At 39.8% G+C, this 72,078-nt stretch overlaps 2 non-coding genes across 2 annotated transcripts; both read right to left on the bottom strand.

Moving 5' to 3' along the window:
- Nucleotides 1-7,859: 7,859 nt before the first annotated feature.
- LOC116089538 lies at nt 7,860-7,968 on the bottom strand. The gene has a single exon (XR_004118342.1). It is a non-coding gene; the product is annotated as a U6 spliceosomal RNA (small nuclear RNA).
- Nucleotides 7,969-36,109: 28,141 nt separating this feature from the next.
- On the bottom strand, nt 36,110-36,228 carry LOC116089700. The gene has a single exon (XR_004118447.1). It is a non-coding gene; the product is annotated as a 5S ribosomal RNA (ribosomal RNA).
- Between the last annotated feature and the right edge of the window lie 35,850 nt (nt 36,229-72,078).

The raw sequence follows: 72,078 nt of genomic DNA, 5'->3' as shown, positions 1-72,078 counted from the left end.
GTACAAAAGGGAAACAAGAATGTGATTTAATTCTATTTACTTAAAATATGTTTTTAAATGTTAAAAAAGATAGAATTTAACACTTCCAATAAAAATAAAATTTTAATTAAAATATTAACTTATTTATTGAAGACAGTTAATATGTATTTCACCTTAGTATATTTAAATCATGGCTTAGGGTATGTTCAGTGGCAGACTACTAGCATGACATGCCTTGTGCAAGGGCCTTGAAACACCCATACACATCCAAATACATGCCTACACATGCATACACTACATGTTGCATACACATGCACACCCAGAGGCACCCCATACATACTTTAAATGCCTGAGGCTAGGGACAGAGCTAAGTTGGTGAAGTGCTTGCCACGTAAGCATTGACACTTGACTCTGAGTCTGACCACCAACATAGCAAGAGTATCATAAGGCATGTGCCTGTGACCCCAGTCCTAAGGAGCTAGAGACAGGCAGATTGCTGGTCCTCACCTTTAGTCAACCTATCCTAATCTGAGAGTGAGTCATATATTCAATTACAGATCTATCCTGAAAACAAAACAATAAGAAAGACCAAGGCAGACAGCTCCTGAGGTATAACTCCTGAGAGTGAACTCTGGCCTGCAAAACATGCATATGCACACACACACACACACACACACACACACACACACACATGCACAAACAGAACACAGACACAGACACACATGGACACAGACACACACAGAAACAGACACACACACACACACTCATAAACACACACCCATGCACATATATAAATCATATTCAGCTTTCTCTATATAGTGTCTTCTATCTTTCTCCCTTTGTGACTTTTGTTTATTCTTTCTCTTTTTTAAAGTGAGGAAATTTTTGTGTTTTTACTTAGAGAGAGAGAGAGAGAGAGAGAGAGAGAGAGAGAGAGAGAGAGAGAGAGAGCGAGAGAGAGAGAGCTTGATTTTGCAATCTTCCTGCTTTAGACTCTCCAGTGCTTGCACTTTAAGTGTGGGCCACCATGTCTCATTTCTAATATAGTTTAAACAAGAATGGTTTTTGCACTGGGCAACATCTGGGAATGATTTAATTGCTATTGGTAGAAAGTGGTACAGATATCTAGTAGGCAGAGGATAGACAGGACACCAAGCATTTTACTGGCCAAAGAATGGTCTTGTAACAACCAATCAATTCAAAATGTCAGTGAGGTCAAGGGTAGAACATTGTTCTACAATGCTATCTTAATGGGTGTTAATTAATTGGTCCATTGTCCTCTAATCACCACAATCCTTAGTAGTCAGAATCTTTAGTAATCTTAAAGTTTGAGTTTACATTACTTCTTAAGCAAGGATACGTGCAGCCTTTAATCTACTTTATCTACTCTCTAAAGATTGACTTCTCTGTTTTGTTGGCAAATTTAGGGTCTTGATTCTGAGCAGTGGTATTGAATAATGAGAATAATGAACACTCCTCTTGTGGAGATGCATTGTAGTTTGTTGGATAATCTTGAGTTTATGATTGAATCCAAGCATTGCTCCTTAGGGATTTTGAGATCTGGATTTATACTTTTCTAACCATAATTTAGTGAATGTAATATGGACACAACCATATTTTATTATTAGAGGTTTTGGTGGCATTTGAGAGCATATGGGGAAAATGGCAAGTACTATCTTGTAATTTGCAATTTTTAAAGCATTGGCATATGTGTCTTGTTGGACAACAATATGTAGAATATTCTGACTAATATTGGATCTTGATGAGCCAGGAAAAGTCAGGTACTACTGAGAGTCTACCAGGGTTAAATTAATTCCTTCAGATTGAGTTATAGTCCTTAGAGAATTGCCATTATTTTTTAGACAAATATGACACTGTTGAATGTACTAAGACAATAATGACTAGTAGCCTAAGTATCCTACTAAATGAATATGTACTGAACTTTGAAAGGGTCCCAAACCCAGAAAGATAAAAATCACGTTTTCTCTGATCTGTATATATTAGACTTGAATCTTCAGATATGTATATTTATTTTGAAATAAACATAGAGGTAAGGAAATTAATAAGAGGCTATGGAGAGAGGCTTTCAAGAAAGGGGAGACTTAGCCAGGTGGTGGTGACGCACGCCTTTAATCCCAGCACTTGGGAGGCAAAGACAGGTGAATTTCTAAGTTTGAGGCCAGCTGGTCTACAGAGTGAGTTCCAGGACATCCAGGGCTACAGAGAAACTCTGTCTTGAAAACCAAAAAACAAAGAAGAAGAAGAAGAAGAAGAAGAAGAAGAAGAAGAAGAAGAAGAAGAAGAAGAAGAAGAAGAAGAAGGAGACTTAATGACTGGTATACAAAGTCAAAGGGAATAATGGGATGGAAAGAGTTAAGAAGTTTGGGTTTGAAGAATAGAGAAAGATAGAAGAGGGGATTTGGCAAGAGATAAATATCACAAAATACCTTTTGAAAAAGACACATAGATATTTACTATGGCAGAAGATTCCATATATATATATACATATATATATATATGGGATATATATAGTATATATGTATATATGTATATATGTATATATATAGTAGGGGTAATCATGCCCCTACTACATATCAGAAACTAACAAATAAGAAGCCCACTTCCTGAGATGGGTTCCTTCTTTTAGAATTGTTGGCCAGTGAATTCCCATAATCCTTCCAATCACTGTAAATTATTGCCATTGCTCTTGATCACCATCCAGAACTTGAATATAAAACCCTATTGCCAAAGATAGCATATACTTTAGTCATAGTACATGATAACACCAAGATGGTATTCACATAGATGCTTCATAACTGCTGCCTAGATTTCATAGTACTGGATGGTACTACACAAGCTACTAGAGAAGAAAAATAAGCATCAGTAATACCCAGTTGTGAACCATGAGTTACAATAATGACTGGTCTGACAAGACATGCTGACTAGGTGTTATTATAATGGCATGAATATCATAGGAACAACCAACAACTTCCTGATTGGATTTAAGTCCTGCTCTACAAGATAAAATCCATACACAGAACCATTATTGATTGGGCCAAGAAAGTATGGCTAGACAGGGTATAGGACCTCAGGGAGAAGATATCACTACTTTGATAAATGTAGTTTAAACTGACATCTAATGACCTTTTATACTGCTCATAGATCATTGTGTCCTTCAGTCCTCAACTGAAAAGGTTCTATTTTCAGTATTAGTGACTAAACAGTGACCCTCAATTGTCCAAGGTACAGAGAAGAGACTGTAGAATGCTTGACCCTAAATGGAGAACATATATACTGCATGTACTCGTCCTAAGGTTCAGGAATTGTAAAAGAGGAATAGGAAAGAGTGTAAGAGCCAGACAGAATGCTGGATGACTACATAGAAACATTATTGTCTGGACGCAGCAAGGAAGGTTCACATGTTAACTCACAGCAGATGTGACAGCATGTATAAAACTTGTGCAAATGTAAGATGGGCCAATACTGAGCATGGCGATAAGAGTTAGACACAATTCTCCTCTTGAGCTTCAGTGATTTATTAATTATTAACTACTGGGGGAGGGGCATAGATTTTTAAAAGACTTTAGGCCCTGCTAAATTGACCATTCTCTAGTGGAAGACCACACATCTAAGAATATTTGAGCAGCACAAAGTTGTCTTTAATGATTTTTTTTTTAAATGAACATAATTAGGTGGGTAGGAAAAAGGGAGGGAATCTAAGAAGAACTCATGGAGGCAATGCGAATATGATCAAATGTTTCTTAAAACTCCTCAGAGAAACTTTTAAAAAGAAAAGTAATGCGAAATCTTTTATTCTTCTTTTAGGTATTTTGTTTTGAGTCTATAATGATTTTGGTAGAATGGTTATGTGCACAGTATTAATTCTGCCATCCATTAGTATAGGAGATCTTCCCATTTTCTAGTATGTTAATCAATCTCTTTCTTCAGAGATTTAAATTTTTCATATTAGAGGTCTTTCATCTCTCTGGTTAATTTTATTCCTAGATACTTCAATTTCTTGGGGCTGCTGTGAATAGGGGTGTGGCGGTGTTTTCTTTTTCAGCCTATTTGTCGTTGGTTTGTAGAAAGCTACTGAATTTTGTAAGTAGATTTTGTACCCTGACATTTTGTTGAAATTGCAGATGATTTCTACAAGTTTTCTGGTAGAATTTCTGGATTTCTAATATATATTTTTTCTTTTTCTATTTGTTTCCCTTTAAACTTTTTATTTTATTTTTTTTTAGCCTTATTGATCCACTTGTACTTTGAACACTGTACTGGAAAGAAGGTGGCAGGCAGGGCAGGGGAGAGGAAAGCCCTGTTTTATTCCTCGTTCTAACCAGCTTGTTTCCAGTTCTCCATTTAGGATGATGATAGCTGTAGCTTTGTCATATATAGCCTTCATTATGCTGAGGTATGTTCCTTCTAGTTCTACTCTCTCAAGAACTTTTTAATCATGAAGCTATGTTGGATTTTGTCAAAGACTTTTCCTTCACCTATTGACATAATCTTTTGATTTTTGTCTTTAATCTTATTTATGTGGTTAGTTACATTTACTGACTTACACATGTTGAACCATCCCTATCTCTCTGGGATAAGGCCAACTTGATCATCCTGGATGATCTTTTTGATATATGCTTCTATTTGATTTTCAAGTATTTTATTAAAGATTATGCAATCCATGCATATGAACACGTGCATGAAAGCATGCAGGCATATTTACTAACATATGTGAATATGTCTATTAACATTTTAATTAAATTTCATTTTGGAGAGGTCTTGCCACCAAACACAGTATCTCTTACCCTGCTTCAAGTATCTTGTGATATGGTTAGACCGTTTAAGGGCATACTGCAATTGGCCTACCTTGTTTAACTTCTGTTAGCACCAGGGTTGGTAATGTCCACTGCTCAGCTTCTATTCAGTGATGTCCACTGGGGTTTGTAGAGCTTTAATGACATTAGAAAAAGCTTGTACGCTGTTATGCTATGACCCATTTGCTGCTGGCCATATGTGACCTCATGCTGCCATGTTCAAAGAGAGGATGCATTTTGTAGCTGTAGGATAGAGTTCCACTCTTGCAACACACCAGCAATGTGACCCTCCAGAGCCTCCTCTGTGAACAGAGGCCTAGGATGCCTCCAGCTCTGTAGTACTGGGAAGTGGAGAATGCATGTAAAAAGCACTTAAAACCGTTTCTGTTTGATACTAAGGCTTTAAAAAGAAAAACCATAGACTATTTATACTTTCATCTCATAATGAGATGTTATCTACAGGCACTGGGCTGTGTCCTTGTTGCATTACTGCTCCACAGAAGTAAAAAATTACTTTTGTGGTTAGATACAAAATTATTTGTCATCTTTCCTTTTTGCTATATCTATCCACTGATCTCATCCAATAGACAGGTGTGTGTGCTGGATTTTAAGTACAAGAAAGTCGTAACACTCTAATAAATAAGAGCACAGCTGCTGGAGCTTGTTGATAGCTCATTGCCATAAAAGTTTCTCCCTGAAAAAATATAAAAGTGTGTATGTGTGTGTGTGTGTGAGTGTGAGTGTGTGTGAGTGTGTGTATGAGTATGCATGTGTGTGAGTGTGAATGAGTGTGTGAGTGTATGTGTGAGTGTGTGTGAGTGTGTGTGAGTGTGAGTGTGTGAGTGTGTGTGAGTGTGAGTGAGTGTGTGTGTGTGTGTGTGTGAGTGTGTGTGAGTGTGTGTATGAGTATGCGTAAGTGTATGTGAGTGTGAGTGTGTGAGTGTATGTGTGAGTGTGTGAGTAAGTGTGTGTGAGTGTGAGTGAGTGTGTGTGTGTGTGTGTGTGTGAGTGTGTGTGATTAATGTAGGAGAAGGCTGCTTTAGGGATTCCCAAAGTCCCCAGTCCTTCAGGAGGAACAGAATTCTGAGTGCAGATCATAACTGTATGTGAATAGGATGACTTGCATTCTGATTTACACAAGGTCACTTTTCTAGCTCAGGGCCTATGAGACTGAATACAAAATATGACCAGAATACCCTAGAACTGCTATCCTTAAAATATAATCTATGAGCTGGATCAAAACCACTGGCTTCTCTTCTAGAGGCTTCAGGTTAATTCCTGACACATGCATGTTAGCTCACACCCATTTGTAACTCCAGTTTTGGTGGCTCTAATGCCCTCTTCTGGATTTGTGGGCACCAGGCATGCACGTAGTTCACATACATACAATGCAAGCAAACACTCAACCACATAAAATTCCAAACTTAATACGTATTTATAATTACTATCAGGAAAATTCTTTAGGATGGAAATAAAGATTAGTAATGGTTAAAAATAATGGGACTCAAATAAAAGTAATAATACTCAAATAGTACCAATTGAGGCTGTTTTCCCTATGGTTTATGGAGAGCAGTGAGGCCCAAATGAAGTAGTACTAGGTCACCAAGAACTCAGAAAACACGTTACGGAGTCCTTTAGGGCAGGGACATGCATATCTTTGACCTTTGCAATTTCTGTAGCAATCTCGAGCTGTTCTTTGTGCATTTAACAATGACAAACTGCTGCCGGAGAGGACAAATGTGGCACTGTTGGCCACATTGACAAAGGGCAGACTCAGGCCACATTAATTAGGGCTGTGCCATATGTCACTGGGAGTTCAGGACAGATCACAACTTGCTCAGCCTTTTACTCCCTGAGAGGGCAGAGCTAATTGTGGCGAAGAAGTATATCACTCTAACTGAATTCAGTTCCTGAAAGGATGGTGCTGACATGTTTTTAATTCAGAAACTGAGTGTGCTCTGCGACTTAGTTAGGCTTCCTATTGCCGTGAAGGTACCACAACTACAGGAACTCTTCTAAAGGAAAATATTTTGTTGGGACTTGCTTACAGGTTCAGAGGTTTAGGTCATTATTGTCATAGTGTGGAGTATGGAGACATACAGGTAGGCATGGTACCATGGTTATATGGAAAGATGGCTTCACTGTGATATTTTTATATACATATGTCTTACTTTATCCTTATTTACTCTCCTATGCACTCTACCTCCATAGTCCCCTCTTGTCTGTCTTTCGGTCTGTCTGTCTGTCTGCCTATGTATGTATGTATGTATGTATGTATGTATGTATGTATGTTCCTCACATATATTATATGTATGTGTCTTTTAAATTTTCTTTGTTCACCTCTCTTCAGTTTCATGTTCTTTCCCAGCCCTGAAACATACACACACACACACACACACACACACACACACACACACACACACACAGAGAGAGAGAGAGAGAGAGAGAGAGAGAGAGAGAAAGAGAGAGAGAGAGAGGGAAAGAGAGGCTTTGTCTTTTTGAGTCTGCCTTATTCTACTTAACACAACAATTTCTAACTCCTCCATTATCCTGAAACTGTCAATATCATTTTATTTATGGCTAAATAAAGTCTATTGTGTATATGTGTCATCCTTTATTGAACCATTCATTTCTTGATGGACACTTAAGCTTGTTCCTAAACATTTCAAAGGAGAAGATGATGGCTAACAATGAATACCTTTTCACATATTTTTGACCATTTGTATTTCTTTCTTGAGAAGGAAGAAATTCTTCAGTTCATTGGCCCTTATATTGCTTGGATATTTTGATATTTTGATTTGGAGTTTTCTGCAGGCTCTGGACATTAATCTCCTGTCAGATATATAGTTGGCAAAGATGATCTACTATTCTTTAAGCTTTCTCTCAACTCTAGTGATTATTTCCTTATTTTGGTGAAAATCCCTTTTATTTTCATGCAATATCATTTGCCATTTTTGTGGGTGACTCCGCACGTTAATGGACTCCCATTGAGAAAGTCTTTGCCTATGGTTGTGTTTTGAATTACCTATACTTTCCTTGAGCATTTTCAGAATGTCAGTTACCTTAAGGTGTTTGATCCATTTTGAATTGGTCTTTTTGTCATCCTTGTGTAGGGGCCATGCTAATCTTCTCTGTATCATTCCAATTTTAGTATATGTGCTGCCAAAGCGAGCAAGAATTGGTCTTTCTGTTGAATGAGAGATGGAGATCTTCTACATGAGGATGGTCCATGTTCACCAGCACCATCTGTTGAAAAGGCTTTCTTTTCTTTTCTTTTTATTTTTTTTAATTTTATTTTAGATATTTTCTTTATTTACATGCGAATTTCTCCATTCCCAGATTCCCCTCCAAAAAACAAAGAAACAAACAAAAACAATAAAACCAAACCCCTGTTGCCTCCCCCTTCCCCATGCCTGCCACCCCGCCCTCTCTCACTTTCTGGCCCTGGCATTCCCCTACACTGGGGCTCAGAACCTTAAAAGGGCTGAGGTCCTCTCCTCCTATTGATGATCGACTTTGCAATCCTCTACCATACACATGCTGCCTGAACAATCAGACCCCTCCATGTGCAGTCCTTGGTTGGTGGTTGAGACCCTGGGAGCTCCTAGGGTACTAGTTAGTTCATATTGTTGTTCCTCCTAAGGGGCTGCAAACCCCTCAGCTCCATTGGTCCTTTTTCTAATGTATTTTTCAACATGTTTGTCCAAGACTAAGTGATAGTAGATGTGTGAAGTTATTGTTGGGTCCTTAATCTTGCTCTACTGATATTTTCCCCAAGGCTATTTCACAGAACAAATTCTAAGATTTTACAGTGAGACTCAGTAAACTTTTTAAAACCAGCCTCAAAGAGTTTTCTAAATAATGGTATATATCAAAATCTAGTGTTAGTAACAGTAAGTTAGTCAACACTTTTCATTTCACCTTTATTTTTAAACTGATCTTTAATTTTTTCTGGTACCATTTAAAGATCAATTTTATTAATCCTGGCATTCTACCATATGCTCTTTCCAACACGTCTTTGATGTTGATGTGGCTGACATTATCTTTTTATCACACATGACAAAATGTGATATTTAGGATAGGTAAGTGCCTCGCCTAAGACTCACACTTTGAGTGGAGCTAATACCAGCTTGGTATTAGTTGAGGTTTTTTAACCTTGTATTCTTTCCGTTGTACCATTGATGTCTTCAAAAGAGCCTCTAGCATGAAAAGTATTTTAAAATCTTTTAAAAGAATCTTAAGAATATTTCTCCCATGGTTTTTAGTCTTTTAAAATATTTTAATGACATCCCAATTGCTGGAGTTAAAGCCATTTACCACTATGCACATTGCATGTGATACTGGGGAGTCATACTGAAGGGCTCAGGCAGGCTAGGCAAGTACTTACTGAGACTCAATGGTATGCTTGGTTTCATATTTGAACTTAACAATTGTAATATGAAGACAGACAAGTCTAATGGAATTTTAGGGAAAAAACACATCTTGAGGTTCAGGCTATGTATTGTTATGTGAAGGAAATAGAATATCCTCTAGCTTTGTGCAGACAAACGATTAGAAGAGGATGATAAAACGAAGCAAAACAGGAAAATAATTATCCTAGATGTTCCCTGGGGATCCCCCACTGTGTAGTGACTTATATGTGAATTTCTCTACTTAACATCTTTCTGAAGACCAAAGGAGAATTAAAATAGCACCTGAATTTGTTGCTGAGAAGGGCTCTATAGACATCTAATAGGTATTATAAAGGTTTCTTAAATAAAGAAGCTTCTATGCCAATTGAACATGTCCTCTCCGGATCACCGTACCACAATAACCCACAGCAAATGTGTTTCTAAGATGCATGAAGCACATTATTCACACACACACAAAACAGAGACATTGCATCCATAGATGGTATAGTTTTCATTACAGTCCATAAAGACATATATAAAATCCCACTACTACTTTATCTTCATTTTATTATTGTGCTTATTGTAACTACCCACTGACCCATCCATCCTATTTATTTTGAATAACTTGTGTACAAAGGTCAGTAAGTATTTGAGAATGTCAGCCTATAACCTAAGTGACTGTCATACTGTGTTTTGCCTCTTTGCTGGGGGTGGCAGGGGGCCTCTGGCATGCTGCTGGGTAGAGACATGGCAAAGTCCAAAATGGGAAATCCACAGTGGATCCCGGTGGCCTCTCTGGGTATCCAGGCACCACTGGCATACTGCTAGGAAGGGAAGTCAGAAACAGGGTTCCATGGTCTACATTTCCTCTCAGGGCATCTACACACCAGGCCAGGAAGGGGAAGGAGAAGAGGAAGGGGAAATGTAAGGTAGATCCTGGGATGAACAGGATCCTGCCAGTTTAGGACTGAGGGCAGAGTACCAGAGGGGCTGGAGGACAGAAAGCCTTCCTCAGGAGTTTTAAACTCTGCTCTTTAAGGCAACATCCTTTCATGTGGCAGTTATTAATAAAACAGTCCCCTGAGATGATTCTTGCTTGTTCATTTTGCTTTAAATATTTTTTGGAGATGGGCTACCCAGGAAGGGAAAGTCATTGGTTGAAGGTTAAGGCTACCTCATTAGCATGGTGAAGAACTCCAGGTGTTACACTATGTGACTGAGTGCCTGTGGTCCTCTCAGTGGGGCATTGTGGTTGCAAGTTTCAGAGTAGGAGCAGAGAAAGGTAGGGAAAGGCTTCACTCCTGCCATTCTCAAATTTCTGAGATTCCCATGGTTTGAGTTCATTCAGGCTTACCAGTTCTTATGCCTGTGTGGTAGCAGGGTCCTTCATGCCCTAACAAGCAACCTGTACCAGTTGCAATGGAAAACCCAAAGTTTCATAAAATGGCTGAGATAAATATGCTATTGGGAGGAAGAGTTCTATAGATTGTTACCCTAAAATAGTGACTTCATCAGCTTTGCAACATTCAAAACACCCCACACATCGGTAGCTCATAATGACATTTGATTGAGTGAATGTAGTAAGGTATGGGAGGGGTGGTTGATCTATCTATCTATCTATCTATCTATCTATCTATCTATCTATCTATCTATCTATCTATCTATCTATCTATCTATCTTTCTTCCAGCTTTGGATAGTCATGGTGGAGGCCAATAAGACCAATCTAATCTGAGAATACACTCCAAGTATCTAAGTATGTCAAATCTGCAATGAGAATTTACTTATTGACTAAAGCAAGTCAGATGACCAAGCCCAATATTAATGACATAAAGCTGAACAGAACTATGGAAACGATGGGGAGAAAACTATTTATGAAATATAACCCAAATTATGGAACAGCACAAGAGGCTTCTAGATGGAGCCAAGGATGAAGTAGAGCTGTCACATCCCAGAATTCTTTGCACCCTCGAAGTCCCTGAGGAAGAACACTGTCTGTATAAGGTATTGCAACTTGTGAGTGTGAACAGCAAGCAAGCTTCCCGGGGTCTACATGCTTCAGAAGTAGAACAAACACCACGAAGCACCTCAGATGGTACCTAGTCTAGACATTATGGTCAATGTGCCTCTGTCTCTACAATTTCATGGAGAAGTTTTGAAGAGAAGGTCCTATATGCCTGAATCTTACTTGGCGTCAGGCAGTCTTGGTCTACTGAGGCAATGGCACAAATAGGAATGTCACTCAGACAAAATGGCAGTAAGGCATTTGCGTCTGAAATGAAGAGGTCTTTGTTCTCTGTGCTAGCCTTGAACCTGCTGCTGTAAGCCAGAAATTTCTCCTCTGGGTCTTTTTTTTTCCATCCCCTGGAAATGTACATGACATTACAATAAATTCTTAATGAAAATGTTTTGGGCAAATGAATAATCCATATTTAAAATTTCATGTTTCTAAAAGTCCTATAAAAAGCTGACTCGAGGAAGGGAACTAAGCAAGTAACATTTTTAAAGTAAAATGAATTAAACATTAATTCTAATGGTGCATTATCCGATTTCATATTCCTCCTTCCACGAAAAATATGAATTTGAAATAAATGAAATCCCAGGGAAAACATTTGCCGAGCAAAAAGGTCGATGCTCGCGTGTCACTCCGTGTGCAACCTGTAATTCCTATTAGAGAATGGAAAGACTATTCAGACAGCCATCACGTCACTCCTTCACACAGGCAAACCCCCACGTATCTCAGACCTTGCAGGTTTTAGACTCTCCTCGTGAGTCACCGCTTCACATGACTTCTCAGTGGATCTGTTGGATGTCTTATCACTTTGACGGGCCCCTTACTTATACTCATTTTTGGTTGTGAACATAGCTTTTAATGGCTGAACCATCTCTCCATCCCAGGTAATTTACTCTGGATGAAGAAAAAAAAATTCCCTATATCAAAAAAATATAATTATTGCCAGAACCTAGATATTTTCCTTTTTTTTTTTTTTTTTTTTTTTTTTTTAACGACAGATGAATGGTCTGAAAGTATAGTTTTGCTTAACTTGAAATGCAAAAACCCATCTTGGTCTCTTAGTTTAAATGACAGGAGCCGTACAAACATGGCACTTTCTTTAGGAATCCCTACTAGATAAACAAGGAATGTCTAGTGCTACTGTCTCTATTGTTCCTTAGGTATCAACTTACTACAGCTTTCCAACATGCTTAAGAAACTGTGCTCTTGAACAGGTAAGGAAGGATGGAATCTCTCTCTCTCTCTCTCTCTCTCTCTCTGTCCCCCAACCCATTTTGAAGAACATGAAAAAATAATTCAGCGATTTTCTCTCACCCATTTAAGTTATTATAAGTCATATTGTGACAGTTGTATGGTGGTTGGTCCCTAGAGTTTGGAGCAAGAGATGCTTTTGTCTAAATCACAACACCATCTTTGGCCCATTTGCTTAAGCTTTACCTTGCCCAGTTTAGTATTAAAATGTTTTGAAGATTGGGTTATATCAGAACTTTACAGTGATACCTGGCCTATAGTATCATTGTCCATGGCAAAAATGTAGGAGTATGGAGAAAGAGAGGCATCAAGATTAACATATGCAAGAAGCCAGTTGGCAGAGAGACTGGAAACACTTCCCTACCTAGTCTACAGTTACAGAGCATTCATGAAAAGGCCTGTCTTAGGCAAATCAGGGAGAAGGCTGGTACTATGTAAATTACATATAAAGGATCCATGGCACCTTGGTTTTTGAGCATCTCTCTTCCCATATCACTAGCCCATTTCCATCCTGTATTTCCATCACTATTTTCTTAGTTAATTGTCTCTATTTTGATTGCTATCCATATGCTCTTGGTTCAATTTATTGCCCTGGGACACAGGAAATCTCACTGGTTGCACCCTTGGACTCCATTCTGCAACTGTAATAATCATGCCAATAACATTTCTCTTGACTTGGTTTTCTATGTCTGTTGTTTGAATACAGACACCCTCGAGGTTACAAGCTCATCAACTTCTTTCCTTTTGCTTTTGCATCGGACTTGTTCCATTTTTAGAAACCTCCATTTGGATTTGGGGACAAACAGTAAACTCTTTAATAAAAGCTGTTCATCAGGCGGGGGGAAGTTTCTAAGCTATTTAAAGATGTTCCTGTCTTCCCCTAGCTTTGGTGTGTTTTATGTTTTCCTCTGGGCAGCAAACTCAGCTTGAAACTGTAAAAAGACCCAGGAAACTCTGATCTTGCATTAGGGTGATTTTGGATGCATCTAATTTGCATGTTAAGAGTCGTCTTTTCAGAAACACAAGGCCATCAGCTGGAAAAGTAACCATTTCTACAATTCAGTGTCAATAAAGAATGTCCTGCAGCAGGAGTGAAAGGCATACTTACAGCCTGAATCCAGTAAGAAACTAAACATGATCAGATTTTGCTTAGCATGGAACTCACTGTGGCATATGATGCTCCTTTGGGCAATCGTGTGCTCATTAGATTCTTGTGGGTTTGGCCATCCTTCATTAAGATAGCTCATCTCTCTTAGTAGACCCACAGCAGAAATGTAAACTTTTGGGGTATCCACAATCTACTTACTGTAGAATGTCCTCATTTGCTACAGAGTGACTTTAGGCAGGGCAGGGCCATGAGAGTGGAGAGAATTTGAGGGGATGGAATAACAGTTAAGATTTTGAGGTGCTTCAAGTCAGGTTGGGTATTTATACTTAAAATCTCACAAATGACTTGTTTGAAAAGCATCCTCCACGGTTTAGATGATTGATTAGCATAGTCAATGGGACAGAGACTCATCGCCTAGATGCTTTGTTGAAGGGACACACCTTGCTTCTGGTATCAGAAATGTTAGGGGATCCTGGCAGAGTAACAGAGAAATGCAGGTATTTCCTCTCAAGACTTTTTGGTCTCATTAATAAAAGAATTCAAGAATGAACTTAAAGGGAATCGTGAGGACAATTTTAATAGAGCTTAAAAGGAAAACACCTAAGGTAGGCAAGCTGTCAATCTCAGCAGCGGCCAGAGAGGGATGGTGGAAAAGATCCTTCTGATCCCAGCCAGAACTGAAGTCAGCCAAGCGATGGGGAGGTTTGCTTCAGAGAAAGAGTAAGGGGGCCCCATGTACCAACCAAAGAATATTTAGGCACAGGACAGCATCAGAAAAAAAAAAGGTACAGAAAAGAAGAAAAAGTTTTCCAACAGAATCTCATGGAAACTTGTAGAGATTGTGTTACATAAGAAGTGTTTTATCTCATTACAGGGATAATTATTCATTTTCCCTCTTTAGCATTACAGGGATTATTTTCTTTTTAGCTCTTTAGCATTGCTTAATGTACATCTGCCTTCCTGAGGGGCAGTCTTGCCTTCCTGAAGGGTGGTCCTGCCTTTCTGAGAGGTGGTCGCTCAAGCATGCCATTGGGCTTTCTGACACCTTGGAAATGATCCTCTATGTTGGGCCACTTGGTCCCAGCTGGTGGTGCAGTTGAGGGAGAACATAGATGTTTTAGGATGTGAAGCCTTGCCTGAGGAAGTGGGTTCCTGCATGTGGGGTGGTGGTAGAGGGGGGTTGAGAATTTATAGCCTCATTTTGCTTCCAATGTGCTCTCTTTGCTTCCTGTGTATGAATGGAGATGCTCACTCTCAGCTTCCTGCTCTCGCCCTCTGATTTCATGTTTATCTCTCCCACCGTTATGAACTCCTCCTTTGGAACTCTAAGCTAATTTAAATGCTTTCACTTATAAGTTGCTTTTGGTCATGATACCCCAGCAACAACATTAACTAATACAACAAAACAACAAATAATATTCCTAGGAGGAGGAGGCAGGAGTCTGATAGAACACAAAACTGTTAGTGTTCCTATACCATTACATATTAGGTTATTCTGTTAATTCGAAATAGAACGACAGATGGAGATGCTGTGCGACTGTGTTGCTGTGGGATGTTGCTCTTGTGATATTTTCACGCCTGTGAATGAAATACAGAAGATGGAATGAGCTTGTTCCATTCAGTCTTGGTAACACCTAGGAAAAGAAATCTGTCTTCCCAGGACAGCCAGGGCTATATAGTGAGCCTCTGTCTCAAAAAGCAAATAAAACAGAAACAACACAAAAAATTAAGTGAAAATAGAGGTAATCATCCTATTCTCTCCCTATTTTCACAGTCAGAGGCCCAGCAGTTCTCCACTGGGCTGGGGAAAGCTCTCACTTGAACTCCTTGTTTGCCTCTTATAAGACCAAGAGCAATTTCAGTTTATTTTGTTTGTTTTTTGTTTTTGTTTTGTTTTGTTTTTTGATACAGGGTTCTCTGTGTGTGCCTGGCTGTCCTGGAACTCACTCTGCAGACCAGGCTGGCTTTGAACTCAGAAATCTGCCTGCCTCTGCCTCCCAGGTGCTGGGATTAAAGGCGTGTGCCATCGCTGCCCGGCATAACTTCTGGTTTTAAGACTGTCTTGAGAACACCATTTCTTTTAGTTTCAACATGAAGTTGCCTTTCCGCTACTTCTTTTTCCAATTAGGATAAAAACCTCCATCTTCTATTTTTTTTAAAATAAATCTAAGTTCATTCACATAAAAATTCATTTATTTTTAAAAGCTTGTGAAATGCAAACAATTATGAAAAGCAAATTAAACCATCTACAACCTCTAAAGTCTTCCTAGCATTTGTGTGTGAGTGTGTTTGTGAATGTGTGTGTTAGTGTGTGTGAGTGTGTGTTATGTATTAGTATGTATGTGTTTGTTAATGTGCATGAATGTGATTGTTAGTGAGTGTGTGTTGTGTGAGTGTATATGTGTTTGTGTGAATGTGTATATGATTGTATCTGTATGTGTGAATGTGTATATTGTGGGAGTGTGTGTGTGTGTGTGTGTGTGTGGCCAAATACTTATACTGAAATCCTTCCAAACGTAATGGCTTTAAGTGAATAACTACTTTTTACAATGGCATGACTTTCTGGGCTAATAATTCAGGTTGACTGTGATTAGAAGATTCCTTTGCTGCATGTGGTATCCACTGGGGTTACGTGATCGTCCCTAGCAAATGACCAGCCTTGTCCAGGCAGTTTCAAGACTGGCTCTTTTGTTTTTTCTCTTTGTGCCTGCAGTGTGGCTGTACTGCTTCTGTTGTCTCTTTCCTTCACCAGGTAGTATAAGGCTCTCTGCATCTAGTCTCTCCCTCAGGCAGCCAGCAGGCATCTAGCACTCAGGTACTCCAAACATTTTGCTAGTCCCTTCACTGGCCAGTTTCTGCTCCTTGGAGACGAGGTCCTATGGCTCTTGCCCTTGATTGCCAGGTGTCTTCCAGTGCAGCCTGTTCGACGTTGAGCACTCACTCTTCTCAGCCTTCTGACCATGAAGGATTGAAGTGTAATGGTGGCTTTACCTCCAGAATAGTTCCATCAATCTAAGCTAATAAAATTCCTTTATAAGCTGTTTTTGGGTGAGGGTAGTGTGTGTGTGTGTGTGTGGTGTGTAGGAAATCCTTAGGGATCAATTTATAATAGTCTCCTCCCACAGAAGCCACCACAATATTTCTTTCTTAGCCTTTCTGGCTTTGATGAACATGAAGGTGCTATGGGCCGATGCCTGTCAGATTTTGAAAACCTCTGTTGCCTAGTGAGAACACCTGAGAGGGGATGCTTCCTCTTAGCAGTCCTCCAGCATACTTTGATGTGCTCCTGAATGGCCTTGCAGTGACTATGTCTTCAGATCATGCCCTTTAATTTGTACTTATATTATTCTGAATTTGTGTGTGTGTGTGTGTGTGTATGTATATATGTCTGTCTGTTTGTATGTATGTATGTATGTATGTATGTATGTATGTATGTATGTATGTATTTTGCCTCCAAGCCATTTCCTTGAGTCTACCATGCTGGACAGAGTGGAGACAGAGAAACACCTTGCTGTGATCTGAATAGGAAATGCCCCTCAAAGGCTGGTCCCGGGTTGGTGGTGCTGTTTGGGGGTGGATTGTGGAAACTTGTGGAGGTGCAGCCTTGCTGGAGGAAGTGCATCTCTTGGGGTGGGTTTGAGGTGTGCTCTCTCTCCACCTCCTTTGTGCAATGGACTGGACTGGAAGGTCTTTGCTTGGGCTGTGCCAAGTCTCCCCACTGTGCTGGACTCTTCCTGTCTGCAACCATCGTCAAAACAAAGCTTCTCTTCTTCTTCAGGTTGCTTTTGATTGTGATACTATCACAGCAATGGAAAAATAACTGATATCCGGCTTTGGTTTTCAAACCAAGTGAGGCCTGACTGCAGAGTTTCTTTAAATTCTACTGGAAAACTGAGCAATTTTTTTAGGTTGATCAATTCTTGTTTTTAAATAGTATGCTGCCACAGGCTTTTAGAAGCAACCTGGCATGGTGTACATTCTAGCTGGTAAATTTCACAGCTGGATCTAGGAGTTCATTAGTTGTCCTTTCTACATGGCAGCCTGTCAGTGTAGCCAACCTCTCTACCACGCAGACTAATAATTCTCTTCCTCTCTCAGACCCTTTCCAACACTCTCCATAGGCCACTGAACTACTATTTGTTGTCAAGGCCTGGAGCCAATGGCTCCCGGTTTTGATTTGTTTTCCCTGGGACAGAATCCCATATCTGGAGGCTGACTTCTTGTATATGTCACATATTTAATGCATAATTACCACCATCCCTCCTGTCTTCTCCCACTGCTTGGCACATTCTCGTAATGTATACCTAAGAGCTTCAGTCGCCTTTTCTTACTCTTGCTTCTGAGCCTTCTGCCGGTGGCACAAGTCCTAAATATGCTGAGAGAGGTAGACTTTGCATGCTAAAGAATCCCTAAGTCAAATAAACTCATTTAGAGCTAAGCTAATCCCCGAGATTCTTCTCTCTTCAATCACCTTTAATGCTGCAACATGACATGAAAATAATTGAAAGTAAAACAAAAGGAAATTTAAGGAAAAGGTCAGAGACAAATATTATTTTACTTCTTGGTCTAGTTTAGATAGAACTTGCTCATTTGCTAAATGAATGTATCACGATGCATATTCTTGTTATGGATTATGGGCTTTTGGAAGGGATAGGAAGGTTCCCCTCTACCGTGTGATACCTAATAGATGGGGTGGGGGATAGGGAGTGAGAGATTATTAGAGATTAGGGAGTGAATTCCAGCTATGTTCCAAATAACATTAGGGTCGCAGATACTGTTTTATTTTAGTAAATTTCAGTTAGCTTTCTGAAGCCATTACAATTAAAGCAGTGATTCTTAAGGGGGTGGTAATGTGGGGATTAGAGAGAAACAGGAAGGGGAGGAAAAGAAGGGAGACATATATTAAAGGGGGAGCCAGAAAGAGAGTTTTGTGGTTAAGGGCATCAGCTACTTTTCTGGAGGACCTGGGTTCAATTTCCAGCACCCACATATTGGGTCACAACTATCTATAAGTACACTTCCAGGAGATCCGACACCCTTTTTTGAATTTCAGGGCACTACATGCACTTGTTCACAGACGCATATGCAGGCAAAATACCCATACATAGATAAAGAAACAAACCTTTAAAAATCATCAGGAAAATGTTTTGACTTTTTACAGCATTAGAGATCTATCCCAGGGATTTGATTGTAATAGGCAACCAGTTTACCTTTGAGTTACATCCCTAGCCGCCGGCTGTTTGAGACAAGGCCTTGTTATGTAGCCTGGGCTAACTTCATCATAATCACCATGTAGCTCAGGCTAACTTTTGATTGACAATTTTTGCCTCTGCCTCTCAAGTGCTTTTATTACTGCTTTTTTCTTTCAGAATACCTGTTCTTAAACTTCCCAGGGAAGCCATGGTTTTTGGTGTAGTCCTTCATGGCTTAGAAGTAATTTGTCTTTTGGTACCTCTTTTTGTTTGTTTGTTTTTTTGAGACAGAGTTTTTCTGTATAGGCATGGATGTCCTGGAACTCACTCTGTAGACCAGGCTGGTCTTGATCTCAGAAATCTGCCTGCCTCTGCCTCGCAAGTGCTGGGATTAAAGGAGTGCACCACCATTATCTGGCTGTCTTTTTGTCTTTTTGACCAAATAATTCCAGTTGCTTTAAATTCTCTGTGGTTTATGGCTGCTTAGTGGATTTGTAATCACAAGAACTTTCTATCACAGAGCTTTGAGCAAGGTGCTTCTACCTCCTTGGTACCATTCTTAAAGAATCTCTACAGAGCCTTGAGAGTAATTTCTGAGCCCTTAAAAGGCTTTCCTATGGAAGAAACATCATAAACTATCTGTGTGCTTGAATGCAGCACAATTTGAAATAAAACTATTCATTTTACTATAAGCTACACTCCAAGTGTGCACGGTCAGCTAGCTACTTTGCGTTTAATGAGACCTTACCCCAGTGTGAAAGACAGCTAGGGAGGTAATCAATTCAGCTAGAAATTGTTATCTCCTTCTAATCAAAGATAGGGAAGAATTGAACTTCGGCTTTGAGGGTCACTGTTTGCAAAGATCCTGTGAGCTTTCTGAGTCTCCCTATCTTGTGAAGCAAGAGTAATGAGGTTGATTCTCTTTCTGTTTCTGTCCGTCTCCGTCTCCATCTCCCGTCTCCGTCTCCCTCTCCGTCTCCGTCTCCCGTCTCCGTCTCCCTCTCCGTCTCCCTCTCCCTCCCCTTCCTCTTCCTCTTCCTCTTCCTCTTCCTCCTCCTCCTCCTCCTCTTCCTCCTCCTCCTCCTTTTTTTGGTTAGGGAAATGACATCCATGGGGAGCTACGCTTCTTTTATAGCCTTTGTGTTCCTTACCCCTCAAAATACATAGCTGAAGACAGTGGCCATCTGGCTGTGACCGCTGAGAGAACAGCAGAAACTGCTCTGATTTGATGCCATTTGATGAGATATTTCAACGTGTGTATCCAGTTCCCCAGCTAATCATGTATGAGCACTTCCTTTGGGCTGGTGGCAGTCATGTATCAGGTCACCCAAGACTCACAGGAAGTTAGTCTTATATCCAGCTTAAGAGTGGCACAAGGGAAGGAGATGGGCTATCACAGGAACTGTTCATTATAAATTCAAAGATGGGATTTTTATTAAAGAGCTTTCAAGAGCCTACAAGTGTATTAAGAAAGAGAAGCCCAGCTTTGACTATGAGGCACATCCAGGCAGCACAAAAGGTATATAAGCAGGGAAGTACTCACAGAACACAGTGCTTTTTCTCATCCTTGCCTTCTCCATCATCAGGAAGTGGTGGAGGGAACCTAGAGAGTGGCCAGGTGGTGAGAGAGTGTGACCATTTATCCAGTTCCCTGTAGCTTCCACTCAAAGCAGAAAAAATAAGTGTGTGGAGAAGTGTGCAGAGGAGAAAAATTTCAATTTTAAATTACATGTATGCTATGTTTACATGCCTCTGTGTGCTTGCGTGTGCGAGTATGTGTGTGTCTTTGTGTGTGTGCATATGTGTGCATGAGCATGCATTCAGCTACTGCCTTCAGAGACCAGAAGGGGCATCAGATTCCCTGAATTTGGAGGAACAGGCAGTTGTGAGCTGCCCAACGCGGGTGCTGAAAACCAAACTCAGGTCCTTTGCAAGAGCAGGGCATGCTCTTAATCATAGAGCTATTCTCCAGGCCCTAATATTTAAAAATTTTAATGAGGTTGTGAACATTTTTTTATTGTAACTTGGGAAAATTTATATATGCTTATGAAAATAAAGAGAGAGGTCAACACTTCCCAAGGTGTTCTAGGAGAAATAACCCATTAGAACAGTAGTGAAAAAATTGCAACCAAGGCATTTTTCTTGTTCAATGCAATAATTGTAGATTTGGAACCTAAGGGTACATTTTGCAGGGCTTATTATAAAGGAAATATTCATAACCCCAACTAAAAATGTTTTTGGAGTAGAAGGTCACTCCTTGACTTAATTATGAAAGCAGGCATAGCCGTAAAGTTGATGCTAAACAAATGGGCTGTTATTCTTTCTCTTTTTCCATCTTATTTTACAGTTTTATTTTGCAAGATATTTTGAGGTGTGACCAATGTGTTTTTTTTCTGGTTCTACCTTCAGATATAACATGTCAGTTTAGTTACTACAGTGTTCCATTGTTTTTAAAAATGTCACTTCAGAGAGTGGCGGGTAGAGGAAGATCTGCAGATAAGAAGGGTAGAATATTTCTTCTGTGGACCTCACATTAACTTCTAGAGGCTGTGTCTGATTAAATTTCAACTAAAGTGTGGGAAGAGTGGCTGTGAGGATGGCTCAAAGGTTAAGAGCACTTGTTGCTCTTCAGAGGCTCTGATTTCAGTTCCCAGCACCCCTATCAGGTAGCTAATAGCCACCTGTAACTCCAGCTCCAGGAGATGTGACATCCTCTACTGATCTCTGTGTGCACCCGGTCTCTCCCTGCCTTTCCTCACCCCTAAATTACGGGAATGGGAGTGGTGACAAACTTCTCATGCCCCAGCTACCCAGAGTCCATGTCAGGGAAGCAGCGATACATATACAGTGGAAGCTGACAGCAGGTGCATTCTGAAGTCATTCAGAGACTTTGAAGTCTTGCTCTGTGTGTGGTGGTTTGAATATGCTTGAATCATAGGGAGTAGTACTGTTAGGAGATGTGGTCTTTGTTGGAAGAAGTGTGTCACTGTGGGCATGGGCTTTGAAGTTCTGCTCAGTGCTGAAGAAGAGTCACTCTGTTCCTGGCTTCCTTTGGATGAGGATGTAGACCTCTCATCTCCTCCTACACCATGCCCGCCTGGGTGTTGCCATGCTGCTGCCTTGATGATAATGGACTGAACCTTTGAACCTGTAAGCTGGCCCCAGTTCATTGCTGTCCTTATAAGAGTTGCCTTGGTCATGGTGTCTCTTCACAACAGTAAAAACCTAACTAAGATACTATGAAAAGCTCTTCTTCACAGATTTTCCATTCACTGACTATTGCAGAAGAATTTTCTGGCTGAACTCGGTTAATTACTTACACAAAAAAGCCAGGAAGTAGGAAAAGAGGCATAGAGTTATTTTTATTCTTTTAAACAATGTTCTGAACTTGCTGGGATGGTCTTGGGGCTTTTTATTTAATTACATACAGCTTTCCTCAAATGAAGGAGAAGTTGTGTAGATGTAAAATAAATCAATATGCACACACACTTTGCTTTGTTGCTTTTTAGCCCCTGGTGTTGCAGCTTATAATGCCTCTTTTTAGGAGAAACTGTAAGAATATTATTATTGCTCCATAGTTTTGATATAGACAAGTCTTATTGATTTTATTTGAAAATATGAATGTAAGTTTGGCCCGTTCTCTAACTTCATAGTCATATAACACAAATTCTACTCTAACAGATACAGTTTTGTTTTTTAGGGCCTGTCTCACCACCTTCCTCCTCTGAGCAATGTGTCATCACAGCCTGTATCTGTGGTCATAATGTTTGAATACTACAGTCTAGTCCTTTGACCATGACATTTGGACATACCTTCCTCTGTGGCCATAGCAGGCAAGAGTAGGGACAAACTTTGAACTGAATTCAGTCAATCTAGTCTTTTTATTGGCAGATTGGAGTCAGGATTCAGAAATACAAGCTGTTCTTGTTGGCTTAAGCGAGGTAACACAAGTTCTGCAACAGAGGTGGTTGCAGTGGGCTGATCATTTAAAGCGACAGTTTTTAGAGGAAGAGAATAAAACAATTATTTTGAGAGGTCAAAAACTAAGACTGTGTAGGTACACAGAGAGTAAGGAAGTGTGGTAGAAGCCGGCAGAGACTTGTCTTGGTAACTGGTAGACTGGTTTCCTCCAGAGGTCCTGGTTTTCAGGTATATCAATGACAGCAATGGCATGTCTCATGTCTCACAATGTAATCCACATGGTCCTAATATTTTGTTTGCTTATTAAGTGTTCTCTTTGACTAAAGAGCTTCTGTTATCTGCAGGCCAAAACAAAATTTGCTGAGCTATTTATCCAGTTGCAAAACAGATGTTTGACAGCTCAGCAAATTCTTTGGCTTGCATGGCTAGCAGCTGATTCTCTCAAAAGTGCACTACTGACACTCCGCTCAGTAACCTTGAAGAATGTTGTGATCACAGACTCAGACTTCCCATTGCTGTTTATATTACTGACTTGATTCTTTTTTAAAGGACACTAACCTAATGTATATGATTACAAGAGAAAAGTTTCTAAAGAATCTATTTTTTAGTTATATTAATATTCAGGCACTGGAACCCAAGCTCTCTTAGTCTGTGTCTCCTTTTGTTGTCATCTAAAAAAGTGTTATAGCACTCAGCACTTCAAAAGTCTCAATCCCTGTGTAAATCATATGCAGTTTCTTTTTGACCATTTATTTTATTTTTTGTATATGCTTGTTTTGTCTGGTATTTGTCTACACACCAAGTGTGTGCTTGGTAATTACAGAGATCAGAAGAGGGAGTTGGATCCTGAGCCATATCTCTAGCCCCTGTAAAGTATATGAGAATGAGAGATTAATAATAAAGTCTAGATAAATCAAACTTGGTAGGAAAATTTCTAGTCATAGTATAGATAGCTCTGGATTACTTAGCTACCTGTACTTCCACTTCTTTTAAAATACAAGCTCTGTTTCATGAGTTGGTCAATGGTGAACTAGCTGGTAGCCACACTTCCCAATGTCTTTTCTAATAACACTGCTCTTACACAGTCTCTACTATGAACTAGATATAGTTTTGAGAAGCTTATATCTACAATCTCTATACTCAAAGTCAATACAAGGTTAATTCTTCACAAGAATTTGTGATATATGAGCCATACTTGTCTTCATTAACATACTGAATGTTTTCCTTCTAATTATTGATTATATTAATATAATCAATGGAATACACATCACCAATGATGGTAAGAGCTCTGAAAGAAATTAAAAACTTATGAAGGGTAAGAGGAAACTGTTGCTAACGTGGTCATGGAAGGCTCCTCAGCAGGTGATTCTTCAGCCATTTCTAGAAGGCTGAGAAAGGAGATGAGACACAAGGGGTCACTTTGGCAAGGAAGTATGAGTGTCAGGATTTGAGTTAATAATGCAGGGAGCTGATGTTCCCTGTATGGGAATCCAGAGTTGAGAAAGGTCTTAGTATACTGAACACCTCAATGAGGCTAATGTGGATCTCTTTTACAACAAATTATCTTCACAGATCCCTTTAGCTATCCTGAAGTGAAATTCTCATGCAATTTTATGTATGTCATTTGCACTGGTAAGATTTTCACTCTATCAAACCTTTGGGCATTCTTATGAGTTATTTCCTTGATGGATGACTGATGTAGGAGGATCCAGGGCGCTATGAGCAGTGCCACTCATGGATAGGTGGTCATGGGTAGTATAAAAAAGCAAGTAGAGAAAGTCCTGAAGAACAAGCAAGCAAGGAAGGAAGAAAAGAAGGGAGGAAGGAAGGAAGGAAGGAAAAAGCAAGCAAGCATCCCTCTATAGTCTTGGCTTCAAATCTTTTTTTTTTTTTTCTGGGACTTAGCTTTTTTCTCTTTTCCACTTTTTTTTGTAAAGATTTATTTATTTATTATATGTAAGTTCACTGTAGCTGTCTTCAGACACACCAGAAGAGGGCATCAGATCCCATTACAGATGGTTGTGAGCCACCATGTGGTTGTTGGGATTTGAGCTCAGGTCCTCTGGAAGAGCAGTCAGTGCTCTTAACCACTAAGCAATCTCTCCAGTGGCTTCAAATTTTAATTCCAGGTTTCAGCCTTGATAACTGATTTAGTTTCTATTAATGATGGACTGTAACCTGTACCCAGATAAACCTTCTTTCCCCCAAATTGCTTTTGGCAAAAGTATTTTATGAAAGCAACAGAGAATCAAACTAATACATCATTTAAAAACCAGTGTGATGTATCTTCTAGCTAGAATACAAAGGGGAAGCAGGAGGAGAGAAATATATTGGCAATTAATAAGAATTTAAATATGTAAACTATTAGTCAAATGTGTTCTGGAAGATATAATGAAAATTTCAGATACTTATATATCAGTGATTCACAACCTGTGTGTCATGACCCTTTGGGGGGTCAAATAATCCTTTCACAGGGGTCTCCTAAGACTATAGGAAAATGTAGATTTTACATTATGATCATGACAGTAGCAAAATTATAGTTATGAAGTAACAATGAAAATAATTTTATAGTTGGGGGTCACCAGGAATGAGGAGCTATATTAAAGAGCCATAACATTGGGAAGGCTGAGAATCACAATTATAGATGAACATCAGACAGCAATGAACAATACAGATAGATTCAACTGTGTTGGTTGGTGACTCATGATTCATTCCTGAACTTCTATTGATATACTGTGTTCACATGGTGAATGACTTGTATAAACTCCTGAACAAATTGAAATACCACTTTCTAGATTGACCCAGAAGCTGTATACACTGTATATGGTGGCACACACCTGTAATCCTAGAAATCTAGAAAGCAGAGGCAGAAGAATCATGAGTAGAGTTCAACCTGGGCTACTGTAGCAAAACTCTCAAAAACAAAACAAAGCAAAATAAACCCCCCCAAAAAACCCAAGTACCAAATGGCAAAAAGTGTACAAATTAATTTGGTTTTGTATATAGAATAGAATTACTCCAAGTACTAATAAACCTCAAAAATCGTCTGGTGAGATATCCTAAAATCAGATAGTAGAAGGCTTGTTTATTGCATTGGCTCCACACTAAATGTCAACAGTGGCCTTTAACCATTATGATGAACAATTTATTTCCCAGGGAATGTGCTGCATCCCTGAGAACAGCTGGAATTGAGCACTGTTGCAAACTGGAAGAGGTGCTGAAGAAACGAATTGAGGGATGAACAAGACTGAGCCATCAGAGATGTTAGTAGCCAGGGATACTCAAAGATCCATAGGTTCTTTTTCCAAGATCTCTTTAATATTTATAACTTCTTGGCTTTGTTTTTATAGCTAGTGGAAATGGACTTACATTTCTAAATGGTCTCTAGGACCATACTAAGAAACATTATCTCGAAATTGCAAAATATGATTGATTTATTTGCCTGCTTCAGTTTAGGGAATTGAGAATGTGAAGGTTATTAAAACTGAGTAAGAGCTTTAGGACCTTATAGAAAGATGAAGAGAAGATTAATCATTAAAAAATGCCAAATAAAGGGAGTTTTAGCTGTATTAAACTAGTCTGCACAAATTCCTTGGGAAAGGCACAGCTTGATGGCATTCAGAAAGTTGAATGGATAATTTCTGAATAACTGAATAGAGATGATACAAACCTTAGGTTAGAAGTAATTTTCTCTATTTATTATTGTTATATAGCTTTCAACACAAGGGAATTATTGGTTTCTAGTTCTTGGGTTTGCCTATCTGGCACTCAACATTATTGCTTGATTTAAGTTCAATGTATACATGAAAAATCATGGTTTTGGTACTAAAAGTGGTTCTAAAGGAACAGAATCATAAACATGAGTTTTCTAAATTGATTCTGTGGGTTTTTTAGAACTGATTCTATGATCTCATTATGTTTAACAGTGCTAATGGTTAGTAATTTTCAATATCAAAGAAAGTTTTAATAGCTTAATAGGTGTGACTTAGAAGTAGAAATATACAATATATCACCACTTGTGTATTCCCATAAGAAGCTAAACATATTTAACACTTTAACATTTATTTCTTTGTCATTATATATAAAAGAATATGCTGGTGTGATGGTTAATAGTGTCAGTTTGACAAACTCTAGAATCAAGTGGAAGACGGGCTTCTGAATATAAGTCTGGAGGCTTATATTTTTCCAAACCCACTTTAATAAGAGTTCTTAAATGCTTCCACCTTCCTATAGCCCTCCAACCCTTAGCAAGACACCAGACATGAATAGCAGCAGTAGCTAGATCCAGAAGAAACGGTGAGGCTCTGCTGATCTCACAAGTCCACTGAAGTGGGAGTCAGCAGCTTGGAACAGCACCAGAAATTCTTTGGCACACTGCTCTCTTCAAAATCATGACACGTGAAGATCAGCAAAGAAAGCACGTCAAACCAAAGCAATACCACTGTTCACAAAGACCAGTGCTGGCGAAACGCGACATAGACCAGCAGTGAGAGCCAAGGCTAGAGTGTTGTCAGCTGTCTGTTGAGTTATATTTACATTCTTTCCAAACATCACATGTCCGTTCATCAGGCAGCCTTTAGAAAAATACCACCTGTCTGTTCTCAGCAAAGCATCCTCTTTTAAGACAGTTTTCAGAAAAAAATCACATGACACAACTGGGTCTCCAAGGAAACCAGAAATTTCCACTTGATATGCCTGTGGGAATTATCTTGATTATATTAAATTATATGAAAAGACCCATCTTAATTGTGGGTGGGACCATTCCCTGGGCAGGGGATTTTGGACTATATGAAAGAGAAAGTGAGCCAGCACTCCTTGGTTTCCAGATTGCTGGTGTCACGTAACTGATTGCCTCAGGCACTCAGGGCTCCCAATGGCTTTAACTTTCCCATTACCATGGAATCTGCCTAGGACTGTGGGCTTAAACCAACACTTTCCTTCTTGGGTTGCTTCTGTCAGAGTATTTCATTGCAGCAACAGGAAAAAAAACTAAGGCAGGCTTTGCTTCTGTAGTCCCTGGGGAAAGCGGGAAACAGGAAGGATGAGTCTAGGAATACAAATTCAACATACATTAGGGTTGCAGAGGTGGAAGAGTGGATTATCACAATCCCATAGCCTACAACCCCAGGGTAACTTGTATCAGATGTGGACAGAGCAGTGGAGAATTTGAGGGATTGCTCCAAATGGTGGGAAAAATAAAGGCATAGAACCGTATTGGAAAGTTCAGGGGCAGGAGCAATCTTTGTTCTCCTTTGAAAAGTCTCACAACGTCTTCTTGGCTTACCACATGTTATATTGGTATATGCTTAAGAAAGGTTGGTCAAATTGGGCCACATTCTTGATGACAGAGCAGTTTGCTCTTTCCCTGCTAAAGTTTTAACACCAGTAGAACTGTCTAGTAGCTGATGAAGGAGAGCTATGGTGCAGTATACTGGTGAACTAATAAGGTAAGTTTATTTATATCAATTTGCTTACCCCAGAATAAATGAACAAACACTTCTTAGGTGGAAGTTCCTCTTCTTCTTCTTTTAAATAGCTGACTTAACTACTGCTAAGAAACTGATGACATAGATATTCTACATTGCTGTTAGCTTTTGGGATCTATACAGCCTCGTTTCTGATTTTTCTCCCCCTCCAGTTAAGTGAGATAATATTAACCCCAAATCATCTGGCTATTATGAAAAATGTTTTAATAAAAAATATTCCCACCCCAAAGCACCCTTCTGGTGATGAGTGGATGTTGGGATAATGAGGAGGTAATCTCCAGCTCAGTAGGAGGGAAAGAACTGAGAACAGCATCAGGAATGGGAAGAGACCTGCAACCTCCCTGGGAATAATTACGCTAGTAACCACAGTAGCAAGAATAAGAGCAAAGCTCCAACAGCACTTTTCCATCATGCCATGGCTGTGGTAGAACTTCTACCGCAAACTGGAAGGCTCAAAAGCTTGTGTTGAGGTTGTGAGGAATGAGGGTCTACCTCCAGCTGAGAAGATGGTAAGATAGCAGTGTGGGGGCAGAGAAGTGAGCAGACATGAGGGCGATGGCAAGAATCCCAGTGTCAAGCTGTTTCTCTGCCTTTCAAGCTACTTCTTGAGGGTGATGCACATGGCTTTGTGTTTGAGCATGTCATTCCTGTGTAGTGTCTGTTGAAGGAACACTTTGTCCTTAAACTTCTGCTTTACGGAGTTCTCTTACTAGATGAAATTATGGAAAAAGGAGGTATCCGTGGAAGACTGCCATGGAAGTTAAGAATAAGGGTCTCAGCCGGGCGGTAGTGGCACACACCTTTAATCCCAGCACTTGGGAGGCAGAGGCAGGCAGATTTCTGAGTTCAAGGCCAGCTTGGTCTACAGAGTGAGTTCCAGGACAGCCAGGGCTACACAGAGAAACCCTGTCTCGAAAAACCAAAAAAAAAAAAAAAAAAAAAAAAAAAAAAAAGAGGAATAAGGGTCTCAATCTATTTGATGTCGTCTGAATCACAGTAACAAAGGGGAAGGATGCTCCTAGCTATGTAAAAGCTCCCAATTTGATTATATGTTTGAAATCAGGACTGAGGGCAACAGTCATGATCAGGATAATGTATTCTCATTGTCCCAACCGTTATATCAAGCTTCTCAGTGTTGGAGAACCTCCTAAATGTTTTGGAATAAGGCTAAAGTTACATTCCTGAAAATGAGATGGTGTCAGTTAAGTAACATGTAAGAAAGGATTCAGGGTAGCTTTCGTGATTCTAATCTACTATGCACAAAAGGAAAGAAACACTTCTAACTCAATTCACATGCTGGTCCCTTTTATCAAGTTACTGCAGAAAATCTCATAATTGGTGATTAGAAGTGAATTAAGAATTCAAATTTCTTCCTTCAGCAATACCAGTAAGATCTTTGGACAGGAATTCAGCTACACCTTACTGCACATGCTCCAAGTGGCAGAATCCACCCTGAGAGGCCAAATTGAACTTTACATACTAAGCAGCATTTTTGTGTTTTTGATTCTTGAGCTTTGCCTAGGGCATCTTCTATAATTAATCATCCCACAGGTTTTGAAGACTTCTGTTTAATCCTCTTGGATTTGTTAAAGAAAAGAAAGTTTTCATATGAAAACATCCTTATCTGGTGTCACGTCATATAGGTTTCACTCTTTAAGTCCACTTTCTTTTAAAATTTACTGACTGTTCCAAACCAGAAAGATGAAAAGCCTACATGTATCTGCCGTCCATCAACAATGGCAGGTGGAGACCACAATACAGTAAAGGAAAGGGATAGCTATTTAATATGCTTTCATTCTCCATTCTGATCACACACATGCCTGCTGAACGAGGCCACACAGCATGGAGTCTGACATCATGGCAGGGTTTTCAGGAAGCAACCATTGAATATTCCTCATTAAAAAGATCTATAAAAGAATCACAGTGAAGTCAGTACAAACAGTAAACCTTGCAAAAACTGCTTTCAGATCTAAGGGAGTGGAGAAGATTCGCTTCAGTAACGGTCTTCCTGCTCATAGGATGATTTTGAAAGTCTTGTGGTCTGAATTTATCTAAGGCAGCTGTTCTCCTGTAGGTGGAGACTCCTTTGGGGACATGTCGATTGACCCTCTTACAGAGGTTGCCTAAGACTATCAGAAAAAAACAGATATTTACATTATAATCCATAACAGAAACAAAATTACACTTACAAAGTAGCAACCAACATAATGTTATGGTTAGGGGTCACCACAACACGAGGAACTGTGTTAAAGGGTTGCAGCACTGGGAAGGGTGGGAGCCACTTTCCACTGAGTTCAGAAGGACCAGGAACCATTTTAAATGCATCCAATGTCACTCAGTCATCTCTGATTCTGAGAGACTACCCAATAGGCAAGCTAATTATCTTGATGACTTAATTAATAGGCCGTTCTTACAAAGAGGCTAAACACCTGAACCCACTGAGTCTCCTCTTCTCGGGCAGATCCAGCCCAGTCTATACACTAGTTTCACTAAACGAGAATTTGGTCAAACTGTATGGTGCTATAAATAATACTAAATGTATATAAGTCAAAAGCAGTAATGAGAAAGCACCTCTTGTTTTGTTTTTATTCACAGAGGCAGTTTTAGAAGGCTCTCAGGTTCAAGGGCAAGGACTCTGGTCATCCGTGCAGATGTCCTGGCTCAGCCCCTTGCCTTCCTCTCTCTGCAGCTGCTCTGCCACTTTCTTCTGGCCTTTCCTGACAAAGTCTCCTTTTTGCTCTTAACCACAGAATGAACTTTTGTCTGTTTTTCCCATTCTGTGTTTCTTCCTCATTCAAATATTCAGACCTATTGGTGTGTGGGCACTTAGGTGAACAGACCCATTAGTTAGCTTAGGTGTCGAAGACTCTGGTTTAGTAGTTTCTCAATTTTTCTCCATCTGAAAAAATGCAAGGAGTCCTGTTTTAGCTAAGTGCATTTATGTAATTTTCTTATACTCTTGGGTAAGGTGGTGAATGTTATGTCTATGTGATAGTAATTTAATAAAGAATCTGAATTTCTATAACATTTCTTCCAGGGGAGTTGTGTGTGTGTATGTGTGTGTGTGTGTGCATGCATGTGTAAGCATGCATGTGCATTCTTCGAGTCACCACTGACTAAATTAGTAGTGCTCAGACTTTACTTAAAAACAAAACAAAACGTTATAGTTTTCCCAGGGTCTGCGGGACCTATCTTCGTTTTATGGACTGGATATGAAGTTCTTGGTTCCGAGTTCTCAGGCAGTACAGTAGCTACTGCTTCAAGGGACCTGCTGCTCTAGAGATAAGACAGGAGAGGGGTTAATGCTTTGGTTTGAGAGTCAATAATAACTTATTATTATTCTTATTTTATTATTACTATTAAATTTTTATTATTTAAAACAAACTCTAACTTTATTTTTTAAATTTTTATTGGTTATTTTATTTATTTACATTTCAAATGTTATCCCCCTTCCTGGTTTCCCCTCCACAAAAACCCTTTTCCCGCCTCCCCCTGCTTCTATGAGGGTGCTCTCTCTCCTCCCCCATTCCCTCCTCATTGTCCTAACATTCCCCTATGCTGAGGCTAACTTTATTCTTTTGATCATAGTTTCCCCTCCCCCAAGTTCTTCCAGATCTTTCCCCATGCCCTACCCACCTAACTTTAAGTTCTTTCTCAAAAAAAAAAAAAAAAAAAAAAAACCCAAAATCCCAGTCCAACTACAAAACCCTCAAACCAAGGGAAAAAACAAGCAAACAAAAACAACCAAAAACTACAGCTGAAAAAGAACAAAACAAAATTGAACACAAAACTGTGAGCAAATAGAAGTACACACACACAAAACTGTGGAATCCATTATACATTGGTCAACTTCTCGTGAACGTGAAGCCTGCCCTGGAGTGGCTGATCAATCTAGTGTCACTTTATTAGAGAAAACGGATGGCCTATTGAGTTGGTTATAAGCCTTGTCAGCTAACGCTCTCTCAACTTTAGATTCTACACTGTCACAGCAGTTTAACAAGCATCCCTCACAACTCCTTAAGAGGAAGAACAGAAAAGAGATGGATTTAAGGATCTGAAAGGATCTGGATTGTGCTAGACAGTTTTCTTCTTACTATTCTTATTTCTTCTCTATAACTCAATTTTTAGAGCTTTTAATTGAATCATAAAGGGTCTAAAAGACGTGTATAACAGAAACCAAAAAAATTTTGAAAGCAAGTTCCTTTTTTGAAAGATTACAATATTTTACATAAGTTTACTCTCAACATATGAAAATAGAAGGTTTCGATAATCAAAACAACATGCTACTGGCTTAGAAAAAAGCAAATGGGTTAAAGGAATAGATTGAAAAATTCTGTCAGACGTAGGCAAATATATATGAATTTGTCCACTTGAAGAGAAATACATATAAATGGATACACAGAGAATTTCAAGTTTGTGAAAAATATAGACAATTTAACTGTATTGGAAACATCAGTTACTGATTCAAAATAAGTATTACAAGAAAGTAATTTCTAGGTGAGTTTTAAAAAAATCTAAAATATAGAAGAAATAGAAAATAGAATATAAAAAGAAAATAGGAAAAAAGCCTGCTATATTTCTGTGATCTTAGAAAATAAAAAGTGAAAGTGCTGGATGGAAATATCAGAAATTTACATCAATAACTTTCATATGAAAAATCTACTCATTTTAAATACATGTAAAAGTCAAAATAGTTTGGTTAAAACTATTTTAAAAGCCAAAGTAAAAAATATTTAAATCCAATTACAAGGAAAGGATTAGATAATAAAATAGCTTGTCAAAGCACTAAGAGAACAAAACACACAGTACAATTTTAAAAAATTTAGGTAAACCCGAATAGTAGCCAGTGGAGAAGAAGACGAGCTAGAAACAATGAAGGTGGATAGGACATGATATCACTGAAGGGCCCAGCTTAATTATTACAAACTCCATTTTGTTTCCATACTCCATTTTATTATTAACTTGCCCTCTTAATGAACTCAGCTCCTGGAAAACTCCCAAGTTGTTCCAGGAGTCATGTCACCCTGGTAACAATCACAATTTCCTCTGAGCAAAAAGCCACTCTACCCCTAGTAACAATCAATAAGTTCATTATTCCTTAAGAAATAAAAATTTACTGGTGGAAAACAAAAAGTGCACTCTTTAAAATGAAAGTATCTAAAGTTTAAAGTGGATTGATTAAGCTAGCAACCATTGTTCACACCAAGCTAAAGTCATTCCTAGCCAATAAAAGTGCACCGAGCAAAGGTCAACCAATTGTGTAACTGCCAAGCTGGAAAGTCCCTTACCCTGATCCAGCAACCATGATAAATAGGCAAGGCTTGTACTAACACAGGATCTTCTACACCATCTATTGTGCTGGAGAGGTTGGAGGGTTTGAGCTTGAGCTTGAATAAAGACTGTTTGCTTTGGCATATGAGTTGGACTCCTGATGGTCTGTGGTGGTCTGTGGAGACCTTGAGATTTTGGGCATAACAATCACAAGGCTTTGAAAGCCGTGTCAAAGTTAGAAATAAAAATTTACTGGTAGAAAGCAAAAAGTGCACATTCTTTAAAATGAAAAGCTACTTTTAGCAATTTCTGCATTAGAAATATTTTCATGTAGGAACAGTAATATAAGGATGTTTATTGAAGCATTAAAATATTTTGACTTTTTAAAAACAATATTTCATCTAATACATTTTGATAATGTTTTTCTTCTGTCCTAATTCCTCCCAGATACTTTCCAAACTTTCCTACCCACCCAATTTTGTGTTCTTTTGTCTTTCTTTTTGAATAAACAAAAGCAAAGGGAAACAAACAATAATCTTTACACACAAAAATATCCCACAAAACACAAAAGTGGAAATTGAAATGTACAAAAAAAAATGCCTAACCCCGAGAAAATGAGACAAAAAATATACAAAGGTAACACTGAATTTGTTTTGTATTGGCCAACTATTCCTGGGTATGGTGCCTGCCATGAAGTGTGCTTAATACAACCAGTAAGGCACCACTGGTAAAATGTATTTTTCTTTGCCAGTGGGTATTAATTGCAGATAGCTTCTTGGATAATGGTGGAAACCCATGTCCAGTTTCTTCTATTGGTACTGAGACCCCCATCTGGCTTGAACCTGTGTAGGTCTGATGCATGCTGTCTTTGTGAGTTCCTATGTGCATCAATCCTGCTCTGTTTGAGAGATCCTATTTCCTCAGTGTCATTCATTACCTCTGGATTTTACAGTCTTTCTTACTTCTTTTCTGCTTAGATCTCTGAGCCGTGAGGGGAAGACTTAGATGGAAAAAAAATTCCCATTTAGAGTTGAGTGTTCCAAAGTCTCTCATTCTCTGCACATTGTCCAGTTGTGGGTTTCTGTTAATTACCCAAGTTACTGCAAGAGGAAGCTTCTCTAATGAGGGCTGGATGATGTGCTGGTGTATGGGTATAGTAATCCATCCTTGGGGGTTATTTTATTGCTATGTTCCTTTAGTAAAGGGGTTTTCAATATTTTTAATGTTGTGACCCTTTAATACACTTCCTCATGTTGGGGTGACCCCCAACAATAAAACTATTTTTGTTGCTACATCGTAACTGTAGTTTTGCTACTGCTATGAAATGTAATGTAAATACGAGATATGCAGGAAATTTAACATGCAACCCATGTGAAAGGGTCTTTGAACCTCCAAAGGGGCCATGATTCATAGGTTGATTTAAGAGAATAATAACATTAAAATTTCCCCTAGAATTCATTTATCTCTCATCTAGTGTCAGGTTCGTGGCAATTTAGTAGTGTCAGGCCTGAGTTCTATCTCATGGAGTGTGAATTTGAAATCTAATTAGAAAGTGGTTGGTTACTTTTAGAACATTCGTGCCACGGTTGCATCTGTATACCTTTCAGGCAGGTCACTGCTATAGATTGTAGCAATGGTAGTCAGGAGATATTGATGATTGCCTTTCTTTTTTTTTTCTTTTCTTTTCTTTCTTTTTTTTTCTGTTTTTTTTTTTTTTTTTTTTTTTTTTTTCTTTTTCAAGACAGAGTTTCTCTGTGTAGCTCTGGCTGTCCTAGAAATCATTCTGTAGACCAGGCTGGCCTCGAACTCAGAAATCTGTCTGCCTCTGCCTCCCAAGTGCTGGGATTATTCTTTTCTACTAGTGTGCAGAGTACCTTCAAGTATTATAAATGTTAATAAATAGTGATGAAGTTTCTAGTTAGGCACCAGCTCATCTTCTCTTTGTTGATGCCATATGTAAGTGCTGTCTTCAGTAGTAGAGTTTGTCTCTGATATTTTGGGTTTCCATGAGGCCCCTTTGACCAAATACTTAAGGAAGATATAACCAATTCCTTGTACTATAGGCTTTACTTGGTTGAGATTAAACAGTTGGGGCATTGTCTTTCTATTACTTGGTGACTCCATTTAGATTGCTTTCATCTATTTATCTATTTTAGGAAGTGTATACACTGGTAGGTCTCTCTATATTTTTTAAAATGACCTTTACTGTTGGTTGCCCTCCTTTAGTCTTCTCTTCTATCCCCATTCCTATTTAATCTTCCTATTCTGATTTACCCATTGTCTTTCTATAAACATTTTTTGCCCCATCCTTGGGAGATCCTCTCCTCCCCTTAGTTTCTTACTAGGTACATAACATCAGTGGTTATTCAAATTGTTAGAGGCTAACACCAACATAAGGGAAAATATAAAATATTTGTCTTTTTGTGTCTGGTTTACCATGACGTTTTAATTATATAGCTCTTTAGAACAACTTGAAATTGGAGATGAAGATACCTCTAGTAGTTTGATTTTTATTCAGGTTTCTTTTTTTAAGTATCTTGAATTTTTGTGTGTGTGTGTGTTACCATATACAGTTGAAAATTAATTTCAATTTTGAGGAAGACGTGTTGGGGATTTGATGGGGATTGTATTGAACCTGTAGATTGTTTTCAGTAGGATAATCATTTTCACATTTTTTTTTTTAAACCCTACAGCACCCGGTATTCCCAGGCGGTCTCCCATCCAAGTACTAACCAGGCCCGACCCTGCTTAGCTTCCTAGATCAGGCGAGATCGGGCACGTTCAGGGTGGTATGGCCGTAGACCATTTTCACAATTTTTAAACTAATATCATCATTAATTATTTGGGTGTTTAATATAGTGATCACATTCACTTCCGAGTCTTTCCAGCTCTACTTCCATCCCCTTTGACTACCCCCAAAGAAAATAAGAAAAGGAAAAAAAGAAGAAAACATACTAAGTCTAATTTGTATTGCCAATATATTTACTGGAGCATGGTCAAATTCCCAGGGGTCAACCCTTTAAAGAAAATTGAGTCTTTCCCCACCCCAACCTCTCCAGAAGCTATCATCTGTAAAAAGCTATATTTTAATATTCCTGTCACTATTTTTTAGAAGTTCTTTTCAATGCTTTCCTATATAGACTGTTTCCTTTTGGGGGGTGTCTGGTGTGGGAGAGAGGTTGTCACAGAAGCCCACTATGTCTCTCATTCTCACTTGTAAGTCTGCAGTCATCAATGCCACTGAAAAAGAAGCTTCCTTGCTCTTCACAGTCAGCAGCAGCACAGATCATGGACTTCCATATGGTTTCTGTTAGCTGTACAGACTACAGATACCAAAAGGGCCCTTGGCATGGGCCACAGACACCATTGTGGTCCTCAGTGGCAGCACAGGACATGGACATGGGCATTATCTCTAGCAGGAGCACAGACCATGAAAATACACATGACCTCTAGCATGAGGTGTGTGTGTGTGGGGTCTTTATAACTTTTGTGTCTTCTTCAATTTCTTTCTTAAATATCTTAAAATTTTTATTCTGTATATATTTCACTTGTTTGGTTAAAGTTTTAGGATGGGTGGTAGTGTTTCTGTGGGTAGACAGGTGAAGACAGAAATGAAGATGGCCTGGAGGAAAGGGTGAAAGGAACTATGGGAAAGAGCTAGGGGACAAGCCTGCACCAAGAGGCAGGGCACACAGGAAATTGAGGTGTGTATGGGACAAAAAGGGGCTCCTGAAGGGCTCCTGTGAGCAGACCATTAAAGGACTAAGAATAAATCTGGGTAAATTTTACTGAAGGACAGGAAGGATAGCGAGAACCATCTCCCTGAGTTGCAGTCCAGTGTAACCACTGCAGATCTCTGGTGAAAAGGGTTTGTGCAGATTGGTGGTTGGCCCAAGGTAATGGATATGGTTGAGAAGAGAAAGATTAGAGGGTTAGTAGGAACAACCATAAGCTGGGTCTGCACCAAGAGTGGATTCCCCATGACTGAGGCAGTTCTCTTAATGCTAACAAAATTCAAAGCAATCAAATGTGTCTATTCAGAGGAACTGGTTAATTATGTTGTGGGGTATCCCCATTGTGACACCTAAATGCTGTGAAGAGGAATTCCCAGAAAGAAGCTCTGCCTACCATAGCCACTTGGCTGACTAGAACCTGAGTGGTGTATGTGGGGGTGGGATATTGTGATCCCAGAGCCAAGTTATTCTCGGGATATTTTTAGCCCCCTTACTAACATTTGTTACCTCCTGTATGTATGTCTTAACATATTTCATAACCTCTATAAAAATTCATTGGAATATATGAACAGACCCTTAGTTTCTAGCAACCAAAGAGCTAAGAATGGTGTCAGACAAATCTAATATTTATAGCACAGTTTCCCCAACTTTGCTATGAATCATCGACTTGATATACCTACCAACATATTTTAAAAGTGTGTTATTTTATGACTGTTTTTGTTCTATTTCTATAAAGAATTTATTAAATTTCTACCTCATTGGTATTTTGGGAAACCTGAACCTGCAATTCTATGCTATGGTCACTTACACTGGGCTCCAAAAACATGGGTATCTGCTTTGGGGAAGTGGGACATTCAATGCATAAAACTATTGAGATATTAAGGCATTTAAAAATTACCGATTAACTAAAAAATACAGATTTCTTGATTTCTGGTCTCAGAAACCACTATTTCCATAAGCAATGTCCAAAAAGGATAATGGGACATATACTAGAAGGACTTGAAATTAATGAGAGAGAAACTGAAACAACTCAATTAATGGTCCTTAAATTTGAATGTACATCAAATCCAGCTAGAGGGCTTGTTAAAGCACAGATTGGCTTCAGCTAATATTGTCTTTTTATTAAAATGTTCATACAATATTTTGATCATATTATTTTTCTTCCTCCACTTTCCCCAGACCCTCTCCACTTCTTTACCTACCCAATTTCATCTCTCTCCAAAAGAAAAACTAAACCAAACCAAATTAAAACAAGAAGCAAGCAAACAAGCAAAGCATCAATCAGACAAAAAATGTTACCAAACCAAACCAACCACACACATGAAAAACAACCAAACTCAGCATAACAAGTCACAATAAGACCAGGCCCATATCATCACATCCTGGCTGGTCAAGGCAATCAAGTAGAAGGAAAAGAGTTCCACAAGTAGGCCAAAGAGTCAGAGAAAGTGCTTGTTCCCACTGTTAGGACTCACACAAGAACACTAAGCTATCCAGCTATAACATATGCAGAGGACCTAGGCCAGACCCCTGTAGGTTCCTTGAACTCTGCAAGTCTTCATGAGTTCCAGTCAGTTAATTTTTTGGCCATGCTCTTGTGGTATGTGCCTGACCTCCCTGGTTCCTCCAATCCTTTCTCTTCCTTTCCCACAGGACTTCCCAGCCTCTGCCTAATGTTTGCCTGTGGTACTCTGCATCTACTCCATTTGGTTGATGGATGAAGTCTCTCTGGTCTCTTTGATGACCATTCTCCTAGACTCAAAAGGACAAAGAGTGTGTACTCACTTAGAAGTTGATTTTAGCTGGAAAGTAAAGGATTGTCATGCTACAGTTCACAGATCCAGAAAGGCTAAGTAAAAAGGAGAGCTTAATGGGGGATGCAAAGGTCTCCCTGGGAAGAGGGAATAGAATAGATTTCAAGGGGGGACTGGGAGTGAGTGAGTTGGAAACAGGAAAGAACAGGTGAGGCAGAGTGAGGCAGAGATGACTCAGAGTGGGAGAGATGACTGGACTCAGAGTGGATTTTGGGGCCAGGTGGAAATCTAGTGTAAAAAAAAAAAAACTTCATGGAATTAGTGAGAGTAACCCTGGCAAAGATTTCTAGTAATGGGGCATGTGGAGCCTGAACCATCAATCTTCTATAAAATATTTTAAAAGGTCCTCTTTGCTAATTCCTCACTGAAGGAGACTAATGCTATAAGACCTCCCAATCAAGGTTGTGCTAGTTTCTAGTACCACTTCCACAGAAAGGAGCCAAAATAAGGCGCTGAGATTTATCAATAATTTCAGGTCTTAATTTGGGATGTCTTGTGTTAGAAAGCAAGGAAATACCAGAAGGGATGGGCACATGGGAAGAGTTCACAGAACAACTAGTGGAATGGCTAATGGAGAAAGTATAGATATCAAAAGTTACACTAGTGGGTTACATACCACACTGCATTATCAGAAACTGACAAGGACATTTGGACTAATACAGACTTCATGAAGTTTCTCATGGTGACTCATTGGAGTCCTCAGATTGCCAGTGTCATGAAATACAATGCAAAAAGGAAATATCCTTAGTTAAAGATGAGTGAATTGTATATGGTCCATGCTAAGTGCATGGATTTTACAAACACAGTTAGCAAGGATATCTCTATAGACAAGGAAATCTGTGCTCAGATTCTTAATAAGACAATATCACATCAGAGTAAATTTTCTGGTTGCGATAATGTTGTTGGTTTGTTTCCTGGCCTAAAAAGGTATTTCCATATAAATGTGTAAAGAAAAATTACAGAAGTGGATTTAAAACTTGTTTTCTCTGAGTATGTGTTAATATAATACCAACAGAAAGCAAAGATGTCTGTCTGAATACACCAGGAATGTACTGCTAGAAACTTCCATCTGTAATCGGTATATATTCATCAAAGTATAGCTGTATAAAAAGAAAAAGTAAAAATCAATGGAGTTTTGTAATTGTCTTCCAGTGTTTATATGCTTGCATTCTTTAGACTCTTTCCTCTTAGGAGAAAAGATTGTAGTTATTCCTTACAGAGGTCAATGAAACCAACGGGAGCATTTATGTGTGGTTCAGTTTGTTTATTTTATTATTTGCCTTTCTGCAGATGAGTGTGGCAGGAAACATATTACAGGAATTTTAAAAGAGAAGGACAAAGTAATAGCAACAAATTTCGATGACTTAATTTATGAAAAACATAGAAGAAATTATAGGCAGAAGACAGATAATTTAATTTTTGTTGTCTACACTGGGGTGATATTTCATTCCCTGGTCTTGCTATCTTGGAAGAGGACTAAATATAATGTGTAGCTGTGAGGAAGCAGCTGCAAGCCTTCATATCCCACTTTACTTGCCAATATTTTATGACCAAACAGATGTGCATGCAAATCGCACCTGCTCACCCTCCAGAAGCAGTGTTTCAGTCAAGTACTTGGAAATAACTTTTGCCTTGAAGATAGAAAATGTCCTAAAGAATCTCGAAGGCCGGACAATGAAGGTGTCAGCAGCTCCCGACCAAGGGCACAGTTGAGACATATGGTCACATTTTTACGGTTTCATGGGACTCCAGGGAGCACTGGATAACCAATCAATGAAAACCTATTAGATGAGAAAATAAGGCCAGAGAATGTGCAGGGAACAATGAGAGGCAGCTTGCCCTGCAGATGCTGTTCAGAAAAGTTGAGAATGGCAACAGCCTTGCTGATATCCTAACAGCAGGCTCACGGCACTTTGAAAGACAGAGTTGCCTTCAGAGAAGATGAAAGGTATTGTACTTGGTGTTAGCTGTTTTGATTCCTCCTAAAGTATTTTTGTTTGGCTTATCCAATATATCACAACTTGGAAGAGAAGACTGATACTCTTTCTGTAATGGTGTAGTAATAAGGAGAGACTTGCTTCATTTTGTAATATCAGCTGTGCTGTGTCAGGCTCTGAGACTTTTCTTCTCTCACATGACAGCCTCCTGCCACTTCTTCCTGGTTATTTGGTACTGGCTGGAATTTACTGAGATATACTTGAAAAACAGCACAATTATTTTTCATTGCATTCTTTGCAGACATGTGATGATTTATTGTTGGTGATAGCAACTCAACTATCCCCGCTGCATCTGCCTTTTATAAACACAGAAATCAAACTTATGGTGGTCCTCCAGTCTCCCAGCTGACGATCTCTCTCTGCTGGTCCCAATCCTATGCTGTTAAGGACTTCACATCTTTTATATTTAGTTTTGATTTCCTAGTAAAGTTTTTGCCACACAAAATATGTTTGATCTCTGAATTTTTATCAATGTATGAAACACATAAGAAAGCTAAATACATTATAAGCTTGAATATTCTGAAAAACATCACATAAATATACCCAGTAACTGAAATACAGACAGAAAATGGTGTACTACTCTGATCCCTTTGGGATTCTACCCACAACTTGTGTTTATAATCACAGTCCTATTTTTTAAAGATTTGCTCAATTTTCTCTACTTTTGAAAACTTTTGAATATTTCTGCCTACCTTTATTTTATTTTTTATTAGATATTTTCTTTATTTACATGTCATATGATTTTTCTTTTCCCAGTTTCCCCTCCCAGGAACAAACAAACAAACAAACAAACACAACAAAAACAAACCCCTGTTGCCTCCCTTCTCCCCATGCCTGCCACCTGACCCTCTCCCACTTATTGGCCCTGGCATTCCCCTACACTAGGGCACAGAACCTTCTCAGGACCAAGGACCTCTCTTCCCATTAATAATTGATTTTGCAATCCTCTACTATACACATGCTGCTAGAACAATCAGTTCTACCATGTATACTCCTTGGTTGGTTGAGTCCCTAGGATCTCTGAGGGTACTAGTTAGTTCATATTGTTGTTCATCCTAGGGGGCTGCAAACCCTTCAGCTCCATTGGTCCTTTCTCTAACTCCTTCACTGGGGACCCTGTACTCAGTTCAATGGATGGCTGTGAGCCTCAACTTCTATATTAGTCTGATACTGTCAGAGCCTCTCAGGAGATAGCTATATCAGGCTGGCTTGTCCTTCCTTCATAGTTAGTGTCTGCAACTCCTTCTGTGGGCATTTTGTTCTCCCTTTTAAGAAGGAATGAAATGCCCACATTTTGGTCTTCCTTTTTCTTGAGTTCCTTGTGGTTTGTGGGTTGTTATTCCTGTATTCCAAACTTCTGGGTTAATAACCACTTATCAGAGAGTGCATACCATCTGTGTTCTTTTGTGATTATGTTACCTCACTCAGGATGATATTCTCCAGATCCATCTATTTCCCTAAGAATTTCATAAATTTATTGTTTTTAATAGCTGAGTAGTACTCCATTGTATAGATGTACCACAACTTCTGTATCCATTCCTCTGTTGAGGGACATCTGGGTTGTTTCCAGTTTCTGGCTATTATAAATAAGGCTGCCATGAACATTGTGGAGCATGTGTCCTTATTACATATTGGAACATCTTCTGGGTATATGCCCAGGAGTGGTATAGCTGGATTCTCTGGTAGAACTATGCCCAATTTCCGGAGGAACTGCCAAACTGATTTCTGGAGTAGTTGTACCAGCTTGCAATCCCACCAGCAATGAAGTAGTGTTCCTCTATATCCACAACCTCTCCAGCATCTGCTGTCACCTGAGTTTTTAATCCCAGCCAATCTGACTTCTACCTTTATTTTTTAAAAATTTCTATGCTACAGAGCATTCTGTAGAACTGCTTCTTCTACCCTAAGGTTGGGACTTAATTCTTAAGCTCTTACATATAGAAGTGTTATGCTTAGCTTTGTAAATGCTTTGGATGAATGTGCCATTCTTTTTGGTATATGTCTATAAGGAGAATCCCTAGATAGACTAGATAGTCTGTAGGATATTCTTGATTGTAGAATTGCAGGAATGTACCTGACTAAACTGTCTCTCAGAAAGGTCTTTCTTAATATTAAGGAAATAATCCTGTTGACAATACTCTCAAATCCCATCCTTACCCCCCCACACACACCCTTTGGAATAAACATAGCCAAGATAACAAGAGACCTCCACAATGAAATGTTTAAAACCAAAGGAAAAAATTAAGGAAAACACTAGAACATGTGATGCTATTCAATGCTTTTGGAAGAAAAGAATTGATTGTAAAAATGACCAAAAGTAATCAACAGATTCAATAGAATTCCAATCAAAATTGAAACTATATTCGTCACAGAAATGGAAAAACTAATCTTACAATTGATGTGATATCTTAGAATTTTAGTGCTGTGAATAGACACCATGACCAAGGCAAGTCTTATAAAGGACAATGTTTAATTGGGGCTGCCTTACAGATTCAGAGGTTCAGTCCATTATCATTAAGGCAAGAATATGGTAGGCATGCATATTCTACAGGAGGAAGGAGGAACTGAGAGTTCTACATCTTCACTTGAAAGCTGCTAACAGGATACTGGCTTCCAGGCAGCTAGGATGAGTGTCTTAAAGCCCACATCCACAGTGACACACCTATTCCAACAAGGCCACACCTACTCCAACAAAGCCACACATTCTAATAGTGCCATTATCTGGGCTGAGCATATACAAACCATCACATATGGAAACACAAAAGACCCTGCCAAGCAATAGTAATCTTGGGCAAAAAAGAATAATGCTGTAGGTATCACTATACTTAATAACACGTTAAACTACAGAGCCATAGTGGCAAAACAGCATTATGTGGATCAGTGGAATGGAACAGAAGATTCTTAATTCGGGATATGCAACTACAGTCAACTGAGTTTTGACCAAGAGATCAATAGTACATACACATAAGGGTTCAGACAGCAACTTTGACAAATGGTGCTGGAAAACCTGGTAATTCACATGCTGAACAATGAAACAAGATCTTTATGTCTCACCCTGAAAATCAACTCCAAATAGACCAAAGACCTTGATGTAAAAGCTAAACTGCCAAAACTCCTGGCAGAAAAATTAGGGTAAGATACACAAGTAGTAAATGGCTCTCTAAATTGGGCTCCATTTTTTTTAGGAAATAAGGTCATACACTGAAAAAATGGGATTTCATGAAAGTATAAATTTCTGAACAGCAGAGGAAAACTGTCAGTCAAATGATGAGGCAGCCTACAGAATGAGAGAATATCTTTAACGGCTATACATCTGACAGGAAATTAATATCTAGAACATACAAAGAACCAAAATATGAAATACTCAGAAAATTGCACATAGAATTTTCAAAATAAGAAATACAAATAACTATTAAATGCCTTTAAAAATATTCTACACCATTTCCTATCAGGAGATTGAAAATTGACACTAGTTAGAGATTTCATCTCATCCTCGTCAGCATAGCTACTAGGTAAAGAACAAGACAAAAAACCTCCCCACCCCAAACAAGCAAGCAAACAAACAAACTAAAAAACAAACAAAAATAATATCAACAACAAAATGATGATAGAAGTGATAGTGAGTAAAGGGGAAACATTTTTTCTTTATGCAATTGATTTGTTTTTACCATACAATGCATTTTCGTAGTGATGTTTTGTCTCCACCAATTCCTTCCAGATCATCCCCACCTCCCTATCCAATATTATGCTTTTTCTCTTTTTCTTAAAAAAGAAAACAAAAGCAAAACCCCCAAACAAAGAAAAGTTGTACTAAGAACAACAAAACAAAAAAAATGCAGACAGCACCCCCCCCATAAAAATGAAAATCAGAATAAACAAGCAAAAGATTAACAAGACAAAATGCCCTCAAAGAACGTTGAGAGAGAAAAGTCTACAAAAATAACATTGAGTTTGTTTTGTGTCGGCCAACCACTTCTGGGATTTCAGCCTGGCCTCAAGTATGGTTAATATATCCAGTGAGACTCCATTGGAGAAGACTGATTTTTCCTTTGCTGGTCAGTACCAATTGCTAATGACTTCTTCGTTAGGGGTGGGAGCCCATGTATGATTCCCCTGTCAGTGGCAGGACCACATATGGCTCGAACCCGTGCAGACCTTGTTTGTGCTGCTACAGTCTGAGTTCACACGTGTATCAATCATGTTGCGTCTGGAAGGCACTACTGGAATCATCTATCACCTCTGACTTACCATCTTTCCACCTCATCTTCTATATAGATCCCTGCGCTTTGAGGGAAGGGCTTTGATAAATACATTCGATTTAGGGCCAAGTACTCCAGAGTCCCTCACTCTTTGCACATTATTCAGTTGCCCACCTCTGTGCTAATTACCATCTACTGCAAGAAGCTTCTTGGATAAGGGCGGTGTGATGTGCTGACTTAGAAATGCCATTAGGAGTCATTCGATTGCTATGCTCCTTCAGTAGAATAATAGCATTTGGTTTCCCCCAAGCCTATCAGGTTCCTGGCCACTTTATCAGTGTCGGGTACAGGTTCCATCTCATGGAGTGATCCTTAAGTCCAATCAGAAAGTGGTTGTGATTTCCCATAACACTGGTGCCACCATTGTACCAGTGTACCTTTCAAGAGGGTCACTTGCAGGGATTGTAGCTGTAGGTGATTGAAATCTGGGATGGTGATACCTCCAGTAGTTCTTTTATTAGTCATGATTTAATGTGAGCTATTCAGGACTTTCTGCTTCTATATGAAGTTGAAATTTTTCAATTGTTGTAAAGAATTGTGTTGGGATTTTTATGGGGATTGCACTGAGCCTTTAGATTGTTTTTGGTAGAATGGGCATTTTTACAACATTAAGTCCTAGTAAGTCAGTGGGTAGGAGAATGAATTGAAATGTGCCAGGAGAAAAGGAGCTTGGGAAAGAGCTAGAGGGATCATATCTACATCAAGAGGTGGAGTCTCCAGGGAATGGAGATGTTGTGGGAGGAGAGGTTCCTGCAAGCAGGCTGCAGTAGGACAAAGAGTAAGTGTGGAGAGACAAGAATGTTAGGGCTTGGGGAACCCTGAGTCTGCACCAAGAGGTGGAATCCTTAGTAAAGGAAGTAAGAGGTGGGGACTCCTGCCAGCAGGCCACTACAGATCTAATAGTATGTCTGGACCACAAAAGCTCTGTTTAGCAGAGGAGATGGTTTATGCAAAGACTCGTATCTGGTCCAAGTGCTGAGAAGTGACTGTTGAATGCTCAGCCATAAATGGGATACCCTCTCCCACCTAAAGCCCAGGAATCATTATATAAACGGGAACAGAAAGAGCATATGATCTGGAGGTTGTAGAGGAATGCAATTTCAGACACATAGCCACAATGGTTGTCTGCAGAAGACTAAGCCATTAAACTTTCCATCATGGATGGAGGAGGTACCCAAGAAGTTCTATCTCTTTCGGGGTGTCTCTTAACTGTTAATTCTTTCTGTGGGAGTGGGTGTCATTTTCTTTGATAGTGTGGCCACCCCTGGATCAGTTGGGAAGAAGGGGTTCAGAGGGAAAACAGTGGGTACAACAGAGATTAATGTCAGGTAAATGTAAGCACAATATATTGTGTGCATATATGAAAGTGTCAAAAATAAAAAAAAAAAACAACAAGAGCTGTAACTATTAAAAAAGAAAGAAAGGTCTTTATCATAACACTCAATGAAGAGATCAAAGATGATGGAATGATTTAGGTGAGGACTGATGCTATTTGAAGTAATGATTTCAGTGTAGTAGAAATAAAGAGATGAATAGGAAAGCTATTTATGAGAAAAAAACAATTTGATACTGGGGGACAGGGTGCCTTATTAAGCATCTGAATGGATATTGATACAGTGCATCAATATTAATCAAGCAATAATGGATATTGGCATAATAGTCAATATTAAGCATATTTATATCTAACACATGATAATTTCAGTTAGCAAACATCAGTTGCATTACATTTAGTTAGTGTTTTGTTACAGTTTATAACAAAGATGCCAAAAGACAGAATCAGGGTGACTGGAGTTGTGGCTCAGTGGTTAAGCACATATTGCTTTCTCAGAGCATGCAGAGTTCAGGTCCCCACATCCAGTGGTTCACAGCTGCCTGACTCCGGCTTTAGGGAATTTGATGCTGTCTTCTAGCCTCTGAGGACAGCCACACTCACATGTACATATCCCCCCCATGTATGCACAGCAATTAGATGGATCAATTAATATATGTGTACATAAAACTGGGATAGTTATCTTACTTAGCAGCTTTAACCTAGGCCTACCCATTCCCCACATGCTGTTTTTGCTTTAAAATAGAGATATTAGCATGCTTAACTCTTACCACGAATATATTTCAACGCTCCCCAACAAACCCGCCCTAATCTTTTATTGGATAAGTATCCCGCATTGTTTTTTAGGGCCTCAAAGTTTATGCTAAGATAAAGTGTCTGCTGATAAGATTCTGCTACCTGCTCTTGGCTTCTAAGATATAAACCTTCAATTGCCTTGGAAACAAAGCTGCAGTATAAAAACCTACAGCTTTGGTTTTGCAGAGTGGAGATCATTGTTATCCATCATCTGTACCTAAATCTGTATAGGAGACAGAAAGACCTAGCGCCACACCAGCTTCTACAGGGCACTGTGGTACTCTGCACCTAGCATCACACCAGCTTCTACAGGGCACTGTGGTACTCTGCACCTAGCGTCACACCAGCTTCTACAGGGCACTGTGGTACTCTGGAGAAGCCATGATTTTCCATCCTGGTAGGTGTGTGTGTGTGTGTGTGTGTGTGTGTGTGTGTGTGTGTGTGCATGCACATGTGTATTATGAGTGTGTGTGCATGTGTGTGTATGCTTGTATCCACATGTGTATATGCATGGATTCACATGTGTTTATACATGTGTCTGCGTGTTTGTGTGGGTGTTCATATTCGGAGAAAACAAGAAAGACCATGTTTCCCCCGTCCTTTTTCCTTGTTCTCAGATATGCAGGCTGTGCAATACAGGCTGGGGAAAACTTTTGAGGATGAAAATATTGAACACAAATGCAGATGTCTTCATAAGTGAGATCAGGATTGCAGAGAGACACTTTTAGAGAATGCTTTATATCAGCCAATTCGCTTCCAACAGCCCACCCCCATCATGGCCTGTCTGTTTCCTCCCTTCTTCCTTTACAAAGGAACCCTGCATTATTCAATGTCTTTATGTAGTAATACAATAAAATAAAAATGTGATAGCTGAGCCACCTAATGTTATTGTGAATAATATTCACTACCTATACAAGTGGATAGCAATACATACACTGATTTACTGATCTTTTCTGATGTACAAAAGGACTTGAGATTAGATCTATGTTAAAACATGGCGCTCACTCAACTAAATTCTCACTCCCATGCCCATGCTCCCTTGTTACCAGACTGCAGAAAACTGTCATACAATGCTACTTTGGCCTTTCAAACCCAGATGGAAAGGGTATTTTTTTAAAAAATACTTAGGACTGATCCACATGTTTAGTTGTTGTTGTTTTGTGAGGCCCAAGGAGACTGAAGGGATGAAAGTGTTTTAGGACTCCAAGGTCTCTTCATGGAACATTTTTTTTTTCTGGTTGTGTGGAAGGGTCATGCAGATGTGAAGCAGCAATAATGTCTTGTTATACATGACTCTGAAGACTCAGTAGAAGTGTTTTGTTTACTAAAATACCAAAAAGATGGGCAGACATATAGCCAGAGTATAAAAATGATAAAGCTAAGCCCCAGATAATAGCATTAACACAGGGCGTAACGCTCAGACTGCAATAAAATGCTTTGGAAAATCATTTCTAAGCCCTCGCTCATGGCTGAAATACTCTCTGTGTATTTTACAATTCTTTACATGAGACATGAAAATTATCAAATAAAATGAATGAAATCCCAGAGTACCTATTTACTGAGGTTATGCACAGTCTCTTCATGCTGGATTTACTGGTAGTGAAGGATGAGCCAGATATTGTTGAAAGAGACTCGGGAGCGAGTTGACATCCAAGGCTATTGGTGCGTAGCCACAACTGTGGTCCATTACTGGGTTGTTGGCACTTCCCTCAGAACAGGCCTCTGGTCGTATTGTTGTCATCACACCTGAGCAGTTGGCAATGGCAGCTGGAGACAGGATTACAGGCATTAGGGCGAAGTGTGCTGAGTCAATAGGAGCACATCAGTGGGAGCAAGCTTCCTCCACTACATATATGTGTGAGTCCTGCCTGTGTCTAAAGCTGTCTCCTACTCTGCTCTTTCTCTGCCTTTAGAAAATCTGTGACTCCCTATAAATATATATTTCTGCAAAAATCAAGGGAAAGGCATAAAGATTGAATGCTCTGAGTGTGTTTTATTCTGCATTCCTTTTCATGTAGGGGCTTGGTTTGGTTGGTGGTGTCTGTTTTGATTTGTCGGCTATTTATTTTTGCTCAAATTTGTTTTAGCTTCAAGCCTTTGCTTTATGATGTTGTGTATTAACATCTGAAAGGGGGAAACACATGGGATTGCTTTTTTTCAAGAGAGTGGTGATATGAATTCTCAAATATTTGACAAAATGCTTTAGACCTGGGAGAGCCAGTCTGTTCAAATGACATAGATGATTATGTCATTTGAATTCCTCTTTTCAAGGGTACATATTTTTTCTGCTAAAGACATGTCTTAATCAGTAAGTGAGAAAAACATTTTTTCCTGTATGCATGTGACTTGTATTTACCCATGAATTTCTTGATGTGTTTTGTCAGAAAGTATTCTTACTGTACATAAACAGTAAGAATAGCATGCATTGATCTAGGGATTTTCTGAGCTGATTTGGATTATAGAACAGTATCATTGAGGATTTCTACAAGTCTCAGAAATATTTATAATAGGATCAGTATTTTAACCTCAGCTGTATTTGTTTAATGTTAACCTCATCAGGTAGTAGTCTGTCTATGAACGTGAGAGTGTGTCCAAGCTGTGAAAAGCAAGAGGGCTTAGAGAAGTGAGTCTCTTCTCAGAACCAGCTCCAAACTTGCCTCCAAGCCACTCACACCCTTTCTTTCCTGCACATATTATATGCTACATCCATTTATCTCTATTGATGTAACTAACCTTTTACACAATAAAAATCCCCACCCTAATACATGATATACATTTGTTCACCCACACACCCATTAATTCAGCTAATGCTAAAGGTTGAAGCCACACAGTGTTGTATTGCCAGGTGTCTGCCAGCCCTCTTGAAGTTTTAGTTTGGAGACAAGGCCTCAAGAACTTGCTCAGGCTAGCCTCAATCCTCCTGCCTCAGCCATCTTAAGGAACATTTGTGATTTAAACATATATTACCAAATTGATATTCCCAGAAGTTGCAAAAACTTAGACCCACTTTCCCCTCTTCTTAAGCAAAACAAAACAAAACAAAAAACCCCAAATCTTTCTAGTATTTTCCAAGTTGATAAAACCTAGTCTTCATTTTACTTTAATCTCATTTCCCCATGACTGATGCACACAGTTTCAAATCTTTAGCTGCTACAGTGACTGGTGATTAATGTCTTCATTTGAACTTTCTCAAATACCCAAGATGTTCCCATCACCCCAGCTCTGGTACCAGAAGCCATGTACAGGTTGTGCACAGGGCTCTGTAGGCACTTAGAGCTTCCTGATCGCTTGAGCTATGTTTTGGCTTATTCACAAGGACACCTATCAGTTACATGTGTTGAGTGAAGACTTCATCATTTCGTTCCTTAATGATAGTCCCCAAGTTGTCATCTTATTAGGACAACCATTTCCCTATACTTCCCAAGTCTACCTTCCATTACTAATCGGTACAGAAGTTTCTAGCATCCAGAGGAAGCCTCTTCCATTCAAATAGTCCTCATATCATTTTCTTATAAAAATTGTCCTATGTAGAGTTCAGGGCCCTACATCCAGTGGTTCACAGCTGCCTGACTCCGGCTTTAGGCTTTATGCTGTTGTAGAGCAGGCCGAGACACAAATGTATAGGTACATTTTAATAGATATTCCTGTCTTTACATAACTTCCCCTGTTGGGCTGTGTGCTTATCTCACTTCTGGGATGCCAGAGCGCTGCAGGCAGGTCACTCAGGGAACATTGGATACAATATGATCGAACTTTAAAGGTTCTGAGAGGTTCTGAGGGGCTCTGCCCTGGCTGGAGAGTTCAAAGTGTTACAACTCTCCCAGAGGGAAGCTAGGGCGGGGCAGGAAGCCAGATCTTTTTGGCTTTGGTTGCAGCCCCAGTGCAAGTGGCAGGAGTAGTGATGAGCCGTGGCAGGCAGGCAGGCAGCTAGAAGCCATAGCCTGAGGCACTAAGCAAGTGGCAAGATATAGTGGCAACCAGCAGCTGGTAGCTGCAGCAACTGTGGCAGAAGCTCGTGCCAGCCACGCTGGACAGAGCTGAGGTCCAGTCCTGAATGTTACTCTTCCCTGGAGTGTTACAGCTCAATAAAACAGCCACCCTCAGAGGACTCTGGGTGAAATAACTCGTCCACTTTAATCCATGCAGATAGACTGTGCGAATAGAGACAGTAGAAACATTTTGGGAATAAGGTGGGATCCTGGACTAGATGCTTACCATTGGCTCAGTCTGAGAAGTTAGGGAAACTTTATTTGCATGGGGAAGGACTTCAGGTATTGTCCCTATGTGACTGGTTGTCATGGTCCTTTCAATGGAGAGTTGTGGTTATGTGTTCCAGGTCAGGTAGGCCCTGGCTGGAGCTGGTTCCAACATCTGCCATTCTGGATGATGAGAATTCCTGGGGTTTTGGAACCTGCTTCCATCTTACAGGGTCTTCTGCCTGGTGGCACAGTCCACCTATCCCACATTCCAGTTCATTTAATGCTCTACAAGAAGAATATACTTTCCAGAATTCCAAAGTCAAAGAGCATATCTAACCACAACAAAGTCAAAGGGAGTAGGACTTTAATGTGTAATTGAGTCTAATTTAAAAGGGTGGGATCTGTTTTATGCTGTTTACCTAACCATCGCCCAAGAGCACCTCTGGTTTCCTGTGAACATTTATGCATGTTAGTCTCATTTGTTTAGCTGGCCATGCTTCCACTGAAAACCATAATGGGAGTTTCCTGTTAGCATTTGTCAGATTAGGTTGTCAGCTGAACTGTAAATGTGTGAGACAAGGAATCCTCTCAGCGGGAGGACAGGATTTCCCTGAGATGACCTGCAGGGCTGGGATTTCTTGCCACCATAAATCACAGCACACTGATGCTTCTGCAGAGCTTCCTGCCAGAAAGAATAGAAGGTTTCAGGGAACCATGAGTTGGCTTGGCCTGGCTGCCTTGAGAAGCATGCGTCATAAGTTTTTCAGGTTACAGTCCTTGGCTCCTGGGGCACTATGTGCCTTCCAGTTCTGGACAGACCAAAGCACTCCCTCAGGCAGTGAAGCCTTAGGCTGCTTTGTATTTCTCAGTCTGTCCCCTCAGTAGTCCAGAAAGCATGGAGACTTGACAGGACAGTTGGTTTTGGACATTAATTTTGTGAACCCTGGATAGCTGGCAAATTTCATTGTAACCTGGCAACTACAACTGTATTGATCCTGGCAACTGGCATTCCATTCTGTTTCTGATAAAGTTATAAAAAATCTGATTTTTCTCAATAAGATTGCCACAGCTTAAGTTTTGCTGTGGATTCTTCAACTGACCTGGTTTCATTCCTTGTGGCCATACCGGGTGACCTTGGCCTGGTAAGTAAGCACAGTAGCTTACAGAATGGTACAGGATATTTACTTTTAAAAAATTACTTCTTTTTCTTTTTAATTAAAAAAAAAAGTGAAAAAAAAAGTCAGGGAGGTAGGACCTAGGAAGAGGTCATCAGGCCACGGGGACATGTTGCGGATCATATGTGACTTCCTGCTAGTTTGACTCTCTTGAGAGGACTGATAGAAAAGGAGCAAACCTGAGTCATCACTCTCTTTCTGTTCTAGTTGGAGACATGACAATGCGTTCCACACACACTCCCACCATGGCATTGCCAACATCCACCAGCCTCTTTGGAGGCCAAGCAACGGAGCCACAAGTCTTTTGTGTTTCCAAACTGTGAGCTGAGTAAACATCTGTTTTTTTTTTTCACAAAAAAATACTTCTTTAGTTTTTGAGATTATAATTTAATTACATTATTTCCCACTACTTCCCTTTTCTCCTCAATTCTCCAATATACCCTTTTTTGCTTCTTTTCAAATCCATGTTCCTTTTTTCATTATCACATACATATATGTCTATATCTGTGTATATATTATATGATATATAATAACACATACATTATATTATATAGTATTTAAATCACACGCACACACACATATAGCTAGTTTTGTGCATCACTTGACACAGAGAGAAAGGAATCTCAACTGAGGAAATGCCTCCATGAGATTCATCTGTAAGGCATTTTCTCAGTTAGTGATCAACAGGGAGAGCCTAGCCCATTGTGGGTGGGGCTATCCCTGAGCTAATGGTCCTGGTTCTATTAGAAAGCAGGCTGAGGGCTGGAGAGATGGCTCAGTGGGTAAGTGCACCGACTGCCCTTCTAAAGGTCCTGAGTTCAAATCCCAGCAACCACATGGTGGCTCACAACCACCCGTAATGAGATCTGATGCCCTCTTCTGGTGTGTCTAGACACAGCTACAGTGTACTTACATATAATAAATAAATCTTTAAGGGCTGGAGAGATGGCTCAGCAGTTAAGAGCACTGACTGCTCTTCCAGAGGTCCCGAGTTCAAATCCCAGCAACCACATGGTGGCTCACCACCATCCGTAATGAGATCTGATGCCCCTTTCTGGTGCATCTGAAGACAGCTACAGTGTACTTACATATAATAAACAAATAAACCTTTTACAGGGTCCCCAGTGAAGGAATTAGAGAAAGGACCTATGGAGCTGAGGGGTTTGCAGCCCCTTAGGAGGAACAACAATATGAACTAACTAGTACCCTTGGAGCTCCCAGGGTCTCAACCACCAACCAAGGACTGCACATGGAGGGGTCTGATTGTTCAGGCAGCATGTGTATGGTAGAGGATTGCAAAGTCAATCATCAATAGGAGGAGAGGACCTCGGCCCTGTGAAGGTTCTGAGCCCCGGTGTCGGGGAATGCCAGGGCCAGAAAGTGGGAGTGGGCGGGGTGGCAGGCTTGGGATAGGGGGAGGCAACAGGGGTTTGGTTTTGTTGTTTTTGTTTGTTTCTTTGTTTTTTGGAGGGGAAACTGGGAATGGAAAAATTCGCATGTAAATAAAGAAAATATCTTAAAAAAAAAAAAATAGAAAGCAGGCTGAGCAATCCTTGTGGAGCAAGCCAGTAAGCAGCACCCCTCCATGGCCTCTGTATCAGCTCCTGCCTCCAAGTTCCTGCTTTGTCAGCGTTCCAGTCCTGACTTCCTTTACTGATGATCAGCTACGTGGAAGTTTAAATCAAGTAAACTTTTTCCTCCCAACTTTCTCTATGGTTATAGTGTTCTTATTACAGCAATAGAAACCATATCCAAGACAATATATTTTCCCGAGTACATAAATACAACCTGTTCAGGCTCTATAATGTTCTTTATTTGTATGATTTTTAGGGATGACCACTCGCTATTGGTCCTTAGTTGCTTTTCTGTGTGTAGGGTTGAGCCCCTGTAGAAAACCTTCCACCCTGTTAGTATGTTTATTGCTGCTGTCCTTATTCAGCTCATGTTTAGGGAGTCATGTGGGAGACTTTATAAGTGTAGTTTCTGATATTCTTAAGAGACACAATCTCAGAGCAAACTCCATGATCCTCTGACTCTAACAATCTTTGTGCCTCCTCTGATGAAATGCAATGGACCTTAGGCGCAGGGCTTATTTACTTTGTTCAGTGGTTTCAAACATGTAGCATATATTACTGTATGGATTTTGGACAGAGATTTCAAGGTAATTGTCATGTCTCCTGCAGACATATGCCATATAATTTCTTAAAATTGATTTCTTACATTTATTTATCTGTCTGTTCCCACAAATGTATGCTGACTAGAGACCAACTTTCAGGAGTTGGTTTTTCTCCTTCTACCCTGTTGGATCTGGGAATCGAACTCAGGTTGTTAGAGTTGTTGGCAGATACATTTAACCACTGAGCCATCTTACAGTAGTCTTATTTCTAGCAAATCCAATATATGGTCTTTGAACTTTTAACTGTAGACCTTCCAAACTTGGATATGGCACACACTTTGTAGATACTGTCATTATACTTTCATTCAGTAAGAAATGATGAAAGTCACTATTTAGCATATAGAGCAATAATATTTAATATGTATCTAAATATTAAACCAAATTATCAATATGTTGATAAAAATACAATTAAAGATTACAGGGTCTTGATTTTTCCTAAAATTCACAAGCCAAAACCAGATAGTAGGTTCTATGATCAAGGGCAAAGAAAATAAAGATTTTTTTCCTTATGCTAAATGACATTAGACTGAGTTTGCACTAGTATTCTTGTTGCGTAGAACTGCATGAGATTTTTTTTTTTATAAGCAGCAGCCACAGGGCCTGATGATTATAAAAAGCCCCAGTGGCTGATGAAAGAAACACAGAATCCCTGATGGGCTATGCATGGCTGCATTGTAGGCATGTAATGTAGAAAACCTCTCCATGCTGAGGCTTCATACTTGGGGTGGTCAATGCTGTGGTAAAGTTTGTAAAATAAACATATCAACTAAACAACTTTCATTATTGTATCTGCAGGGAGTCTTGGTTTGAAAGCTTTTCACATCAAGGATAATTTCAGCTCTGTTCTGGAAAGCCTTGTTGAGGTTTGGTCTTCTGCTTGTATTGTAATGCTTAATATGGGCCCCAAGGCCTGGTTGCCCTTAGAGACAAGAGGATTTGCATGTACACAAATGATAAATGATGCTTTGTAACCCTCCCACCCCAAGTTATCCCCCTATTGGTTAAATAAAAATGCCAAAAGCCAATATCTGGGCAAAAGAGTTATAGGCATGGTTTAGGGTTCCTGGGCTTGGGGTTCTGAGGAGAACCACATTAGAGAGAGGAGGTGGAGAGAGGAGAAGCTGCTATTGGGTAAGTGAATCATGAAAACATGGCCCTGAGGGCTAGCCAATTGTAGTTAAGAGCCTCCCAGAAGGAACATGGCAAATTATAAAATGGGGTTATTGATGGGGAAATAGATCCTAAAAGCATAGAGGGTGGATATATGCTCAACTCTAGTGCTGATTAAGCCTAATTATAAATATAAAGGTCATGTGTCTTTTATCTAGTAACTGAGCAGTCAAAGGCAGGATAGAAACCACCTATTGAGATTAAATACTTTCTACAATAAGCCTGATCATGGGAGACTGAGCATGCAACATCAAAGTTCTTAGAGAGAAATGTGAGCTTTGGAGCCTATGAAATTTTACACGTACTTTGCTTCAACATGAATTATTAAATGATATTTTCATTTCATAAAAAAGAAATATCTGATGTAGCAAAGTTAGTCTATTTTCAGAAAAATTCAAACTTGTCCTTTCTCCCTGTCAATTATGGTGTATTTTATGTGCAGTGAATGTAGCTTACCCCACACCTTATTCTTATATCAGCCTCCAGTCAGCGGACAATAGGTTTTCAATTATTTGTAGTTTTTTTTCTTGCCTGCCTTCTGTGCTATCCCTATGCTGAAAGCAGTTTTCTATATTTCAGGTGAGCCCAAGGCACCCTGAACTTTAAGGCTCGTGCTGAAAGTTACAAGTGTGTGCCACAGAGATGTCTGTGGAGATGTCTGTGGAGATGTCTGAGGAGATGTCTGAGGAGATGGCTGTGGACATGTCTGTGGAGATATCTGAGGAGATGTCTGAGGAGATGGCTGTGGACATGTCTGTGGAGATATCTGAGAAGATGTCTGAGGAGATGTCTGAGGAGATGTCTGAGGAGATGTCTGTGGAGATGGCTGTGGAGATGGCTGTGGAGATGGCTGTGGAGATGGAGTACCAGAGCATGAAGGTTTTTGCCACCAAGTCTGACACCTCGAGTTCAGTTATCTGGACCCACGTGGTAGGAGAGGACTTACCCCTGTAAATTGTCCTTCAACCTTCATGTGTACGCCTATGACCTTCACATTCCACCTCCACAGTAAATAAATTAAAAGACAGGGTTTCTTTATTAAGATGCCTCAGAAAAACAAACCATTTCCTCATTGAAGCTAAGCATGTGGCGTGATGCTCGTTCTTAGTGTGTCTTCATTGGTTAACTTGCAGCTTCACTTTTCTGGCCTTTTTGTATTTGCCAACACACACACACAAGTAAAAAATAAAACCACAGAAAATTGCATACACATTGTCACACACACCTACTCATACACATTCACACATACATAACACATTCACAGACACACTCACATATACATAGTCACAGCCATAATCACACTCACAGTAACATACAGACACTCACATATAAACTCACACACATACATACACTTACAAAGCACATATATAGCCCACACTTGCAAACACACTAATATACACACAGTCACACACATTCACATTCACACACACTAACACTCATAAGCCCACTGATGCATACAGGCTCATATACTCTCAAGTACATAATCTGAGACACATACAGTCGCAGATACATTCAAATACACTTACACACTCAAAATCTCCTACATACTCTCATACTCATTCACCTGTATAGTCAGGTACTCAGACACACACACACACACACACACACACACACACACACACAGAGTTAAAAAATCAAACTCGCATATACACTCATACATGCACACATACTCACATACAAACACTCAGAGTCTCTATTCATTACATGGACCGTAAACCTAGCTATAAGTCGAAGGCACATATAAGTGGACCTAACAAAAACTGAAAGGAAGAAACTCCGTGGAGGAAGAAGATTCCAGGGATCTGGGGTATGGCTCAGTGATGCAGAGTGTGTTGAGTATGCTTGTGGCTCTGAATTTAATTTCCTGTACCATCAAAACCAACTAAACAACAAACAAACAAACAAACCAACAAAAAAACCCAACCAACCAAAACCAAATAACAACAAATTCAACACACACACATATACACACACATGCACACATGCACAACACAGACAGACACAGGGAGGGAGAGAGAAAAAGAGGGACAGAGACAGAGTGACTGAGACAGAGACAGAGTGAGAGCCCCAAGGGTCTAATAGAATAAGTAGGGTTTTGTAAACCCCAAGCTGAATTCAGCTGATGCTTACATTGCCTGTTTGAATGAGTTCACATCTCCTCTATTTGCTAAAGTACCCAAGAGCAAAATATAGTTTAATGTATGTATATTACCTTCGTACCATATATGTATATTAATGTATTATTCTGTATATACTTGGCTGATTTCACTCCAAATGTTTACAGTGAAAAAAACATTGCAGTTGATTTCAAGAGGGCCAGTGATCTGCAGCCACGCACAATGACTCCACACAGGAACAAGAGCAATAATTTAGTGAAAACAAAATTCTAGCACTTGGCTTCTCATAAGCATCTTGGGAAAGGTTCCAGGAGGCATCAACAAGGGTGAAGCGGCATCAACAAGTGTGAAGTGGCTGGAACTGCAAATATATTTCTGAAGATTTGCGGCTTTAAATCTTTTTAAGTATGTAAGTAGTAGGTACATGCCCTTGGCAAATATTATGCTAAAAATATTAGTCAGCATTTTAATGTTCTGTTCATAAATGTTGCAGTAACAATGGCTGAAAACATATTAGCATGAGTTGCCTCAGATGAGTCAGCCACTCCCTTTCCTTTTAATGTAACAAAATAGATGAGTTTAACACACACATGCAAACACCCTCATACATATACCTGCACCAAAATAGTGCAAGGTCATCCTTAGCTCCACAGTAACTCTGAGGCCACCTTGGGCTCCATAAGACCATGTTTAATTAATCCCAAATTCTTGCAAGAGCCTTAACTTCTTAAGCCATTCTGTTAAATTACTCTGTTTTAAGTGTGACATCAAAAGGAAGTTGATGGCTGTGCCTTCCTTGATGACAGTCCACATCATTTACTGAGACCAGATCTCTTGATGATCCTGGAACTTTGATTTAAGCAAGTCCAGCTAGGCAACTTGCCTTGAAGACCACCTGTCTGGGTATGGTGACACATGACACCAGCTTCATATGGTGTTGGAGAGTGAGCCCATGGCTTCATGCATGCTAGGCCAACACTCCCAACTGAACTACATGCATTCCCAATGCACCTCTAAAGTGTGTGTGTAACCCTCCTGGCTTGAAGCCTGCCTGTCATAACCACACCACTCTGCCCACCTCCTGCTATTTGCCATGCCTCGCTCCTGGTTCCAGTTACATGGGAAGTCCCATGTTTACAGAGACCAAAAGAAGCCGCTGATTGGGCCGGCATGCTGATGAACTTGTGGGAGGGGTTTTGCCTCACCTATTCTACCTGTTGGCTTGTAACAAAGATTCATTAAATTCAAGATGGCTGAGCAGTCATGACTCCTGTCTAATTTTTTAAAAACCTTCCACGTGGACAGGTATAATTTTGGCCACCCTATTTTCTCCCGACTCCTTATTCCTGAAAACTCTCTCCTACTGTTGCCTTTCCTTCTAACTCTATTTCCCAGGTAACCCTTTCTTTAACGTTGACGCTGGTTGCCAACATGTGTGTGTGTGTGATTCTGTTATTTGTTTGCACATGTATGTATGTTTCTGTCTGTGTTAGCCTGTGTGGCAGTTAGAGGATGATTCTTGAGGGTAGCCTCTCTCTTACCACCTTGTGAGATATGGGGATTTGAACACAGGTCATCAGGCCTAAGGACAGGTACCTCTACTCATTATAATCCTATTGGTCCTTAACAATATTACAGACTAAATTTAATATGTATGTAACTGTGCTCATGACATTATCAAAAGCTTAAAATGACACAACCAACCCATCTAACTTTTCCTCACTTTCTTGCCAACCACTTCCTATCTAAAGCATCCAACAGTTTAAATTCTGGTATCGTGAGGAGTAAAACGAAGATCCCATTAGATAACACTGGCATGTTTCCACACAAGCATGATGTGTCTGTATTGAGGACCTATCCTAGATGACAGGCAGATCTGAATGTCTTAGGCCATGAACTGCTTGTGTTTGGCTTAGCTCTCAGACGAGAACCACTCCATTGGTGAATCTCCTGTGCTTTTCTGCTTGGAGACTGCATTGCTTTGCCTCCTCATGAGCATCCATACTGACCCCTCCTTTTGCTTTTCTGTCTCTGTTCCTCTGCCTTTTGTTCTTCTATTGCAAGTCAATAATTGATGGTTCATGCCAATGGGGAGATAAATGCCTGTGATGAGCCTGATTATGGCTCGTGTCCAGTGTGTGCACTTGTAATCTCTACATATGTCATTGAGATGACCTAAAAGTGGTGACATTAGAACAGGACAGCATTCATGACAGTCACCCCATTACATTGGGGAATTTCTGGGTCCCAATGGAGTCTCTCAGTGTTTCCAGTAATATGAAGCTGGGCCACCCAAAGACAAATGAAAAGAACTGTGCATTGGCTCATGTCCTGATACAATAGCTGAAGAAATGTGTTGGAGTAATGTTTTTGTATACTGTGTGAAGATGTGTGCCTGTCCTTCCTTGCCTGCTGCCTAAGGTATATGCTGATTGGTTAAAATTAAAAGCCTATGGCCTATAGCAAAAGGCAGAATAATAAGGTGGGACTACCGGTCAGAGGGAGGAACTCTGGGTAGGAGAGAGGCTGGGGAGATTTGCCAATGAGACAGGGAAGAAGTCAGGCATACAAAACTGAAGAGAAGTAACCAGCCACATGGCAGAACTTAGGTTAGTATAAACAAGATAATTGGATTATGAGCTAGTGGGAAAGAAGCCTAACATAAAGCCAAAGCTATTAAAGAATTATAAGCATCAAACTGAGTGGGCTTAAAAAGGCTCACAGTTACAGAAAGGTGTTATTCAGTGTACTTGCTTCATTTAAAATAACAGAAGCAGTAAATAAATGGTGGACTCAAGGTCTCACCGACCTTGTATTGGCCTCCAGTCCTGCCAAAGATCTGGCTATCACGTCACCAAAGCCAAAGTGGAGGGAAGGCCGCATTCATTAGAACAATGGGACACTACGAAGAAAGACCAAAAAGCATACAGAACCAAAAACTCAAGAATAGACTTCGGAGAGCTACAGCACTAAGCCATTTGGAAGCAGGGTCAAACGGTGACTGTCATCTGCTTAGAAGACCAAACCTTCTTCCTGGGTCTTCAGATCTTCACAAGATTTATATTTGCACACACTCATCTTTTCTTGTTTCAGGTTATCTAGATTCACGAGGAACATTGATAAACTTAACTTTCCCTGTCCTGGTTGGTGTGAGATCTTCTAGGTGACATCATGGCCTCCAACAGCACATAACAGTGTAGTAGGTGGCCCTCAAGGATAAAGCCATTTTCTTTTCAGCTAAAGAGCAAGAGAAGTCCAGTGTGGGGGTCAGGGGAGGGAGTGGTAGTAAGAAGAAAGTAGGGTTGCCTATCTTGGCCAGTCTTCGTGGTCTGAGCCAGATTCCAGTTGAAGGTGAACTTGAGACCATCAGTAACTCTAACACAAAAGTAAAGCTGCCCCCAAGCAAAGAAGCTGTAACCAAGCCTCCCCTTGGACAGTCACTAGCAACAGTGGCCGATGACTATGGCATTTCTTCACTGGATATTGATGGTAGGACCTCCAGTATCCATAGCAGCCAACATGATAGAGGATGTTCATAACATTTTGCTGGTGGTGGCATTGAATGAGCTTTCTGCTTCCTTTATATAGAGGGTGGTGGGTCTGGGAAATGCTTAAGAGAAGCAGATAGAATCAAAGCTCCGAGGACCTCGGAGCCCCTGCCTCGAGCTCAGACCCACTGGTCCTTCAATTGCCAATAGCTTGTAGGTGTGTATGAATTCCCAAACAGTGAGAGCCTTGCTACACCTGTCTCCTGTCTCTTAGGAATCTCTGTTCTTCATTTCTTTATGTCCAGTGTCCTGAAACTTCGTTTAGTTGGGCGAATGTCAACTATTATTTTTTTAGTCGTTTCAGACAATGGATCACTTCATCTTTGCCCAAAGTGGAGGACTCCAAATATTACCTTCTAAACACTACATTTAAGTGTTCTCTTAAATTAAGTATTCTTTAAGAGAAGAATAAATACTATTGTAAATATATGAACAAAAAGAGAGCTGAATGCAATATTTATATTTATATCGGAACTTTATTCTGTGGCACAACACTAATAGCTTGAAGTCATCTTTAGTTTGTTATTATATTGAAATGATTATTATTTAATATATGTTAAGCCTCCCAGATATGGATGCCATAACTCTACTATAATTAATCAAATTCTTGCCTAGGGAGCCTGAGATCTAATGGCATGGAAGATACATACCATTAGGTGTTGGAGCTCAAATATAGAAGTGAAGTAAAAGTGTACAGTGAAGGCTACTGTGGAGATACACTAGGCTAAATTTTCAATCTTTCCCCCTTTTTTTGAAGCTCTTAAAATGGGAAAGTCAATCTACAGAGGCTTAATGAAAGGAGTAGCCATAGAGGAGATAAATTATGTAACAGTCCATAATTAGAGTATTATTGGATGACCACACAGAGATGGGACAAATAGGAGCTCTGTATAACAACATCCAGAAGTAGGGGCAAGTATTCCCTCAATATTAAAGAAAAGAATGACAGAGCCTAGGGGGTAAATAACAACCTCTTTAAAGACCTGCTCTGAGACACTAATCAAAGGAGACTCACCTAATTATTCATTCCTTTAATGTATTTTTTTTATTAGTGCTTGGAAATTTCACACAATATGTCTCAACCAATTATACCCCTACCTCTTCCCAGATCTACTCTTGCCCATCCTACAACTTTGTACCTTTTACCTCCATTAAGGCAAACTCATGACGCCCAAACATCCTTGTGTGTCTGGCCTTCCACTTGCACATAGTCTTATGAGTGTCTACGCATAGGGAAAACTGACATTCCTCTTAATAGCTATCAATTTCTATTGGCTCCTCAGCAGGAGGTGGGACACTGTGCCTAACTCTTCTCTTTATGCTGGAGTTTGGTCTGGCTTGAGCTTTTGCAGGGCTTGTGCATAGCGTTGCAACAGCTGTTAGTTCATAGGTGACCACCTTGCTGTGTCTGAAAAGCTTTGTTACCTTTAGTTATCCATGGCTTCTGGATTGTACATTCTTCCTGCCCCCTCTTCCTCAATGCTCCTTCAGCCTTGGAAGGAGGTGAAGTATATTACGTTCCATTCCAGGTGGAGAATTTTGCAGTCTCTGTACCTTGGCCAGTTGTAGGTCACCGGGCTAATTACCATGTACTGCAAATAGAAGATTCTCTGATGAAGGTTGAAATATGTATTCATCTATGGAAATAATGATAAATCACTAGGAATCAGTTTAGCATTATGTTCATTCAGCAAAATAATAGTAGCAGGTTCTTTCTTAGGGCCCATGATATATCTTGCTATAAGTTCTTGGCCTGATAATGATGCCAGCTATGGGTTTCATCTTGTGAAGCAGAACTTAAATCCAATAATACAGTGATTTGTTACTCCTATGGTGTTCATGCCATACCCGTGGGCATACCTTGGCAGGCAAGTCATTATCATAACTCACAGAGTTCAGAGCTGGGTGTAATTGATGGCTACTTCTCCATTAGTATACATAGCACCTGTTAGCACTATGAAAGCTAGTTAGTAAGAAGGAGGCTTCTGGGTGAGTACCAGCTTGATTTGATCATATTTTATGACTTCAGTATGTGGTGTCTTCAGCACTAGGCTTCTTTCTTTCTGTCAGTTTTGGACAGCAATTAATAGTTTTGGCAATATGCAGTAATGTATGAAGGCCTATGTACTTTCACAGGTCAACAACTTCAAAAGAAGTAGCCTATTCCTGACACTAGGCATTTTACTTATTGCTTCATTATAGGGTAGCTCTATCTTAATTCTCTCCCTCTCTTCTCTTGAATATGTGTATGTGGAGGCCTCTATAGGGATAGGTTTCCACATGACTTTTATGAAAAGCCTTTGGTGTTGCATATTCTTTTCTCCATTCACGTATCTTCTCCATGATCCCCGTCCTTACCCCAGTTTGACTCTTCTTATTCCATTATCCCCATTTATACCAGTGTAGTCTGTCTTGTCTGTTGTAAGGCTTCCCATGCCCTTTTTGTATTTCCAGACCTCTATGGATGTTCCAAGTAAGCACATATACCCAAAGAATCAAAGCTAATAGAATTTGTCTTACACAATTATGAGAAAATACTAGGCCTGGATGTTGAGTTGACATGGTCCTCTAGCTTGCTTACTGGAGTATGTGCAGATTTATCACACAGGGAAAGATAGACTTGGAAGGGTTCAATTTGATGTGGACATGTTAGATGCCTCTGTGGGGGTGTCTTAAGAGGTTCTGTATTTGTATTTTGAACTCTACAACAATGTGGTAGTTTGGCAGTATTGAACCACGCTTCAGCCCTTGAGTTCCGAGTTGTTCAGCAGAGCTTTATGCATATGCTAAGGGATGAGCCAATAATTGTGGGAAAATTAAGGAGTTGTAGAATTACAGCTAAGATACACCACTAACTTTACATTTAAAACACCACCACTCTTTTTTCTTGTGACTTCATATTTCTTTACGTGAGGTTTGGAAAGCAAGGCAGGAGCCAGTCTGCGGAGCTAATGCTTTCAATGGGTAAAGGACAATGAAGGATTTATTGTGTTGCACACTTTCCTGTCTCCCACAGGTACTTTCTCTTTTCCTCATCTGCATGTCCATATCACCAGCCCTTCTCTCTACCACCTCCATCATTGTCTCACACTGTAAACACCATGGCCTCAGCTGCCTTCTGGCAAATGGCCTCTCTGCTTCCAACCATGCCTTTTGACCTCCCATTCATGACAGTATACCCAGTGGTTTAAAAGTGTGGGTTTTTTTTATCACTCTCTGGTTAAAATTGTTTTGCATGGTGTCTTTTCTAACTGAAAATAAATCCTTGCTCATAGGTGGCTTGAGCTTTTAAGTTCTGCTTGCCTTGTATCACTTGCTGATTCTTTGCTTGGGATACTTTGCCATGATCCATCCCTAAGTGACCCACATTATGGTGTCCTTAGTAGGACAGACATGAAACTCCCAGTAGACTTCCCGGAAAAAAAAAATCACACACATTTGGATATTACAGGGCTGGCCAAAGTGTTAGATGTGGTGCTTCCTAATTGCAAAGCTTTTGGAAATAAAGGTGGTTTTAAAAGTGAGGGTTTGCCATTGATGAGAAACATTTCCATGTCTGGTGTTGTCTTAGGAGGCTGCCATTCCTGGTGGAAACACAAGCCACCCAAGGTCCATGTTTGTACAACAAGCACATGGCATCCACTTTATCTCCCTTACTATGCTGTCACCTCTACAAGCAGAGTTTTCCAGCTCGAGTGAGCATCCTCGGGACTGGAACGCCTGACCTTCCTTCCAAGGTCAACTGCAGTTCAGTCGACAGGGGCGAAGCTAGTACATCCATGTTGTGCAATTTGTGCACTGCTCTGATCCGTTTTGTGCCATTCATGTGGGCTTTGTTCTTCTGTCAGACAAAGAGGCTACATTCAGGGAGACAGACATGAAAAATGACCCGGGGAGAAATGGGATTTTTCTAACAAAGAGATCCATCAATGGGAGAACTTATTTAAAAAACATACCATTTATAATGCACAGATTGTGCTCATTGGCACAGTCATCGTTATTCTCAGTTCCCTTTCCAGGATTTGAGAGCAGAGCAGCATCCTCAGACAGCCTCTGTTATAAACGATGGGTTTTCCTTTTTATACCACACTACTGCGGTGTCTGTCCATCTGTTCATCCCTGTTTGCACTAGTGTGATGATTTGTATACGCTTGCCCCAGGGAATGGCACTATTAGAAGATTTGGCTACATTGGAGCAGGTGTGGCCTTCTTTGGAATAGGTGTGGTCTTGCTGGAATAGGTGTGACCTTGTTGGTGTAGGTATGGTCTTGTTGGAGTAGGTGTGTGACTGTATATGTGGACTTAAAGACCCTCATCCTAGCTGCCTGGAAGCCAGTATTCTGCTAGTAACCTTCAGATGAAGTTGTAGATCTCTCAACTCCTCCTGCACCATGCCTGCCTGGATGCTGCCATGTTCCCACCTTGATGATAATGGACTAGACCTTTGAACCTGTAAGCCAGTCCCAATTAAATGCTGTCTTTATAATACTTGCCTTGGTCATGGTGTCTGTTCACAGCAATAAAACCCTATCTAAAACAACTAGTTTCCCTTCTAACTTGTCTCTTCTAAGGTAGTTATAGGAACTATATTCCCCTCCACCCCTTTCAAAATAAAACACATAGAACTTACCTTTCTGCTTTGAGAAATTTAAAACTTCTCCAAAAGTATGCATGCTTTAAAAAAAAAGTGATCCTTAATAAAACATCAGTATCAATCAATTTTGCTTCCAATAAGAACACGTTGACAGCTTGTGTTGCCATGGCTAAGTATACTGTGCATTTGTATAACACTTAATAACAGGCTAGATTCTTCCTCAGTGGACGTTTATGGACCTATGAGCAGTCTTTGTTAATCTTTGGCTTCTTCTTATGGTTAGAGAAAGCCACTGAGATGTTTAAATCAACTCAACCAACATGCTGATAGTTGTGAGCAAAGTACTTCAGAGACTGGCCACACTGGTCTCTCAGAATAAGAAGTGGTAGTATTGAACATGAAGGTAGCCTCCGTGCTAGTGGCCACATGACAGGGTGTCAGGAGGAAGCACCAGGTAAACTTTAAAATATTTAAAACACTTTTCAGCTTTTAACTAGAACCCAGGAGTGTATGCTATGTATCCATGGCATCTTGAAATATACTTTGCTTTCTCTGTTGCTCCTCTCTGTCTTCCTGACACCTCATTGCTCACTACCCTCTTCCAATCTCAGTGTTTGCAAATCCCACAACTGAAGTTTTCATCATGACTGAATAAAACTTCATTGCATTTATGTGCCACCTTTTCATTATCAACTCATCTGCTAATGGACATCTAGGCTGGTTCTGTTTCCTTGCTATTATGAATAGAGCAGTAGTAAATAGATGTGTAGCTACTTCTGTGGTAGAACACAGAGCTCTTTGGGTATATGCCAGGAGTGGTATACAGCTGCATTATAAGATAGTTCTATTTTGAGTCTTCAATAAATATTTTAAAAATAATTTCTATGATGGCTATACCAGTTGATACTGACACCAAAAGTAAAATAAAATAAAAAGCTCTACCTCCCTATCCTGCACCAGCATCTGCTGTCATTTCCTTTCTTGATCTTACCTTTATGACTAAAGTGAGTTGGAATCTCAGAGTAGTTTTACGTTGCATTTCCCCGATGGCTAAGGATGTTGAACGAGTTCGAAACTATTTATTGACCATTTCTGTTTCTTCTCGAGAACTGTCTGTTCAGTTTCCTGGACAATTTATTGATAGACAGTTTTGGTATGTTATTGTTCAATTTTTACAATTCTATACATGCTATGGGCATTAACTTCGTTCTGAAGTATAGCTGGCAAAGATTTTCTCCTCTTGTTTAGGTTTCTCTAGTCAGCCTGTTGAGAGTATCCCTTGCAGAAATTCCGATTTTTAATGCATATAACCCAATTTAAAAGCGAGCCAATAAGTAGTACTGTTGTTTGGTCTCTGACTAAATTCTTACATCCAAGTTCCTACTGTGGCTTCCCTGGATGATAGACTGTCACTGTGATCTACAGGGTAAAATAAACCCTTCCTCTCTACATTGTCATGGTGATTATCAATGATCAGAAAGCAAGCTTGGACTAGTAATACCCTTGTGATATTAATTCTGTAGTTCAGGATCTTTCCTCATCTAGAATCTTCTCTGATTTCTTTTTTTCAAGTTCTTTATGTTTTCATCCTAGAAGTTTTTCACCTCCTTGGTTAAGGATGGTTTTGTTTTGTTTTGTATTGTATTTTCTTTTAAAGATTTACTTATTTATTATATGTAAGTACACTGTAGCTGTCTTCAGACACCCCAGAAGAGAGCATCAGATCTCATTATGGATGGTTGTGAGCCACCATGTGGTTGCTGGGACTTGAACTCAGGACCTTCAGGAGAGCAATCAGTGCTCTTAACCTCTGAGCCATCTCTCCAGCCCTTGTATTGTATTTTTTAAGCCACTGTTCATGAGATGCTTTCCCACTCTCCTCTGGGCATGCTGAGTTTAGCTCTCATGATGTTTCTAGTGCTCTGTACTGTCTCCTTCTGGCTATCCCAGAGCCTGGTACTCAGTCTCTCATTCCACTCCAGTCGTGGGACCCGACTCAGGCTAGCTGCTTGGCATGATGGGTTCTTTTCTGAGAAAGTCCCATTTGGTCTTATTTTTGCTTTTGGCGGCTCTTTATTTTATTGCTGTATTGTTGTTGTTGTTTTTAAATCTTTCTTTCTTTTTTTTTTTTTTACAGTCCAGTCATTATCCCCCTCCCATTCTGCCCTCCAATAGTTCCTCATCCCATTCTATCTCTCCCATCTCCAATAGGATGTCCCCACACCCCCGCAACTTCCCACACACTGCCAGGTCTCCCCATTCCCTGGGGCCTCAAGCCTCTCAAGGGTTAGGTATGTCTGTTCTCTTTGAGGCCAGACCAGAAAGCCCTCTGTGTTGGGTCCTAGGACCAGCTAGTGTATGGTGCTTGGTTGATGGCTTAGTGTCTGAAAGATCACTGGGGTCTAGGTTTGTTGAGACTCCTGGTCTTCCTATGGGCTTGCCCTCCTTCTCAACTTCTTCCAGCCTTTCCCTAATTCAACCACGGGATCCCCGACTGCAGCCCATTGGTTGGGTGTAAATATCTTCTTCTGTCTCAGTTGCTTGTTGGGCCTCTCGCAGGGCAGCCATTTTAGGCTCCTGTCTGTATGTACATCACAGCATCAGTAATATTGGTTGCTTTTAATCTTGACTTTGTTTCTATTTGAATGCCTGTTCTAGCACATGATGCTTCTAAGCTTAGTCATAGTATTAGCTCCAGTCCCCAGAAGACAGCCTCTTTAGCAGCAGGAAGCAGGTCAGCTCCATGCCTCCTTCCCTCTGTAGACTCCCTCCTTCCCTCACTCATTCCTGTTCAATTTTCAGTCTCCCATTAGGTCTGAACACACAGAAGAAGGCATGCAATCAAAGGTAGCTGATCTGTTATCCAGACCTCGGCATGGCAATAGGTGTGTTCTACCAATCTGTAATTATTATGGATTAAAGATTCGTGTCCACAAAACTTCATATGTCAGAATCATATCCACCAGGAAATGGGACTTGTCAGCCACTGTGTTAAAAGTGAGACTTTCTTGAATGGGGGTCATACCCTTTGATCGTAGCCAAAGGAACTGGTTTGCCTTTTCTACTATGAGAAGATGTAGGTGCTGGCTAAGTACCAGGAAACCAGTCTTAACCAGATGTCAAATTTTCAGACTCTGTGATTAAGAACTTCCTGACATCCATGACCTTGAGAAACACATAGCTATTTGGAAGTTACCAAGTCAAGATATTATGTTGCAGTAGTGGAAACCGGAACACCACCACCACCACCAAACTCACATATTTGAGTTAACCAAAGGTATGGGTGCAAAAAAATTATCAAATCTCCATCTCACAAATCTCTATTTCATAATTATTTTATTATTCAATGTGTAAGGGTACCTGCTTGTGTACTGCATGCATGGAACATAGTGTCTGAGGAGACCAGCAGAGGGTGATAGATACCCTGGAACTGGAGTGAACAGTTGATTCTGAGCTGCCATGTGAACTCTGGAATGTGAATCCCAGATTTCTAGAAGAGCAGTCAGAGCTCTTAACTCTGAGTCATCTTTCCAAAATTTATTAGAGTGCATTCTGTGCACAAGTTCTGTTAGACACACACTTTCAAAGAAAGATGTTGTAGGATCCATTCAAAGAATCATGTGTATGAAATGTTTTCCAAATTCTAACTTTAAAACTCTTTCTTCTCTTTTTCTGAGAACTCATGACTTGGTTTCTTAAAATGCATTTTTTGAAGCCCATAGCTTCTCTTTGAGATACAAAACTAAAGCTTTATAGTATTCTTTTCCCTCAGACTTAATTAAAACACAATCAAGTTTTACTTTGCTGGTAGTTTAAGGCTCAGGCCTGGAATAACATTTTATTCCTTGCCAATTGGTTTCATCCACACATCTTCAAATAAAACAAAGTGTTAAAATAGTTTAACATCATGGCGATATTTTTAAAAAGCTATGCATTTAGTTGGTTAATAAAGTCCTCACAATAAAGAACTCAAGTACCTAGACTTCCAGTACTCTTTCTTTTTTCCAGGTTTCATCTTTACTTCATTTATGAAATATTATTAGTGCCATGTGCCATGACAGTCTTTCAGGTTATGTATTCTATCTACTTACTATAGTTCTGCATCCTTTTCTGTATTTGCCTCAGTTCCAATTTCATTGATACCTTGTTATATTTGGTTGAATGTATTTGCCTTCGTTCCAATCTCATTGATACTTTGTTACATTTGACTGAATGTACTTGCCCCAGTTTCAATCTCATTCACATTTTGTGGCATTTTATTGAATGTATTTGCCTTAGTTCCAGTCTTATTCATACTTTGTTACATTTGATTGAATGTATTTCCTTCAGTTTCAATTTCATTCACATTTTCTTACATTTGTTTGAAAGGCTGGGATAAAAATATGAATGAGGATGACTTTTATTTTCAAGAGTTTCATAGGTTACATGTTCTACACTTGGGCATATGTATTGTGAGTTCTTTGTGGTCATGTATTACTTTAGAACTAGAGTAGCCATTTAATATAATAACAAAAGATATTGGGTGTAAAGTGCGTCAAATACCAGCCTATTAACTTGGCAAACTTACATTCCATTTTTAGTACTTAGTCAAGAAAGAAAATTCTCTTAATTATAAATGAATTTCAAACTGATGGAAGTTAAAATTTTTCCTTAGATATGACTTTTGTATCCAAAATACTGTCAAAAGATTAGACTCTTAAATATATTCTTTTAAAATGCTTACAGTAGACAGGAATAGTCTTAAAAAAGCTCTTTGCACTGAGTGGTGAATAGAGAGAAGCTGAATAAATCTGATGCTCACTTCTGGTCACCAAATACTCCACTCATTTATCTTTGAGCCCTGAAATCCTATGTACTTGCATTTTAGGCCATGGCTTTCTTAAAATTTCCCACTTTTGGGGAAATTTTTGCATGACCCGAGTTATGGAGGCATGCAAAATAGTTATACCAGCCAAACATTTGCTAATAACATAAAGAAATGTATTTTAAAGTAATTCTTTAGTGTGCATGTGCCACACACACTCATCTACTCCAGTCACATCCAAAATATTGGGGATAAAATCCTGATTAAGGATAAGAGGCAATAAGGACCCAAAAGGAGTTCTGTGCCTCCTGGAGATTCAGACAGTCGCTGGTATCTCCTAACTCAGATGTGTTCCAGATCAGTCTTTCCAATCGTTAACATGCCCTCATAATTAGGCATAAAGGTACCCCAAGAAATGATTCGTAAATGGCTAAGATTGGGCATTATCCCCTGGCCAACATAATGTTTCCAACCTATCCTAGTTTAACACCAAGCTGTCCATAGCTTGGAATTTCACTCAAAGAATCTGCCTTGCCACAGCTAGCAACAGGGGTCAAGCACATTCCTTAGGGCAATAGACAGTTCATAATAGTTAGAAATGTTTTATATACTAGAGAGTAATGAAGGGCTTCCACTCAAGGACATTAGCTAGAAGTGTTAGGTCAGAACCTTAGTCATTGCCTCCAGCAAAACCATAGAATTAGTATAGGAATACCAAATTAGCCCCAGCAGGGAGGGCTCCACTCCTCTTCCTCCTGCTTCACACCTAGCTACCAGACCCTGCTGACCTTGGTGGGGAGGTCACTTGCCTACAGTGACCTCAGTCTTGAGTCCCTTGCTGTAACCCCCTGCCCGCCTACATGACTCTTGTCATCTGCCCTGCGTGCTGTATGGTATTTAAGCCTGAATTTCACCTTGTACAAATACATTCAGATTCACCA

The sequence above is a fragment of the Mastomys coucha genome, unplaced genomic scaffold (assembly GCF_008632895.1).
Source record: "Mastomys coucha isolate ucsf_1 unplaced genomic scaffold, UCSF_Mcou_1 pScaffold14, whole genome shotgun sequence".
NCBI classification, from domain to species: Eukaryota; Metazoa; Chordata; class Mammalia; order Rodentia; family Muridae; genus Mastomys; species Mastomys coucha.
Note: the sequence above shows the minus strand (reverse complement) of the source record. Positions and strands in the feature narration are given on the sequence as shown.